The sequence below is a fragment of the Mobula birostris genome, chromosome 7 (assembly GCF_030028105.1).
Source record: "Mobula birostris isolate sMobBir1 chromosome 7, sMobBir1.hap1, whole genome shotgun sequence".
NCBI lineage: Eukaryota > Metazoa > Chordata > Chondrichthyes > Myliobatiformes > Myliobatidae > Mobula > Mobula birostris.
This window is the reverse complement of record NC_092376.1, coordinates 6492372-6564460: the sequence shown is the minus strand read 5'-3', so window position 1 is coordinate 6564460 and position 72089 is coordinate 6492372. Positions and strand designations below refer to the sequence as shown.

Here is a 72089-nt window from a genome sequence, read left to right as displayed (position 1 = left end):
GTGTAGGTAGGAGGGGTTAGTGTTTGGATGTTTTTGATTTGCTTTTTAACCAGTACAGCACCACACTGTGGGCCGAATGGCCTGATCCTCTGCTATACTTTTCTATGTTCTATATAATCTACCTATTTAACCCCAACCTAAACACAGGACAATTTACAATTAACTATTAACCTACTAACTGGTACGTCTTTGGACTGTGGGAGGAAACTGGAGCACCTGGAGGAAACTCATGCAGTCCATGGGGAGGAACGTACAAACTCCTTACAGACAGCATCGGAATTGAAACCCAAATTCCAATGCCCCAAGCTGTAATAGCGTTGCGCTAACCACTACGCTGTCACAGAATTATCACATGTACATCGAAGCGTACGGTGAAATGTGTCATTTGCATTAACAACCGGCACACCTGAGGATGTGCTGGGGGCAGCCCACAAGTAATGCCACACATTCCAGTGCCAGCATAGCAGCTCAGAACATCCCAGCGAGGTTTAGGCCTCAGCCACGGGCTTGCCTGTTACAGGAGTCCGGGATGGGAGATGGCGGAGGTGGTGTAGCAAGGAGTTTTCAGAAGCTCAGGTGATGATGAGAGGGCATACAGGAGTGAGATATGCCAACTAGTGGAGTGGTGTCACAGCAACAACCTGGCACTCAACGTCAGTAAGACAAAAGAGCTGATTGTGGACTTCAGGAAGGGTAAGACGAAGGAACACATTCCAATCATCATAGAGGGATCAGAAGTGGAGAGAGTGAGCAGCTTCAAGTTTCTGGGTGTCAAGATCTCTGAGGATCTAACCTGGTCCCAACATATCGATGCAGTTATGAAGAAGGCAAGGCAGCGGCTATACTTTATTAGAAGTTTGAAGAGATTTGGTATGTCAACAAATACACTCAAAAACTTTCATAGATGTACTGTGAAGAGCATTCTGACAGGCTGCATCACTGTCTGGTATGGGGGGGGGGTGTGTCTACTGCAGAGGACCAAAAGAAGTTGCAGAGGGTTGTAAATTTAATCAGCTCCATCTTGGGTACTAGCCTACAAAGTACCCAGGACATCTTTAAGGAGCAGTGTTTCAGAAAGGCAGCGTCCATTATTAAGGACCTCCAGCACCCAGGGCATGTCCTTTTCTCGCTGTTACCATCAGGTAGGAGATACAGAAGCCTGAAGACACACACTCAGCCATTCAGGAACAGCTTCTTCCCCTCTGCCATCCAATTTTTAAATGGACATTCAAACCATGAACACTACCTCACTTTTTAAAAAATATATAGTATTTCTATTTTTTTCCACAATTTTTCATCTATTGAATATATGTATACTGTATAAAGTATACAGAATAAGATTTATTTATTTACTTATTATTATTTTATTTCTTTTTCTTCTATATTATTGAACTGCTGCTGCTAAATTAACAAATTTCACGTCACATGCCGGTGATAATAAACCGGATTCTGATTCATGCTGGATTAGGGGCCGATCTCCCTGTTGGTGCTGCCCTCCAGTGGTCAGTTGCTGGAATGACAAGCTGGATTGCGAGCTTCCATGCATGCTTGCGTACGTTCGTATGCAGAATGCTGAGAACTGCTTGTTCTTGCCAATAACACCGATGCACCATCAATTTATAGGACATGTCACTCAGGGACTTGGGCTATATATACCTTTGTGTGACTGTATGTTTACTGGTATCCTATATGTGCCTTGTGCTGTGTATGGCTGTTGGTACTGTGGTTTACACAATGGCCTGGAGGGACACCGTTTCATTTGGCTGTATTCATGGGTATTCATGTACAGTTAAATGACAATTAAACTTGAACTTGAACAAGCAGCAACAACAACAGCAAAAACCAGCCTCGCTTCTCCCACACATCCACGTACACACACAGTTCTTTAGTGACTAGAGGATAGGCCTCTAGCCTCCAGTGGAAACAAACTCGGGGCTGCAGACACAGGGACCCAGTGTGCTGGACTTCTGCATCATCCCTGGGCCTCGATCCTCAGCATCAATACCAAGCATCAGGCCTTAAGCTCTGGACTTAGTGATGACAGCAGGGCCAGATTAAGCTAGTGCGGGGCCTGTAGCATATGTCATAAAGGGGCCCTAAGTTAAAATAATGCACATAAGTATTAAAACATAAATTATTTACTTGCATAGTGAAGTAATTCAATTTTTTCATTTGGTATACAGCCAGATAATACGACAAATGCCTGACACTTCAGTAATAGTATTAATTACATGTAGGCAACAAACAACAGGAATTCTGCAGATGCTGGAAATTCAAGCAACACACATCAAAGTTGCTGGTGAACGCAGCAGGCCAGGCAGCATCTCTAGGAAGAGGTGCAGTCGACGTCTCAGGCCGAGACCCTTCGTCAGGACTAACTGAAGGAAGGGTGAGTAAGGGATTACATGTAGGTATCAATTTCAAATGTCAAAAGTAACAAAACTACAATTTAAAAGTTACATTTTCTAGATTTAGCATGAGCAAATTTGTTGATGGTACTGGAAATGTCTATTTCACGCAGAAGTTCATGTTCAATGCTCATTAGAGTGAGATTGTTCAATCTGTTTTGAACAATGGTGCTCCTTAGTTCATTTTTAATCCTTTTTAGTTTTGAAAATGAGCGTTCTCCACTGCAGTTGGTAACCGTGAGTGACAAACAGATGCGCAAGGCATTTTCTACATTTGGAAAACATGACTCCAAAGAATTGTCAGTTATCAAACGGTACAACTGTAACTCTACAAGGTCTTGTTTGGCACCAATATGAGAAGCAAGATCAGTTTTCAACAGTTCAGTAAACTGCACAAATCCTTCATTAAGACTTTCTTCCAGATCTTCCGGATATGATTTAATAAGGTTTGATAATCTCTTTACAATCTCTTCAGGTATAAACGACTGTAACTGATGAAGGAATCCAAGAACACCATTCACCTTTAGATAAGCTTTTTGCTTATCTGCCCTGCCTTTTCGACAGGGCAGAAAGCAAGCTGTCAATAATGGCAAGAAGTGTTCGGCTCAATGTCTGAAAAAGTAGACCGTGTAGCTTGAATATCTCCATGCAAGGCTTCATAGAGTGCACAAGCTGTGTTCAAGTCTTGGCCAGAAGATTGCAAAGAAGCACTGGTCATTTGAAAACGCTGTAATACTTGATCCCATAATATGACCATTATTCCTATTTCCAACTTCATCATGGTTGAAAGTAGTCCACGAGCCTGTTGTCAACTCTCTGCCTTCTGATCATTGTTATTTGAAATGTCATCAAGACTTGTTTTATTGCAGAAAAGCTGTGTAAAAGTGCTTTTGTTGCATCTGCATGAGCTGACCACCTGGTATCTGACATTCTTTTCATAATGGGCAAATGAGCACCACCATCAGATAATACAGCAGAAAGGAGATCCCACCAATAAGCAGAAGCTGAAAAAAATGTGTACAGGGCTTCCTACAAATCGAAAGAAAATTAATGTTTCTTGACAACATTCAGCAGTACATTTTCCAGCCAAATTTAGTGAATGTGCGAAACATGGAATGTAATCTGCAAACTCATTCAGCTCTTTAATTCGTGCTTGTAAGCCACTATACTTGCCACTCATGCTGCTGGCATTGTCATAACTTTGACCACGGCAGTCTTTATATCAATGTCATTCTCCTTTAAAAAGTCAGGTAAACTTTTAGCAAGCTGTTCAGCATTATGACCGTCCATATCCAAAAACTTCACAAATATTTCAACTGGTCCAGATGGCAAAACATAGCGCACAGTCAAAGTCAGCGGCGCACCTTCCAACGGCGTAACAGCGCACGCTGCAGTGGCTTGGGAGTGTGGGAGATAGCACAAAGGTCACCACGACGCAGCAAGGAGCCAACACACACCATGCAGCACGCAGCTCCCCCGACATGAAAACCAGCAGCGTTGCCAGATCGTCGTGAGAATACGGTGAGATGCCGATTTCACCAGACTGCAGCTTGCAAGCATTTAGTCTGGGGCCTGTAGCATATGCTACTTTTGCTACTAGGTTAATCCGGCCCTGGATGGCGGGAACCCAAAAACCAAGCCTCAATCCCAGTCTCACAGATTCACAAACCCAGGGGTTGATTGCAGCTCATTCCTTCTGCCCGCACAGAATTCTGACTCCAGAACCCTCCAAAAACTCACTGTCCACCGTCCTGGGGAGGATGGTCTCTAACCTCTGACTTCTGTCCACAGATGCCCCACATTCCACATTGCTGGTCTTCGCATAGAAAGCAGAGACTTAGACTCCGGCCTGACTCTCATTCCCCACATAAGACCATAAGACATAGAAGCAGAATTAGGTCATCTGGCCCATCGAGTCTGCTCCACCATTCAATCATAGCCGATCCGTTTTTTCTCCTCTTCAACCTGAGTTCCTGGCCTTCTCCCATAACCTTTGATGCCAGGTCCAATCAAGAACCTGTCAATCTCTGCCTTAAATACACCCAATGATCTCGCCTCCATAGCTGCATGTGGCAACAAATTCCACAAATTCATCACCCTTTGGTTAAATAAATTTCTCTGCATCTCTGTTTTGAAAGGGTGCCCCTCTATCCTGAGGCTGTGTCCTCTTGACCTAGGCTCTCCCACCATGGAAAACATCCTATCCACACCTACTCTGTCTAGGTCTTTCAACATTCAAAAGGCCTAATCCTTTTGAATTCCAGCAAGTACAGACCCAGAACCATCAAACGATCCCTGTATGATAACCCTTTCATTCCAGGAATCATCCTTGTGAACCTCCTGTGGACCCTCTCCCATGCAAGCACATCTTTACTAAGATGAGGGGCCCAAAACTGTGCATGATACTCAAGGTGAGGCCTCACCAGTGCCTTATAAAGCCTCAGCATCACATCCCTGCTCTTGTATTCTAGACCTCTTGAAATGAATGCTAACATTGCATTTGCCTTCCTCACCACCAACTCAACCTACAAGTTAACCTTTAGGATGTTCTGCACAAGGATTCCCAAGTCCCTTTGCATCTCAGATTTTTGGATTTTCTCCTAGTTTAGAAAATAGTCTGCACGTTTATTTCTACTACTAAAGTGCATGATCATGCATTTTCCAACATTGTATTTCATTTACCACTTTCTTGCCCATTCTTCTAATCTGTCTAAGTCCTTCTGCATCCTACCTGATTTCTCAACACTACCTGCCCCTCCACCAATCTTTGTATCATCTGCAAACTTGGCAACAAAGCCAGCTATTCCATCATCTAAATCATTTATATACAGCATAAAAAGAAGTGGTCCCAACACCAATTCCTGCAGAACACCACTATTCACTGGCAGCCAACCAGAAAGGAATCCTTTTATTCCCACTCGCTGCGTCCTACCAATCAGCCAATGCTCTAGCCATGAAGAAACTTTCCTGTAATACCATGGGCTCTTAACTTGGTAAGCAGCCTCACGTGTGGCACCTTCTGAAAGTTCAAATATACAACATCCACTGCATCCCCTTTATCTATCCTACTTGTAATCTCCTCAAAGAATTCCAACAGGTTTGTCAGGCAGTACTTTCCCTGAAGGGAACCATGCTGACTTTGTCCTATCTTGTCCTGTGTCACCAAGTACTCCATCACTTCATCCTGAACAATTGACTCTAACATCTTCCCAACTAACTGGCTTATAATTTCCTTTCTGCTGCCTTCCTCCTTTCTCAAAGAGTAGAGTGACATTTCCAATTTTCCTGTCCTCTGACACCATGCCAGACACGATGATTTTTGAAAGATTATTTCTTTTCTTTCTTTTTCAGTATTTTTATTAATTTCTTACATAAAAGAATACAGAGTACAGTAGAATATATAATATATGATTACAATATATTAGAATCACAAATATAATCTCATTACCCCATATCCATATACATTAAATTTAAACATAATATTGAAAAGATAATTTTATTATACAAAAAAACATCTAAACCCACTACCAGAAAAAAACCCAGCTGTTCGGTTAAAAAAAAAGAAAAGGAAAAAATCCTTATCATATAATAAAACATATTGTTAGCCAACATCTGTGCTTAATAGCAAATCAAAGATTTTGAAAATAATTCAAAAAAAGGCCCCCACAATGTTAAAAAATCTGGTCTAGGTTCAGAAATTGAACAGCGAATCTTCTCTGAATTTAAGCAAGACATAACATCATGTAACCAATGAGTACGAGTAGGCAGAGTGACATACTTCCATTTAAGCAACAATGCCCTCCTGGCTATAAGAGACATAAAGGCCAAAATATGCAAATCATGTGACTCCAAAATAATATAATTTCCTCCAATAATACCAAATAAGGCAGTCAAAGGATTAGGTTTAAAATTTACTTTAAAAAGCACCGAAAAAGTTTGGAATACTTCCTTCCAATATTTTTCAAGACTCGGACAAGTCCAAAACATATGAATTAATGAAGCTTCTCCATTGTTACATCTATCACAATAGGGAGATATATCTAAATAAAAAGGAGACAGGTTATCTTTAGTCATGTGGGCCCTATGAACCACTTTAAATTGTAGAAGGGAATGACGGACACATAATGATGAGGTATTAACCAATTTAAAAATTTCATTCCAAGAATCGTCAGAAACTAGAATCTGTAAATCTTGTTCCCAGAGATTTTTAATTTTGTCTGAAGGAATATTTCTCATTCCCAACAGCATACTATAAATGTTAGATATAGATCCATTACGGAAGGGTTTCAAATTAAAAATTGTATCAAGTAAATTCTTATCTGGACATTTAGGAAATGTATGTACTTGAGAACACAAAAAGTCCCTAATTTGTAAATATCAAAAAAGTGGGTTTTGGGTCGGCTATACTTAGCAGACAATTGTTCAAATGAAGAGATACTATCTCCAACAAACAAATCCTGAAAACATTTAATACCCAATCTATTCCACTCTTTAAAAACTACATCAGACATAGAAGGTTTAAAAAATTGTTAGAAAAAATGGGACTTGAAAGTGAGAAACTCAATAAACCAAAATATTTTCTAAATTGTGCCCAAATCCTCAAGGTGTGTTTAACTACAAAATTATCAGTTAAGTTACTTAAAGACAAAGGAATTGAGGATCCGAGAAGAGAAATGATAGAAAATCTATTAACAGAATGAGCTTCTAAAGAAATCCAGACCAAACAGTCCTCTCGATTTAAATAATATAACCAAAATGTAAGATTCCGTATAGTGACTGCCCAGAAATAAAACCTAAAATTGGGTAAGGCTAAACCTCCATTCTTTTTAGCTTTTTGAAGATGAACTTTATTTAATCGAGAGATTTTATTTTTCCATATATAAGAAGATATAATAGAATCCAGAGAATCAAAAAAGGATTTAGCAATAAATTAGATTAGATTAGATTCAACTTTATTGTCATTGTGCCGAGTACAGATACAAAGCCAATGAAATGCAGTTAGCATCTAACCAGAAATGCAAAGAATAGTGTTATTTACAAAATAACTGCAAATAAAAAGTAAGTGCTACAGCACACAAATATAAAAGTACTGAGATAGTACAATATGGGTGCAATACTGCTTAGCGCTGTGATGTGAGGTTCAGTAGTGTCACGGCCTCAGGGAAGGAGCTCTTCCTGTGCCTGCTGGTACGGGAGCGGAGGCTCCTGTAGCGCCTACCGGATGGGAGGAGAATAAAAAGTCCATGGTTAGGGTGAGATGCATCCTTGATAATGCTTTTCGCCCAGCCCAGGCAGCGTTTATGGTAGATGTTCGCAATGGTGGGCAATTGGGTGCCGATAATCCGCTGGGCAGTTTTCATCACACGCTGGAGTGTTTTGCGGTCTGATACAGGACAATTGCCATACCACACTGAGATGCAGTTGGTGAGTATGCTCTCAATGGTACAGCAGTAAAAGTCCATCAGTATCCTGGGACAGAGGTGAGCTTTCTTGATGCTCCACAGGAAATAAAGGCACTATTGCGTCTTTTTGATCAGGATGCAAGAGCTCAGGGTCCAGGTGAGATCCTCGGAAATGTGGACACCAAGGAATCTGAAGCTTGATACATGCTCCACTACAGCTCCGTTGATGTAGATGGGGATGTGAGTGTGGCTTCTAGCATGCCTGAAATCCTCAATGATCTCCTTGGTCTTCTGGGTGTTAGGGCCAGGTTGTTATTGGCACACCACGCAGCCAGGTGCTGGACCTCGTCCCTGTAGGCCGTCTCGTCATCCCCTCTGATCAGGCCAACCACCGTAGTGTCATCTGCGAACTTGATTATGGAGTTAGAACCATGTACAGGAACGCAGTCATAGGTGAAAAAGGAGTACAGAAGAGGGCCCAGCACACCAAAACAGCGACGGCTTGAAATAAATATAAAAATTTAGGCAAAATATTCATTTTAATAGAATTAATTCGGCCAATCAACGATAAAGAGAGGGCTGACCAATTTGATAGTGCCTTCTTAACATAATTCAGAAGTGTAAAAATTTTCTTTAAAAAGGAATTTATAATTTCTAGTAATTGTTACAGCCAAATAAGTAAATTGATTTCTTACAGTTTTAAAAGGAAGGTTAGTATTAACTAATACCAAATTATTCAAAGGAAAAAGTTCACTCTTATGAAAGTTAAGTTTATATCCTGAAAACTGACTAAAGCAGGAGAGTAAAGAAAGTATGGAAGATAAAGAAGACTCCACATTAGAAATGTAGAGCAAAAGGTCATCAGCATGAAGTGACACATTGTGGGTAATACCCCTCCTTAAAATACCAGTGATATCATTAGGTTCCTGGAAAGCAATAGCTAAAGGTTCTAAGACCAAATCAAAGAGCAAAGGACTCAAAGGACAACCTTGTCTGGTTCTACATTGAAGTTTAAATGGTTTAGAATTCTGAGAGTTAGTAAGAACCTGAGTGGAGGGAGATAAATAAAGTAATTTAATCCATTGAATAAAATCGAGCCCAAAGTTAAATTTTTCTAAAGTTTTAAATAAATAATTCCATCCAACCCAATCAAAGGCTTTCTCAGCATTTAAGAATATCACACGTTCCAATACCTCTTTAGAAGGAGAATAAATAACATTTAATAAATGACAAATATTAAAGTGGGAGTATTGATTTTTGATAAGTCCAGTCTGATCATCAGAAATAATAGATGGCAAAATATTTTCAATCTTATGAGCCAAAAGTTTAGATAAAGTTTTAGTATCAACATTAAGTGAGGAAATTGGTCTATAAGAAGAACATTCAGTTGGATCCTTATTTTTTTTAAGAATAAGTGAAATAGAGGCTCCATAAAAAGATTGTGGCAACCTACCTAATTTAAGAGTCCGAAAGGACTGAATATAACTGAGGTATTATCAAAGAGAAAAAAGCCTTATAAAACTCTCCAGAAAATCCATCAGGACCTGGAGCCTTCCCCGAGTGCAAAGAGCGAACAACCTCAGCAATTTCCTCATAAGAAATGGGTTGATCCAGCAATTTTCGATTATCCTCAGAAAGTGTAGGAACGTTTAATCGATCTAAGAAATTATTCATTACAGTATTATCTTTAGAAGGATCAGAACTATAAAGTTTAGAATAGAATTCTCTAAAAGTATCGATTATTTCTAAATTATCAGATGGTTTATCGCCATTAACTTTACAAATTTCTTTAATTTGGCATTTAACTATAAAGGTCTTTAATTGGTTAGCCAATAGTTTACCCGTTTTATCTCCATGAACATAAAACTGACTTTTATCTTTTAAAATTTGAATTTGAATTGGATAAGTTAAAAGCAGATTGTATTTAGATTTAATTTCAACATGCCTTTTGTATAAAGCAGGATCTGCAGCCAAAGCATATTTTTGGTCTAATTGTTTCAACTGATTGGCTAATTCAATTCTCTCCTTATTAGCCTTTTTCTTAACATTTGTGGTAAAAGAAATAATTCGTCCTCTAGTATAAGCCATAAAAGCATCCCATAAAAACCATGGTCTGTTCTTCATCAAGTTATGGTATTGTTGCACAGTTGTAACTATGTGTTATAATTATGTGGTTTTGTTAGTTTTTTCAGTCTTGGTCTACATAGAACATAGAACAGTACAGCACAGTACAGGCCCTTCGGCCCACAATGTTGTGCCGACCCTCAAACCCTGCCTCCCATATAAGCCCCCACCTTAGATTCCTCCATATACCTGTCTAGTAGTCTCTTAAACTTCACTAGTGTATCTGCCTCCACCACTGACTCAGGCAGTGCATTCCATGTACCAACCACTCTCTGAGTAAAAAACTTTCCTCTAATATCCCCCTTGAACTTCCCACCCCTTACCTTAAAGCCATGTCCTCTTGTATTGAGCAGTGGTGCCCTGGGGAAGAGGTGCTGGCTATCCACTCTATCTATTCCTCTTATTATCTTGTACACCTCTATCATGTCTCCTCTCATCCTCCTTCTCTCCAAAGAGTAAAGCCCTAGCTACCTTAATCTCTGATCATAATGCATACTCTCTAAACCAGACAGCATCCTGGAAAATCTCCTCTGTACCCTTTCCAATGCTTCCACATCCTTCCTATAGTGAGGTGATCAGAACTGGACACAATACTCCAAGTGTGGCCTAGCCAGAGTTTTATAGAGCTGCATCATTACATCGCAACTGTTAAACTCTATCCCTCGACTTATGAAAGCTAACACCCCATAAGCTTTCTTAACTACCCTATCCACCTGTGAGGCAACTCTCAGGGAACTGTGGACATGTACCCCGAGATCCTCCACACTACCAAGTATCCTGCCATTTACCTTGTACTCTGCCTTGGAGTTTGTCCTTCCAAAGTGTACCACCTCACACTTCTCCGGGTTGAACTCCATCTGCCACTTCTCAGCCCACTTCTGCATCCTATCAATGTCTCTCTGCAATCTTTGACAATCCTCTACTCTATCTACAACACCACCAAACTTTGTGTCATCTGCAAACTTGCCAACCCACCCTTCTACCCCCACATCCAGGTCGTTAATAAAAGTCACAAAAACTAGAGGTCCCAGAACAGATCCTGGTGGGACACCACTAGTCACAATCCTCCAATCTGAATGTACTCCCTCCACCACCACCCTCTGCCTTCTGCAGGCAAACCAATTCTGAATCCACCTGGCCAAACTTCCCTGGATCCCATGCCTTCTAACTTTCTGAATAAGCCTACCGTGTGGAACCTTGTCAAATGCCTTACTAAAATCCATATAGATCACATCCACTGCACTACCCTCATCTATATGCCTGGTCACCTCCTCAAAGAACTCTATCAGGTTTGTTAGACACGATCTGCCCTTCACAAAGCCATGCTGACTGTCCCTGATCAGACCGTGATTCTCTAAATGCCTATAGATCCTATCTCTAAGAATCTTTTCCAACAGCTTTCCCACCACAGACGTAAGGCTCACTGGTCTATAATTACCTGGTCTATCCCTACTACCTTTTTTGAACAAGGAAACAACATTCGCCTCCCTCCAATCCTCCGGTACCATTCCCGTGGACAACGAGGACATAAAGATCCTAGCCAGAGGCTCAGCAATCTCTTCTCTTGCCTCGTGGAGCAGCCTGGGGAATATTCCATCAGGCCCCGGGGACTTATCTGTCCTAATGTAGTTTAACAACTCCAACACCTCCTCTCCCTTAATATCAGTATGCTCCAGAACATCAACCTCACTCATATTGTCCTCACCATAATCAAGTTCCCTCTCATTGGTGAATACCGAAGAGAAGTATTCATTGAGGACCTCGCTCACTTCCACAGCCTCCAGGCACATCTTCCCACCTTTATCTCTAATCGGTCCTACCTTCACTCCTATCATCCTTTTTTCTTCACATAATTGAAGAATGCCTTGGGGTTTTCCTTTACCCTACTCACCAAGGCCTTCTCATGCCCCCTTCTTGCTCTTCTCAGCCCCTTCTTAAGCTCCTTTCTTGCTTCCCTATATTCTTCAATAGACCCATCTGATCCTTGCTTCCTAAACCTCATGTATGCTGCCTTCTTCCACCTGACTAGATTTTCCACCTCACTTGTCACCCATGGCTCCTTCACCCTCCCATTCTTTATCTTCCTCACCGGGACAAATTTATCCCTTACATCCCGCAAGAGATCTCTAAACATCGACCACATGTCCATAGTACATTTCCCTGCAAAAACATCATCCCAATTCACACCCGCAAGTTCTAGCCTTATAGCCTCATAATTTGCCTTTCCCCAATTAAAAATTTTCCTGTCCTCTTTGATTCTATCCTTTTCCATGATAATTATAAAGGCCAGGGAGCGGTGGTCACTGTCACCCAGGTGCTCACCCACTGAGAGATCTGTGACCTGACCCGGTTCATTACCTAGTACTAGATCTAGTATGGCATTTCCCCTGGTTGACCTGTCCACATACTGTGACAGGAATCCATCCTGGACACACTTAACAAATTCTGCCCCATCTAAACCCTTGGAACTAATCAGGTGCCAATCAATATTAGGGAAGTTAAAGTCACCCATGATAACAACCCTGTTATTTTTGCACCTTTCCAAAATCTGCCTCCCAATCTGCTCCTCTGTATCTCTGCTGCTACCAGGGGGCCTATAGAATACCCCCAGTAGAGTAACTGCTCCCTTCCTGTTCCTGACTTCCACCCATATTGACTCAAAAGAGGATTCTGCTACATTACCCACCCTTTCTGTAGCTGTAATAGTATCCCTGACCAGTAATGCCACCCCTCCTCCCCTTTTTCTGCCCTCTCTATCCCTTTTAAAGCACTGAAATCCAGGAATATTGAGAATCCATTCCTGCCCTGGTGCCAGCCAAGTCTCTGTAATGGCCACTACATCATAATTCCATGTATGTATCCAAGCTCTCAGTTCATCACCTTTGTTCCTGATGCTTCTTGCATTGAGGTACACACATTTCAGCCCTTCTACCTTACTGTCTTTACACCGTTTATTCTGCTTCTCTTTCCTCAAAGCCTCTCTATGTTAGATCTGGCTTTACTCCATGCACTTCTTTCACTGCTCTATTACTCTGGGTCCCATCCCCCTCGCAAATTAGTTTAAACCCTCCTGAACCATGCTAGCAAACCTAACTGCAAGGATATTGCTCCCCCTCGAGTTCAGGTGTAACCCATCCAATCTGTACAGGTCCCACCTTCCCCAGAAGAGATCCCAATGATCTAAAAATCTAAAACCCTGCTCCCTGCACCAACTCCTCAGCCACGCAGTCAACTGCCCCGTGTTTTGTGATATCACACCGGAGGAATAATGTATTATTTCTTAATGCGTGCATTACTAAATGACAATAAAAAGATGACTACATATTCTCATAATCTAATCTAATCTAAAATCAGATTAGAAGTCTCTTCTAGCGTATTCTCTTAAAAAAAGAGTAATTTGTCTCTCCAAAAATTTAAAAAAATCCTTGTCAGATAACAGAGTTGGATTAAAATGCCAGAATCTGTTTATTTGGGAGACACCTGGAAGATTTAAAGATAAAAACACAGGAGCATGATCTGAAACAGCAATTTCTTTATATTCATAGGATCGAACCAATGAAATCAATTGACTATCAACAAAAAAAAAATCAATCCTGGAATACGCATGTGGAACATGAAAAAAAGAGTATTCTTTATCTGTTGGATAAAAAAAGTGCCAAACATCAACAATATCACATTTCATTAGAAAAGATTGGATAAAGGAGGCAGATCTACTAAAATTCAATCATTTAAAAGATGAGCAATCTAAAACAGGGTCTAAACAACAGTTAAAGTCTCCTCCTAAAACCAGAGAATACAGACTTAAATCTGGTAAAAGTCAAAAAAAAATTCAAAAAAACCTGGATCATAAATATTCAGGGCATACAAATGAGCAAAAACCATTAATTTATTATCTAATTTCCCTGACACTATAACAAAACGCCCATTGGTATCAGACTCTACATTATGTTGAATGAAAGAAACTGAATTGTCTATAAGAATCGAAACTGCTCTAGCCTTAGCCTGAAAGGAGGAATGAAACAATAAGCCCTTCCAAAAGCTGAAAAGATGTAAATTATCGCATTTATGAACATGTGTTTCTTGTAAAAAAATAATTGAGACTTTCAATTTCTTAATATAATTAAATATCTTATTATGTTTCACAGGATGGTTTAATCCTTTCACATTAAAACTAAGTAAATTAATGGTATGGTCCATTTTAAATATTGCTTAAAAGAGAGGTTGGAATAAAAACCACTGGAATGTATATTAAATCCAAACAACGAGCTTTAAGATAAAGTAACCAAGCAACAAATGAAGCTAAGAGAACCAAACAGCTGATAGAAAAGAAGAAACCCACCCCCACCCCCCACAAAGAGTGAAAGTTGACCAAAGGGCAGTCGACAGCTAAACCTCCCAACATTACCCTCCCAAAAAAAAATCTACTTGCTGAGCTCCAAAAAATTTCAAAGCTAACTGTATTCCAACAAGACACAACAAAAATCAGAGCAAAATTAAACATTAAAAAAAACCTCATGAAGAAAATATAGTATAAAATATTAAAAAGAACTGAGAAAATTCAGAACATATTAACTTGGAAAGTATTAACTGGATGAAAACTTACTGATGTTAAGTCCTTAATTTTCTAAGCAAAGAAATAAAAGTACAAAAAAAATTATATACGAAGGTATACCAAAAGTAAAAAAAAAAATTGTTCATAAAAGAAAGTAATGAACAGTTAGACTGCTGATTCTAAAGAAAGGATTCATCAGGCAGACGCAACATAGATTTATTTAGGGAATTATTGAACAGTTAAACTTCTGATACTGATTCGGAAATTGAAAAATCCTGCACCTCTTGAGTTGAACAGAACCATTTCTGACAGCCACTTTTCGAAATGATTCTAAGACAAGGGGGGGTAACGAAGAGAGGGTTTAAAATCTTTATTATACAACTCTGACATAACCTTTTAAAACTTGAAGCATCCATTCAACACCTCGGGTGAAAAATCTTCCACAATTCTGATCTTCTGGCCTTCATAATCAATCATACCTTTCCGACGAGATTCATGAATTAAAAGTTCCTTTGTTTGAAAGTCGTGAAGACAAATTATCACTGAATGGGGTTGTTCTCCCGGAGGAGGTCTTGGTACTGGCGATCTATGGGCTTGGTCTATTTTAGGTGGAGATTTTTAAATATTTGGAAATAAGTTAGCCAAAAGGTTTGCAAAAAATTCCGAAGGCTGATTGCCTTCCATTAACTCTTTAAAACCCAGAATAGGTAAATTATTTCTTCTGCTTCTATTTTATAAGTCAATAATCTTCCGTTTTAATTTTTCATTAACCTTTGACTGTTTAGCACAGATTTTTTTCAGGTCATCAATCTTCGCATCCAACATCGTCAAAGTGTCTTCATTCTCTTTTATCTGTTTATCGTGTTCACAAAGTTTTTTGAATAGAATCCAATTTTACATCCATTTGTTTAAATTCCGCACTGAGTTGCCCGAATTTCTGCTGGAACTCCTCCGAAAGTTCATTTTTATGCTTCCGAAGTGTCTCCATAATAGATTCCAAAGCTATAGGAGGGTCCTCTTCTTTTTTAGTAGCTTTGGCACGACTCATCGTAAAACAATATTGCGCTTAAAAGTAAGTTTTCAAAACAAGTTGGAAACAGTAAATTAAGTAGAGTAGGAGCAACAATAGAAATGCTGCTACTCCATCAACAGCCAGTAGGTTTTTCCGAAAGATAATTTCTAATGCCACCACAATCTCTAACGTTACCACTTTCAGACTGCTTTGGTGCTGTTTATCTGGTCTGGGTGACTGTACCTTTAGGTCTTTCAGCTTTTTGAGCACCTTCTCCCTTGTAATAGTAACTGCACTCACTTCTCTTCCTTCACACACTACAACATCAGGCATACTGCTAGTGTCTTCCACAGTGAAGACTGATGCAAAATACTCATTTAGTTCATCAGCCGTCTCCTTGTCCCCTGTTATTATTCCTCCTGCCTCATTTTCTAGCAGTACTATATCCACTCTCATTTCTCTTTTATTTTTAACATACTTGAAAAAACTTTTCCTATCCACCTTGATATAATTTGCTAGTTTGCTTTCATATTTCATCTTTTCCCTTCTAATGATTTTTTTAGTTGCTCTCTGTAGATTTTTAGAAACTCCCCCCGTCTTCCCACTAATTTTTGCTTTGTTGTATGCCCTTTCTTTTACTTTTACAATAGCTTTGACTTCCCTTGTCAGCCACGGTTGTACTATTTTACCATCTGAGTATTTCTTCATTTTTGGAATACACATGTCCTGCACCTTCCTCATTTTTCCCAGAAACGCACACCATTGCTGCTCTGCTGACATCCCTGCCAGCAGCTCCTTCCAGTTTACTTTGGCCAACTCCTTTCTCATACCACTGTAATTTCCCTTACTCCACTGAAATACTGCTACACCAGACTTTACTTTCTCTCTATCAAATTTCAAGTTGAACTGAATCATATTGTGATCACTGGTTCCTAAGGGTTCTTTTACCTTAAGCTCCCTAATCACCTCTGGTTCATTACATAACACCCAATCCAGTATAGCTGATCCCCTAGTTGTCTCAATGACAACCTGCTCTAAAAAGCTGTCTCTTAGGCATTCAACAAACTCACTCTCTTGAGATCCATTACCAACCTGATTTTCCTAATCGATCTGCAGGTTAAAATCTCCCATGGCTACATAACATTGTCCATTGACTCGCCTTTTCTAGTTCCTGTTGTAATCTGTGGTCCACCTCCCATCCGCTGTTGGGAGGCCTGTATATAACTGCCATCAACGTCCTTTTACCCTTGCAGTTTCTTAATTCAACCCACAAGGATTCAACATCTTCCGATCCTATGTCACATCTTTCTACTGATTTGATGCCATTCTTTACCAGTAGAGCCACACCACCCCCTCTGCCTACCTTCCTATCCCTCCGATACAATGTGTAACCTTGGACGTTCAGTCCCAACTACAACCATCCTTCACCCACGATTCAGTGATGGCCACAACATCATAGCAACCTGGCAATCTGTAATATTGTGACAAGGTTATCCACCTTATTTCTTTTACTATGCGCATTTAGATACAACACCTTGAGGACTGTATTTGCTGTCTTTTCTGATTCTGCATCCCTAATGATTTGTTACTCAGCCTGCTGACTGCAACTAAGTCCCATCACCTGCCTGCCCTTCCTGACAGTCTGACTGCACACTATCTTCACTTTTTTACCATCCATCCTATCCTGAGTCCCTTCACTCCGGTTCCCACCCCCCTGTCAAATTAGTTTAAGCCTTCTCCAAAAGCTCTAACAAACCTGCCCGCGAGAATATTGGCCCCCCTCAGAAGTGCAGCCTGTCGCTTTTGAACAGGTTGTGCCTCCCCCAGAAGAGATCCCAATAATCTAAAAGCCTGAAGCCCTGCCCCCCACACCAGCTTCTCAGCCACGATTTATCTGCCAAATCATCCTGTTTCTACCCTTTCTACCATCCCTGTTCCTAAACCCTAACCCGACCCTCTTTGTCCCCCGAGCCATTGCTGTGAACCTAAAAACAATTAAAAATTAAACATAAACACAAGGGATTCGGCAGATGCTGGAAATCTAGCGCAATATAATCAAAGTGCTGGAGGAACCCAGCAGGTCAGACAGCATCTATGGAGGGGAATAAACAGCTGAGACCCTTCTTCAGGACCGGAAAGGAAGGGGGAAGATGCTGCTAAACTTTAAACATGTTGGCTGTTTATTCCCCTCGTAAAGGCTGTCTGACATGCTGAGCTCCTCCAGCATTTTGTGTGTGTTGTTCAAGGTTTAGGGTGGTGAATCGGTGAAAATCATTGCCGCAGATGGCTGCGAAGGTCAAGTTATTAAAGCGGAGTTTGACAGGTCCTTGATTTGTCAGGGCGTCAAAGGTTATGGGGAGAAGGCAGAAGAATGTTGTTGAGAGGGATAATAAATCATCCATGCTGGAATGGCGGAGCAGACTCGATGGGCTGAATGGCCTAATTCTGCTCCTATGTCTTATGGTCTTATTTCCAGCGCCTGCTGATTATCTTGCGTCAATAACCTTACAATGTTGGTAGTGAAGCTAGAGTTGTACTACTGGCTCTGACCAATAGATGGTGGTGTTGTCTTTCATTCTGTCTGACTGACTGTTGCAAAGTACATTTCTATGGCACCTAACACATCTTCAGACTATGCTGTGCCCCTTCACCACCGATGAAACATGGTAGCAACCAGGGAAAGATGGTGGACAATTTTTGCATAGCTAGATTTGGTGTTGAGTTGTTGTATTCAACATCGTGGGCATGCTATGTTGGCACCGGAATGTGTGACAACACTTGCCGGATTCTCCCAGCGTCCTCAGGCTTTTCTTTGTTCATTTGGAGATACAGAAGAGAGCAGGGCCTTCTGTCCCACTGAGCCACACCATCCAGCAACCCACCTATTCAACCGGAGTCTAATCACAGGACCATCTACTTCTATTGTAATTTACTTTTTTATTGAAATTCATCATCAAACAAATATTTCCATAAGATGTATTTCAGATACTGTACATATATTCATATCTGCCATAAATCTCCACATAATATTTATCTGAGGTATACACCTATAGAAAAGAAAGGAAAGAAAGAACAAGCAAAAGGAGAAAACTATGTACAAGTAGGGAGTGATCTGTTTTTTTTACAACATATTCATTGACTTGTGAGAATAAAATCAGGCCTATGGGGTGTTATGTATTTAAACCATTTTTTCCAGTATGAATAAAATTGTTCCAATTTATGATTAACAGATGCTGTTATCTTCTCCATTTTGTAAATGTGTCATAGGGGCAGTGGCTGTGAGCGGACCCAAGTGCAAGACACAGATACTGAGGTACTAGTGACAGGACAAGGATACACAGCGATGGCAAGGACATGGACAGGAAAACCAGGAACCTGGAACAGGACTGGACAAAAGAGCTAGGAGCCTGGGCTTGGAGTCCGAGCCAGAGACTGGACAAGGACCCAGTACCTGGGTCTTGCCTCTGGCTTGGACCCCAGAACTAGGCAAGGACAAGGCTTGGCAGGCAGGCAGGACGAGGCAGAAATCTACAGGCTTGAAGCTTGAGGCTAGAGGCTAGAGACTTGGCTTGGCTTGGCAAGAGGCTAGAGGCTGGAGGCTGGAAATTTGAGGCAAGGCGAGGCTGGAGGCTGGAAACTTGAGGCGAGGCTGGAGGCTGGAGACTTGAGGCGAGGCGAGAGTTACCTACAAGGCAAGGCAAGGCAAGGCAAGGCAAGGCAAGGCTTCAGGCGAGGAAACAGAAGGCAGGGTAAGGGATACAAGGAGTAAGGACAAGAACAATCGAGTAGCCACGCTCTGGTCTCTGGAGGTATTTATGCAGCCAGCCCCAACGAGCATCAGCTGCCTCAATTAGTGCTCAACAAGGACAGAAACAGGGTAGATAGGAAAACCTGGAGCAAGGGTCGATGGACCGGACCGTGAACCAGAATACGGACTTCATGGACCGGACTATGACAAAGTGTCCATTGTAATTTCCATTCATGTGTTTAAAGTTGGGGTCTCCTCTGATAACCATTTCCTGGTAAGGGTCTTTTTACCAGCCACCAGCGGTATATTCATTAAATATTTATCTCTTTTCAACTATTCTTGAGGTATATACCAGACATCCAACCTTTCCCAGAAGTTCCGGGAGTCTCCCGCATATTAATAGTGGCTCCCTGATGCCCGCAAATTATATACAATGTCCCGGAAATTTATTTTTTTTGAGAGCGAGCGTGAGAGAACGCGCGAGGGAGAGAGTGAGCGCAAGAGCAAGAAAGCAAACGCGAGTGAGAGCGACCGCGAGAGAGAGAGCGCGAGAGCGAGTGAGAGCAAGAAAGCAAGCATGAGAGCGACCACGAGAGAAAGCGAGAGCAAGAGCAAGAGTGAGAGAGTTCCAAAAAAAGTCAGAGTAGCAGAGTGTTCCAAAAAAAGAAAATATAAAACGTACGTCACCCCAGACTACACTAAAGTGTACCCCTGCCTAATAGGGGTCAAAATAATGACAGTGTTGCTCGCTGCACTGTTTGCAACTGTGACTTTTCTATTGCCCATGGTGGGTTAAGACTCTAAAAGACATGTTGAGGTGAGTTTAACAGGTGTCATTCGTTCATTAGCATAGCTAATGTTATTTAAACTAGCTGGCCAGCTGCTAAGGAGCTACTCTATTACAGACCATAAGACCATAAAACCATAGGACAAAGGAGCAGAAGTAGGCCATTCGGCCCATCGAGTCTGCTCCACCATTTTATCATGAGCTGATCCATTTTCTCCTATTTAGTCCCACTCCCCTTCTCACCATAACTTTTGATGCCCTGGCTACTCAGATACCTATCAATCTCTGCCTTAAATACACCCAATGACTTGGCCTCCACTGCTGCCCGTGGCAACAAATTCCATAGATTCACCACCCTCTGACTAAAAAAATTTCTTCGCATTTCTGTTCTGAAAGGGCGCCCTTCAATCCTGAAGTCATGCCCTCTCGTACTAGGCTCCCCCATCATGGGAAACAACTTTGCCACATCCACTCTGTCCATGCCTTTTAACATTCGAAATGTTTCTATGAGGTCTCCCCTCATGCTTCTAAACTCCAAGGAATACAGTCCAAGAGTGGACAAACATTCCTCATATGTTAACCCTCTCATTCCCGGAATCATTCTAGTGAAGCTTCTCTGTACCCTCTCCAATGTCAGCACATCCTTTCTTAAATAAGGAGACCAAAACTGCCCACAGTACTCCAAGTGAGGTCTCACCAGCGCCTTATAGAGCCTCAATATCACATCCCTGCTCCTATACTCTATTCCTCTAGAAATGAATGCCAACATTGCATTCGCCTTCTTCACTACTGACTCAACCTAGAGGTTAACCTTAAGGGTATCCTGTACGAGGACCCCCAAGTCCCGTTGTATCTCAGGACTTTGAATTCTTTCCCCATTTAAAAAATAGTCTGCCCGTTTATTTTTTCTGCCAAAGTGCATAACCATACACTTTCCAACATTGTACTTCATTTGCCACTTCTCTGCCCATTCTTCCAATCTATCCAAGTCTCTCTGCAGACTCTCCGTTTCCTCAGCACTACCGGCCCCTCCACCTATCTTTGTATCATCAGCAAACTTAGCCACAAAGCCATCTATTCCATAATCCAAATCGTTGATGTACAATGTAAAAAGAAGCAGCCCCAACACGGACCCCTGTGGAACACCACTGGTAACCGGCAGCCAACCAGAATAGGATCCCTTTATTCCCACTCTCTGTTTCCTGCCAATCAGCCAACGCTCTATCCACGTATGTAACTTTCCTGTAATTCCATGGGCTTTTATCTTGCCTCATGTGTGACATCCCACCTCTCCCGGAGTCTGCCGCAAATTGATGATGCTACCTCCCTGAACTGAGTCTTTGCAGGGTGGGATGTCTGATATACCCAAAATATATGGTCTTACTCTCTAAGGGTATTCCACATTTAAAAATGTTGTGTAGGGCATTGTGTATCCCACTCCAATAGTCTTTGATAACAGGGCAATCCCAGAAAATATGATAATGGTTTGCATTTTGATTTCCACAATTTCTCCAGTAAACAGGGAGAAATATCATAATGGGATTTCTGAGAAGGTGTAATAAAATACCTTATCAGGTTTTTCCACCCAAACTCCCTCCATTTCTGTGAACTAGTACACTTCCATTGATACCTCCATATTATTGTCGATTCTTCCTCAGATATAATTATCCCTCCTTCCTTCTCCCATTTTGTTTTAATGTACAAAGTATGAAGTCAAATGTGTTTTAAGATTTGACAAACCCTTATACATGCTTGAAATGATTCTACTACCACTATCTGAATTATATGCTTTTGTAAATAGTTCTATCAAACATGTACTTGCCTTGGTTACACTTTTCACCCTCCTGTTAAAATACTGTTGCATCTGCAAATACTGATAAAAGTCTTATTTTTCTAATAAACGTTTCTCTTTGAACATTTCAAAACTGAACAGAGTTCCTTCTTTCATTATATTGCAACTAGCTGTTATTCCTTTTGCTGTCCAGTCCTTAAATCTAGCATCCAGTTTATTCAGCGTAAAATCCGAGTCATATGCACACCATTTAAGAATTTCAATATCTCCCTCTAGTTTATATCCTTTTATAATAGTTTTCCATATTTTAAGAGTCCATTTCACCCATGTGTTGTCAATATTATTTATGTAACTTTGTAGGTTGTTATCAGCCAAAATTGCCTGTATGGGGATGGAAAGTATCCTCTCCTCAATGTTTTTCCATTGAGTGTCATATGATGGATTGCACCAGAATATCACAGCTCTCAACTGTGCTGCAAAATAATAATCTCTAAGAGAAGGTAGGCCCCATCCCCCCTTTCCCTTGGCTAATTGCAAAGCTTTGAGATGAACTCTAGGCCTTTTACCTTGCCATATATATCTTGATAGCATCTTGTTCCATTCATTGAATTGATTTTGGTTAATCTCTATTGGTAGGGTCTGAAAGAGATATAGTAGTCTGGGCAATATATTCAGTTTAATAGATTCAATCCTTGAACTGAGACCAAGAAAAGGAATTAGGTTCCATCTTGTTATATCTTCCTTAATTTTTTTATATATAGGCAAATAATTGCATTCTGATAATTTTGCCAAATCCTTTGGCATAATGATCCCCAAGTATTTGACAGACTCTGTTTGCCATGCCCAAGGATATCTACTTTCAATTTCTCTTGGTGGGCTATAGTTATATGAAAGTAATTGGGTTTTACCTATGTTGATCTTGTAATCACAGGACAATTTACAATGACCAATTAACCAGCTAAATTCTACATCTTTGGACCGTGGGAGGCAACTCATGCTCACACTGGAAGAATGTACAAACTTCTTACAGAGGATGCTGGAATTGAACTCTGAACTCCGCTACCCCAAGCTATAACAGCGTTGTGCTAACCGCACGCTACCCCCTTTGTTGATTTTGTTGGTTGTTCACGCAAACAATGTACTTAACTTGCATTTTTTTTTATCATCGCAAGAGCCTGGTGCACATTAAGAACTTAAAGTATTGCAGGTTAGCAAGTTGCTTGTTGCTGCAGAAACTGAAGGAGCTGGACTTGGTGCGGGTCGTGTTGCTGCCCGCTACAGAGAGGCATCGGAGCTGATGTGTGAAGGCGGTGTGCAGTGATTGTCTTAGTCACTTCCCCTGTGGTTGCAAGACCCTGTTAGATGTTGGTGGTATGGAAAGCTGCAAGTACGTTTCACTGGTTTATTGGCGAACGGTGGTGGCAGGCGGCGGGGGAGCTGCGTGGCCTTCGTTGTAGCGAGGACTAGGTCTCAAGCCGTGGTGTCACCTGTTTCCATCTGTCCGGGAGAGAGGCGTTGGACTCGGTGCTGGAGGTGTTTTGGTGCGGCATTCATACTGATGGCATTGATGCTGCCCCCTGGTGTTTACTCGACTGAAGACAGGCGGTATTGTGTTTGACTGCCGACTGCTGCAACATTCATTAACTCAGGGACTTGTGCTTGGAGCCCTTCATCTACAATATGCCTGGAAAACATTGTAAAGAGGCGGGAGAGAGACCCCGGTGATCCGCTCAGTGGTTTTTACCATCCTACGTAGGGTCTTGCAGTCTAACGCCTTGCAGCTTCCATACTAAACAATGATATGTGGGTTGCTGGGTTAATCCGCCACTGTAAATTGAAAACACTGTGTTGGTGAGGGGTGGTACGTCAGCGAAGCAGTCAGCGTATCGCTTTACAGTGCCAGCCATAGGACTGGGTTTCGATTCCGTTGCTGTCTGTAAACTCTCCCCACGACCGTGTGAGTTTCCTCCTGCATTCCAAAGATGTAAGCGTAGGGGTTAGTGAGTTGTGCGTACGCTATGTTGGCACCGGAAGCTTGGGGACACTTGGCGGGCTGCCCAGCACAGCCCTTGTTGGTTTAATTTGATGTAAACAATGCATTTCACTGTATGTCTTTATGTATATGTGACATATAAAGCTAATCTTTATCCATACATCTGAGATGAATTGATGGGAACTTGGTGAGTATAAAAAGGGATCAGTACAGACTTGATGGGCTGAAGGGCCTCCTTCTGTTCTGTGTGACTCTGGAGAAGGTCCAGAGGAGGTTGACGCGAGTCATTCCATGAATGGAAAGGTTAACATAAGAGGAGCATTTGATGGCTCTCGGCCTGAATTCATTGGAGTTCAGCAGATTGAGGGGAGAATCTCATTGAAATTTATCAAATGTTTAAAGGCCTATATAGAGTGGACCTGGCGAGGATGTTTCCTATGGTGGTGGAGATTAGGACCAGAGTGACGTCCATTTAGAACTCTGATGAGGAGGAGTTTCTTTTGCCAGAGGGTGGTGAATCAACGGAATTCTTTGCCACAGCCAGCGGTGGAGGCCAAGTCACTGGGTATATTTAAAGCAGGGGTCGATAGCCTTTTGATTAATAAGGGCATCAAAGTTACGGGGAGAAGGCAGGAGAATGGGGTTGAGAGAGAAAATAAATCAGCCATGATGGAATGGTAGATCCAATAGGCTGAATGACCCAATTTGCTCCCATGTCTTAGGTCTTATTCCAGTGTGTTAAAACCAGCAATAGATGTGATCTTCCAAAATGCCCACTCTTCTGGAAAGATACAAATGGATTGAAAAACAACAAATATGCAAGATTAAATAATTGATTTATTATTTCAGTGAAAAGCCCAGTCTTGCATTACTTTCTCTTTGTCTTTCAAACTTACGTAATAGATGGCATACAGAGGTTGTAAACTGAATTAGAGGCTGTAAATTTGATTCGAAATTGGCTGCGTGGGAGAAGACAGGGAGTGGTAGTGGATGATTGCTTCTCAGACTGGAGGCCTATGACTAGTGGTGTGCTTTGGAGACTGTGCTGGGATCATTGTTGTTTGTTGTCCATATCAATGATCTAGATGATAATGTGGTAAATTGGATCAGCAAGTTTGCTGATGACACTAAGATTGGAGGCGTTGTGGACAGCGAGGAAGGCTTTCAAGGCTTGCAGAGGGATCTGGACCAACTGGAAAAATGGGCCAGAAAATGGCAGATGGAATTTAATGCAGACAAGTGTGAGGTGTTGCATTTTGGAAGGACAAATCAAGGTAGGACATACACAGTAAATGGTAGGGCACTGAGGAGTGCGGAGGAACAAAGAGATCTGGGAGTTCAGATACATAATTCCCTGAAAGTGGCATCACAGGGAGACAGGGTTGTAAAGAAGGCTTTTGGCATCCTGGCATTCATAAATCAAAGTATTCAGTATAGGAGTTGGGATGTTATGGGGAGGTTGTATAAGACATTGATGAGGCCAAATTTGGAGTATTGTGTGCAGTTCTGGTCACCTACCTATAGGAAGGATGTCAGTAAGATTGAAGGAGTACGGAGAAGATTTACTAGGATATTGCCGGGTCTTCAGGAGTTGAGTTACAGGGAAAGATTGAACAGGTTAGGACTCTATTCCTTGGAGCGTAGAAGAATGAGGGGAGATTTGATAGAGGTTTACAAAATTATGAGGGGTATAGAGAGAGTAAATGTGAATAGGCTCTTTCCACTTAGATGAGGAGAGATAAATACGAGAGGACATGGCTTTAGGGTGAAAGGGGAAAGGTTTGGGGGAACTTCTTCACTCAGAGAGTGGTGGGAGTGTGGAACGAGCTGCCATCTGACATGGTGAATGCAGGCTCACCCTTAAGTTTTAAGAATAAATTGGATAGGTACATGGATGGGAGAGGTCTGGAGGGTTATGGACTGGGTGCAGGTCAATGGGACTTGCGGAATAAAGTTTCGGCACAGACTGGAAGGGCCGAATGGCCTGTTTTCTGTGCTGTAGTGTTCTATGGCTCTATCGTTCTAATAGAAAGCTTCTGTACGTCATCCATATTGATCATTTCATTACAACAGTACATTGAGGTACAACAGCACATCACCTATTGGTCAATATAACATCAATATACTGTTCAATATAAACGTCAGAACTTAGGCCTCTATACCTCCCTCTGCAACTGGATCCTTGACTTCCCTATCAGGAGATCCGTTCATAATGTCTCCTCCTCACTGACAATGGATACACATGCACCTCAAGGATGTACGTTTAGTCCACTGCTCCACTCTCTGCATGCATGGCTGCATGGCTAGACACAGCTCCAGTGCCACCTATCGATTTGCCAATGGCACAGCTGTTGGCGGGATTTTGGACGGTGACGGGGAGGCGTACTGCCGTGAGGTGGATCAGCTGGCTGAGTGGTGTGGCAGCAATGACCTTGAACGCAATGTCGACCAGACCAAGGAATTGCTTACGGACGTCAGAAAGGGTAAGTTGACGGGACCCACGCCAATCCTCACTGAGGGATCAGCAGTGGAAAGGGTGAGCAGTTTCAAGCTCCTGGGTGGTAACATCTCAGAGAACCCATCCTGCGCCCAGCACACCGATGCAATTACGAAGAAGGCACGACAGTGGTTATATTCCATTAGAGTCTGAGGAAACTTGGTATGTCACCAGAGATTCTCACAGATTTCTACAAAATGTATGGTGGGGAGCATTCTAACTGGATGCATCACTGTCTGGAATGAGGGGCCTCTGCACAGGATCAGAAGAGGCTGCGGCAGGTTGTAGACTCACCCAGTTCAATCATGGCATAACCCTCCCCACCACTGAGGGCATCTTCAAGAGACAGTGGTACCCATCATTAAGGAAGACACTGAGTTCCGCTCCTGTACCTAATAAAGTGGCCACTGAGTGTCGATCAGTGATAAAGAGCCTGGTTTTGATTTCATTTCATCCACTCCGTCCGGTGCACGTCCGTCGTTGCAGACAGACCTTCCCACCATGACATCATACATTAACCAGCAGTCAATTGACTTTCCAGTGTACTCAGTTATGACATTGATTTTCTGTAAAATCAAATTAGCTATATTAAGTCAAAGCCTTCCATCACTCTGTTATTCACTTTTTAAAAATTATCTTGCTATGAATCTTTGTTTTAGTCATTAGAATGTGGAACGTACACTGTGTATTTTAACAGAGACCGGTACAGCACATTACAGGCCCTTCGGCCCACAACGTTGTGCCGACCATGTAACCTACTCTAGAAACTGTCTAGAATTTCCCTACCATGTAGCCCTCTATTTTCCTAAGCTCCATGTACCAAAGAGTCTTTTAAAAGACCCTGTTGTATGCGCCTCTACCACCTTTCGCCGGCAGTACATTCCACGCACCCACCACTCTCTGTGTGAAAAACTTACCCCTGACATCTCCCTTGTACCTACTTCCAAGCACCTTAAAACTACGCCCCCTTATGTTAGCCATTTCAGCCCTGGAAAAAAGCCTCTGGCTATCCACACGATCAATGCCTCTCATCATCTTATCCACATCTATCAGGTCCCCCCTCATCCTCTGACACTCCAAGGAGAAAAGGCCAAGTTCACTCAACCTATTCTCATAAGGTACAGCCTCCAATCCAGGCAACATCCTTGTAAATGTCCTCTGCACTCTCTCTATAGTATCCACATCCTTCCTGTAGTGAGGTGACCCGAACTGAATAAGTGGGGTCTGACCAAGGTCTTATCTAGCCGTGACACTACCCCACGGCTCTTGAACTCAATCCCATGGTTGACGAATACCAACACACCATACACCTTCTTTACCAAACAGTCAACCTGCACAGTGATCCCAAAATCTCTCAAATCTTCCACACTGCCAAGAGTCTTACCATTAATACTATATTCTGTCTTCATATCTGACTTACCAAAATGAACCCCTTTACACTTACCTGGGTTGAACTCTATCTGCCACTTTTCAGCCCAGCTCTGTATCCTATCAATGTCCCACTGTAACGTCTGACAATCCTCCAGACTATCCACAACACCCCCAACCATTGTGTCATCAGCAGACTTACTAACCCGCCCTTCTACTTCTTCATGGGCCGAAGGGCCTGTGTTGTGCTGTAAGTTTTCTATTTTTTTTCTATGTTTCTATGTTTCATCCAGGTAATTTATAAAAATCACAAAAAGGAGGGGCCACAGAACAAATCCCTGTGGAACACGAATGCTACCATCCTCCCTGCAGGATATGACCCGTCTACAATCACCCCTTGCCTTCTGTGGGCAAGCCAATCCTGGAGCCACAAAGCAAGGTCTCCATGGGTCCCATGCCTCCTTACTTTCTGAATGAGCCTCGCATGGGAAACCTTATCAAATGCCTTAGTGAAATCCATATGCACTACATACACTGCTCTATCTTCATCTATGTGCTTGTTATACTAAGCCAACTAAATTAGTAATGAAATGGCGAACTAAACTAATTCCTTCTGCTGACACAATGTCTATTTTCCTCTCATTCTTGAGTGGTGGGGTGGAGATACGTCTCTACGAAAGGAGATGTAAGACGTTCCTTCCCTCTGCTAGCCTGCAGATCACCCTTGGGCAAGGTGTAGCACCCACTTAGCACCCCGATCAGGGTCATGTGAAGCCACGGGAGCAGGTGGTGGATGGTTGGATGAGCGGCTGGTGCAGATCGCAAGTCCTGGTTATGCGACCACTGATACCAGGCAGACAATCTCTGAAGAGTATTGATAATGACTGGGGTCACCTGTCTTGTAAAGACACTGCCCAGAAGATGGCAATGGCAAACCACTTCCGTAGGAAGAAATAGTCAAGAACAATCATGGTCATGGAAAGGCCATGATCAGCCACGTCATTTGACACGGCGCATAGTGATAATGTCATATGACACGGTGTTTAACGATGATGATAATAATGATGATAATCCTTCACGTTCATGTGCCTATTTAAATGTCTCGTAGAAGTCTGTAATGTGTCTGCCTCTATCATCACTCCAGGCACCCACCACTCTGTAAAAAATCTTGCCCCTTCACATCTCCTTTGAAATGAGCCCCGCCCACCTTAAGTGCATGCCCCCTGGTATTAGACATTTCAAACCTAGAAAAAAGATACCGTCTGTCTACTCTATTTTTGTCTCTCATAATCTTATAAACCTCAATCAGATCTCCCCTCAGCCTTAGCAACTCTGGAGAGAACAACCCAAGTTTGTCCAGCCTCTCATGATAGCACATGCCCTCTAATCCGGGCAGCATCCTGGTAAACCTCTTCTGCACCCTCTCCTCAACATCCTTCCTATAATGGGGTGGCCAGAACCGAATGCTATACTGTATGCCAAATGCGGCCTAACTAGAGTTTTATAAAGTTGCAACGTAACTTCCTGACTTTTAAATCAGTGCCTCGACAAATAAAAGCCAGCATACCATATGGCATCTTGACAGCCCTGTCAACCTGCATGGCCATTTTCAGGGAGCTATAAACTTGGACCCCAAGATCCCTCCACTTATCAGCATTGTTAAGGGTCTTGCTCATGGTCTGCTGTTGAGGCTTCGACGTGTTGTGCGTTCAGAGATGTTCTTCTGCACACCACTGTTGTAACATGTGGTTCTTTGAGTTCCTGTCAGGCCGAGCTCCTCTGACCTCTCTCGTCGGCAAAGGCATTTTCTCCAACAGAACTGCCACTCACTGGATGTTTTTTTAAAATTTTTCACTCCACTCTCTGTAAACTCTAGGGACTGTTACACATGAAAATCCCAGGAGATCAGCAGTTGGTGACTGAGACCACGCCGTCTGACACCAATAATTATTCACTCCACAGTCAAAGTCACTGAGATCACCTTTCTTCTCCATTCTGACGTTTAGACTGAACAACAACTAACCTCTTGACAACGTCTGCATGCTTTAATGCATTGAGTTGCTGCCACATAATTGGCTGATTAGATATTTGCATCAACGAGCAGGTGTACAGGTGTAACTAATAAAATGGCCACCAATTGCGGAAAAGTATAGGCCCTTCAGCCCAAAATGTGCGGTCAATCTTTTAGTCTACGCCAAGATCAGCCTCACCCTCCCGTCCCACAGAGCCCTCTCCCTTTCCTTTATCCAGGTGCCTATGTAAGAGCCTTTTAAATGTCCCTCCTGTGTCTGTCTCCACTAGCAGCACCACCACTCTCTGTGTAAAAAAAAACTACCTCTAATATCCCTCTTATACTCTCCTCCAATCATCTTAACATTTTGTCCACTGGATCCATGCCTCTTATCATCTTGTACACCTCTGTCAAGTCCCCTCTCATCCTCCTTCGCTCCAAAGAGAAAAGCCTGAGCTCACTCGGTCATTTTTATGGGAAGTTTGTTTGATGTACTGTCCATATTCATCCGGCTGAGTTTGTTTGGATTGATTTATCATTGTACATGGAACAGTGAAAAACACAGGGCTTCACCCGCGATGGACTACACTAGGAGTCAAACTGATCCTCAGTTATAGGAAGAGGTTGGCCTTTATTGCTTGGAACATCGGAAAATGAGGGGTGACCTTATAGAAATGTGTAAGGCTATGAGAATCATAGATATGGTTCAAAGTTCGAAGTACATTTACTGTTAAAGTATAAGACAGGGGCCTCCGTTGGTCTCAGGGTGTTGTGTCCTAGCTGTCTACATGATACGCTGGCCTGAGCAGTACGATATGGAGAGCAAGCTGTTGCCCATGTAGCAGACTCCATCTCTCCACGCATCTGACGAACCCAAAGGAGTGGCAGAGGCCGACACAGTTTGGCGGCACTGGCATCACAGGAGTTGCCAGTCAGTGTTGGACTCAATGTAGGACTGCCTCAGGGACTCCAGCTCCAGACTTTTCCCTTGGGATTTACTCCCAAAGCCTTCCCCATGAGGGGGTCAGCAAGGCAGCAGACGTTTGAGATCAGAATTTTTGTAATCCTAGATGAGCTGCCAACCACAGCTGATGAGTCTGACTGGTTTCAAGTTGCCAGTAACCCACCTTTGCCCCTTCTCCTGTCAGTAGAAATAACTCTGCCGGACTTAGTAGATAAGCCACACGTGAAGGCCAGGAGTTGGATTGGGAGCCATTGGGTGCATTTAATAGGTAGTGGGAGCTTGTCCCCAGTACCACACTCGGCTCTAACAGCCTTAAGGAACCTAACTACATATATGTCACCATATACAACCCTGAAATTTATCTTCTTGCAGGCATACACACTAAATCCAAGGAACACAAGAGAATCAATGAAAGATTGCACCTAACACGATAGACAAACAGCCAATGTGTGAAAGACACCATGTGTGTGTAAGTACAAAGAATTCAAAATAACAATAATAAATAAAAAAACAATAAATATTGAGAACATCAGATGAAGAGTCCTTGAATGTGAGTCTACAGTTCAGTGACCGAGTGAAGATGAGTGAAGTTATCCCCTTTGGTTCAAGCACCTGATGGCTGAGGGGTAATAACTGTTTCTGAATCTGGTGATGTGGGTCCTGAGGCCCCTGTACCTTCCTCCTGATGGCAGCAGTGAGAGGAGAGCATGCCCTGGGTAGAGGGCCTCCTTGATGATGGATGCTGCTTTCCTGCGACAATGCTCTGAGTAGAAGTGCTCAGTGGTAGGGAGGCCGATGGAAGTCTTACCAGGGTAGCGGAGTCCAAAACTGGTAGGTTTAGGGAGAGAGGGGAAAGGTTTAGAAACGACCTGTGGGTCAGCGTTTTCACAGAGGATATGGAATGAGCTGTAGAGGAACTGGTTGAGGCAGGTACAATACCTCTTTGGAGGTATTGTTTAAGAAGCACTTGAAGAGGTACATTGAGGGTGGAGCTTGACAATAACATTGATTTTATTAATAAATTTTACTTTGAACCTTGGAGGTATATTGGCCAAACGCAGGAAATTTGGACTGATTGGGCACTGTGTTCGGCATGAACTGGTTGAGCCTAAGGGTTGCATCTGTGCTGTGTGACTCCCTAAGTCAATGATCAGCTCAATGCTCTTAGAAATGACACCATTCAGGGAAGTTTAACTGGAATATATTTTGTACTGAATCAGAATCATAATCAGGTTTATTATCACTGGCATGTGACGTGAAATTTGTTAACTTAGCAGCAGCAGTACAATGCAATACATAATCTAACAGAGAGAAAAAAATAAAACATAATAATACATAAACAAGTAAATCAATTACGTATATTAAATAGATTTTTAAAAATGTGAAAAACAGAAATACTGTATATTAAAAAAAGTGAGGTAGTGTCCAAAGTTTCAAAGTCCATTCAGGAATCGGATGGCAGAGGGGAAGAAGCTGTTCCTGAATCGCTGAGTGTGTGCCTTCAGGATTCTGTATTTCCTACCTGATGGTAACAGTGAGAAAAGGGCATGTCCTGGGTGCTGGAGGCCCTTAATAATGGACGCTGCCTTTCTGAGACACTGCTCCCTAAAGATGTCCTGGGTACCTTGTAGTCTAGTGCCCAAGATGGAGCTGACTAGATTTACAACCTTCTGCAGCTTCTTTTGGTCCTGTGCAGTAGCCCCTCCATACCAGACAGTGATGCAGCCTGTCAGAATGCTCTCCATGGTACAACTGTAGAAGTTTTTGAGTGTATTTATTGACATGCCAAATCTCTTCAAACTCCTCATGAAGTATAGCCACTGTCTTGCCTTCTTTATAACTACATCGATATGCTGGGACCAGGTTAGATCCTCAGAGATCTTGACACCGAGGAACCTGAAGCTGCTCACTCTCTCCACTTCTGATCCCTCTATGAGGATTGGTATGTGTTCTTTCATCTTATCCTTCCTGAAGTTCACAATCAGCTCTTTCGTCTTACTGACGTTGAGTGCCAGGTTGTTACTGCAGCACCATTCCACTAGTTGGCATATCTCACTCCTGTACAACCCTGAGGTGCACCAGTGTTGATCGTCAGGAGGAGGATATGTTATCATCAATCCGCACAGACTGTGGTCTTCTGGTTAGGAAGTCGAGGATCCAATTGCAGGGGGAGGTACAGAGGCCCAGGTTCTGCAACTTCTCAATCAGGATTGTGGGAATGATGGTATTAAATGCTGAGCTGTAGTCGATGAACAGCATCCTGACGTAGGTGTTTGTGTTGTCTAGGTGGTCTAAAGCCATGTGGAGAGCCATTGAGATTGCATCTGCCTTTGACCTATTGTGGCAATAGGCAAATTGCAACGGGTCCAGGTCCTTGTTGAGGCAGGAGTTCAGTTTAGTCATAACCAACCTCTCTAAGCAAGTCTGATGATAAAAGGTTGAGCAGGTTGGGTGGAATTGAGAAGAGAAGTGAGGATCTTTATGACTCTAAGTAGTGTTAGCATAGACGGGCATTTGATGCTCAGCAGGCAAACGGTGGGCTGAAGGGCCTCAATTACCATTACAAAGAAGGGATGGCAGAGCCTTTACTTTCTCGGAAGTTTATGCACGTTCGGCATGTCATCTAAAACATTCAAGAAAACTTTAAAACCCTCCCCACCATTGAGCATGTCTACGCGGAGTAATGTCACAGGAAAGCAGCATCCATGATCAAGGACCCCTACAACCCCGGCCATGCTCTCTTCTCGTTGCTGCCACAGGGAGAAGGTACAGGAGCCTCAGGACTCACACCATCAGGTTCAAGAACAGTTATTACCCCTCAATTACCAGGCACTTGAACCAAAGGGGATAACTTCACTCAACTTCATTAGCCTCATCACTGAACTGCTCCCACAGCCTATGGACTCACTTTCAAGGACTCTTCATTTCATATTCTCGACATTTATTTTTTATTTATTTAGATAGATAGATAGATAATTTAGTGATCCCAAAGGAAATTACAAGTGCACAGATATAAATATTAGAAGAGAAGTAGAAAGAATAAAAAACAAGTTACCATGAACAGTCTGACAGGAGGGGACATCACTGTCCTGGCTATAGGTTGACTCATTATAGCGCCTAATGGCTGAGGGTAAGAATAACCTCATACAGGACTCTTTGGAGTAGCGCAGTTGACTAAAAGTGCTCCTCTGTTCAGCCAAGGTGGCATGCAGAGGGTGAGAAACATTGTCCATTTATTATTATATTTTCACTTTTTGTATTTGCACAATCCGTTGCCTTTTGCACACTGGCTGTTCATCAGTCCTGGTGAATCTGGTCTTGCACTGATTCTAGTTTTGCTTGGATCACTGTGCATGCCTGCAAGAAAATGAATATCGGGGTTGTATATAGAAACATAGAAAACCTACAGCACAATACAGGCCCTTCAGTCCACAAAGCTGTGCCGAACATGTCCTTACCTCAGAAATTACCTAAGGTTACCCATAGCCCTCTATTTTTCTAAGCTCCATGTACCTATCCAGGAGTCTCTTAAAAGACCCTATCGTATCCACCCTCCACCACCGTCGCCGGCAGCCCATTCCACATACTCACCACTCTCTGTGTAAAAAACTTACCCCTGACATCTCCTCTGTACCTGATTCCAAGCACCTTAAAACTGTGTCCTCTCATGCTAGCCATTTCAGCCCTGGGAAAAGGTCTTTGACTATCCACACGATCAATGCCTCTCATCATCTTATACACCTCTATCAGGTCACCTCTCATCCTCTGTCGTTCCAAGGAGAAAAGGCCGAGTTCACTCAACCTAATCTCATAAGGCATGCTCCCCAATCCAGGCAACATCCCTGTAAATCTCCTCTGCACCCTTTCTATGGTTTCCACATCCTTCCTGTAGTGAGGCAACGAGAACTGAGCCCAGTACTCCAAGTGGGGTCTGACCAGGGTCTTATATAGCTGTAACATTACCTCTTGGCTCCTGAACTCAATCCCACAATTGATGAAGGCCAATACACCGTATGCCTTCTTAACCACAGAGTCAACCTGCGCAGCAGCTTTGAGTGTCCTATGGACTCGGACCCCAAGATCCCTCTGATCCTACACACTGCCAAGAGTCTTACAATTAATACTATATTTTGTCATCATATTTGACCTACCAAAATGAACCATCTCACACTTATCTGGGTTGAACTCCATCTGCCACTTCTCAGCCTAGTTTTGCATCCTATCAATGTCCCGCTGTTACCTCCGACAGCCCTCCACACTATCCACAACACCCCCAATCTTTGTGTCATCAGCAAACTTACTAACCCATCCCTCGACTTCCTCATCCAGGTCATTTATAAAAATCACGAAGAGTAGGGGTCCCAGAACAGATCCCTGAGGCACACCACTGGTGACCAACCTCCATGCAGAATATGACCAGTCTACAACCACTCTTTGCCTTCTGTGGGCAAGCCAGTTCTGGATCCACAAAGCAATGTCCCCTTGCTTTCTCAGTAAGCCTTGCATAGGGTACCAAATCAGATGCCTTGCTGAAATCCATATACACTATGTCTACTGCTCTACCTTCATCACTGTGTTTAGTCACATCCTCAAAAAATTTAATCAGGCTCGTAAGGCAGGACCTGCCTTTCACAAAGCCATGCTGACTATTCCTAATCATATTATGTCTCTCTTAATGTTCATAAATCCTGCCTCTCCGGATCTTCTCCATCAACTTACCAATCATTAAAGTAAGACTCACTGGTCTATAATTACCTGGGCTATCCCTACTCCCTTTCTTGAATAATGGAACAACATCCACAACCCTCCAATCCTCTGGAACCTCGCAAAGATCATCACCAGATGCTCAGCAATCTCCTCCTTCGCCTTCCACAGTAGCCTGGGACACATCTCCTCTGGTCCTGGTGACTTACCAAACTTAATGCTTTCCAAAAGCTCCAGCACATCCTCCTTCTTAATATTTACATGTTCAAGTTTTTTGGTCCACTGTAAGTCATCCCTACAATTGCCAAGATCCTTTTCTGTAGTGAATACAGAAGCAAAGTACTCATTAAGTACCTCTGCTACCTCCTCTGGTTCCATACACACTTTTCCACTGTCACACTTGATTGGTTCCATTCTCTCATGTCTTATCCTCTTGCTCTTCACATACTTGTAGAACGCCTTGGGGTTTTCCTTAATCCTGTCCGCCAAGACCTTCTCATGGCCCCTTCTGTCTCTCCTAATTTCATTCTTAAGCTCCTTCCTACTAGCCTTATAATCTTCTAGATCTCTATCATTACCTAGTTTCTTGAACCCTTTCGTAAGCTCTTCTTTTCTTCTTGACTAGATTTACAGCAGTCTTTCTACACCATGGTTCCTGTACTCTACCATTCTTTCCCTGTCTCATTGGAACGTACCTATGTAGAACTCCATGCAAATATCCCCTGAACATTTCCCACATTTCTACCATACATTTCCCTGAGAACATCTGTTCCCAATTTATGCCTCCAAGTTCCTGCCTGATAGCCTCATATTTCCCATTTCTCCAATTAGACACTTTCTAACTTGTCTGTTCCTATCCCTCTCCAATGCTATGGTAAAGGAGATAGAATTGTTATCACTGTCTCCAAAATGCTCTCCCACTGAGAGCTCTGACACCTGACCAGGTTCATTTCCCAAGACCAGATCAAGTACAGCCTCTTCTCTTGTAGGCTTATCTACATATTGTGTCAAGAATCCTTCTTGAACACACCTATCAAACTCCACCCCATATAAACCCCTTGCTCTAAGGACATACCAATTGATATTTTTGAAATTAAAACCTCCTACCACGATAACCCTGTTATTACACCTTTGCAGACTCTGTCTCCCTGTCTGCTCCTCAATGTCCCTGTTACTATTGGGTGGTCTATAAGAAACACCCAGTAGAGTTATTGACCCCTTCCTGTTCCTAACTTCCACCCACAGAGACTCCGTAGACAATCCCTCCATGTCTTCCTCCTTTTCTGCAGCCGTGACACTATCTCTGATCAACAGTGCCACGCCCCCACCTCTTTTGCCTCCCTCCCTGTCCTTTCTGAAACATCTAAAGCCTGGCACTCAAAGTAACCAGTCCTGCCCCTGAACCATCCAAGTCTCTGTAATGGCCACAATATCATAGCTCCAAGTACTGATCAACGCTCTAAACTCATCTGCTTTGTTCATAATACTTCTTGCATTAAAATAGACACATCTCACACCATCGCTCTGAGCGTGTCCCTTCTCTATCACCTGCCTATCCTCCCTCTCGCACTGTCTTCAAGCTTTCTCTATTTATGAGCCAACCGCCTCATCCTCCGTCTCCTCAATTCGGTTCCCAACCCCAGCAATTCTAGTTTCAACTCTCCCCAATAGCCTTGGCAAACCTCCCTGCCAGGATATTGGCCCCCCTGGGATTCAAGTGCAACCCGTCCTTTTTGTACAGGTCACTCCTGCCCTAAAATAGGTCCCAATGATCCAGAAATCTGAATCCCTGCCCCCTGCTCCAATCCCTCAGCTATGCATTTATCCTCCATCTCACTCTATTTCTATACTCATTGTCATGTGGCACAGGCAGTAATCCCGAGATTACTACCTTTGTGGTCCTGCTTCTCAACTTCCTTCCTAACATCCTGTAGTTTGTTTTCAGGACCTCCTCCCTTTTCCTGCCTATGTCATTGGTACCAATATGTACCACGACCTCTGGCTGTTCTCCTTCCCACTTCAGAATATCTTGGACGTGATCAGAAGCGTCCCAGACCCTGGCAACTGGGAGGCAAACTACCATCTGTGTTTCTTTCCTGCATCCACAGAATCGCCTGTCAGACCCCCCCCCCCCCAACTATAGAGTCCCCTATCACTGTTGCCATTCTCTGCCTTTCCCTACCCTTCTGAGCCACAGGGCCAGAGGTGCGGCCACTGTTGCTTCCTCCAGCTAGGCTGTCCCCCCACCCCCCAACAGTACTCATATAGTCAAGGGGTACAGCCACAGGGGTGCTCTCTAGCCTCTGACTCCTGCCCTTCCCTCTCCTGACAGTTACCCTGACCCCGGAGTCATTACGTGCCTATAGCTCCTCTCTATCACCTCCTCACTCTCCCTGACCAGACGAAGCTCATCGAGCTGCATCTCCAGTTCCCTAACCCGGTCCCTAAGGAGCTGCAGCTCGATGCACCTGGCGCAGATGTGGCTGTCCGGGAGGCTGAGAGTCTCCCGGACTTCCCCCATCTGCCACCGAGCGCAGAACACTGGCCTCACACACATTCTTCCTATCTGTATTCTGCACGGATAACCTAACTGGCCTCGACCTGTTATCGCCAAAGCCCCACTGAGCCAAAGCCTTCCTACTCTGTCTCCCTCTACACTGCGCCCGCTCTATATAGCTGTCTCCTTTTAAATTCTTCTCACTGGCTGACGTCCATGCGCTTGCGCAGTCGTACCCCGATCGAACCGCTGAAGAAATAATATATGGTGACACATATGTACTTTGATAATAAATTTACTTTGAACTTTAAACATTAGCACATTTCCATAGGTGCACTGTGCGGAGTACTCTGACTGGTTGTGTCATGTCCTGGAATGGGAGGACCAATATCCAAGAATGGAAAACATGGAGATCAGCCCAGACAGGCTAAGCCCTCCCCACATTGACCGCTTTCACAAGGACTGCAGCTGCAAAGAAAGGAGCATCCATCGTCAAGGTCCCCCATCACCCAGACCATGCTCTCTTCTTGCTGCTGTCATCAGGAAGGAGGTACAGGAGATTTAGAACCCAAACCATGTTCAGGATCAGTTCTTACCCCTCAACCATCAGGCTCTTGAGTCAGAGGTGATAACTTCACTCTTCCCAACTCTGAACTGATTCACAACCAATGGACTCACTTTCAGGGACTCTACAACACATATTAATTTATTATTATTATTCCTATTTGCACAGTTTGTCTTTTGTAAAACAGTTGTTTGTCAGTCTTTGTGTGTAGATTTTCATCAGTTCCATTGTATTTATTGTTCAAACGTGAATCACTGAAAGAAAATGAATCTTGGCGTTGTATTTGGTGATATACTTTGACAATAAATTTATTTTGAAGTTTGAAATTGGGCTGTTTCTCTCTCTGACTCTAAGATGAGCTCATGGTGATAATGGAAAATACAAGGTTGAGGTAAGCACACAGAAAATGTTGAAGGAACTCAGGTCAGGCAACATCTGTGGAGAGGAATAAACAGTCGACATTTCGACCCGAGATTCTTTGTCAGAAACCTTCATCTGTACTGACGAGGGATCTCAACCCAAAACATTGACTGTTCATTCCTCTCCATAGATGCTGCCTGACATGCTGAGTTCCTCCACTATTTTGTGAGTGTTATGCTGGATTTCAAGCATCTGCAGAATCTCTTGTGTTTGGGGTTAAAGGGAAATTGGGGAATGTACACACGGAAAAGAGAAATGACTTGAAATTAGGTGGAGCTTTTCCCTACATCGAGAGTGCTTCATGGTCCATCAGGACAGTCTTGAAGGATGTGTCATGAAATACTTCCACAAATTTCTGCAGCTATACTGCGGAGAGCACTCTAACTGACTGGTATGGAGGGGCCACCGCACAGGATTGGAAAAAGCTGCAGAAAGTTGTAAACTCCCTAACATCAAGGACACCTTCAAAGGGTGAAGCCTCAAAAAGGTAATACATCATTAAGGACCCCCATCACCCAGGACATGCTCTCTTCTCATCACTACCATCAGGGAGGAGGTACAGGAGCCTGAAGACACACACCCAATGTTTCAGGAGCAGCTTTTTCCCCTCTCTCATCAGATTTCTGAATGGACATTGAACCCACGAACACTACCTCACTATTTTTTTTCTGTTTTCTTTTTTATTAATCTCTCTTTGCAATACTTATTTAATTTTAAAAAGTTATATATACTTCTTATTGTAATTTATTCTTTATTTTAATGTATCGCATTGCACTGTTGCTACAAAACAGCAAACTTCACAATATAAGCCAATGATATTAAACCTGATTCTGATGGGTTGACCGCCCGTTTCCCTCCAGGGGCCCTGCCTTTCTTCAGTTCTTCCAGTGATTTGTGTGTGCACGTTGCTCAGGGTCCATCCGCCACCCTCCTCCTGCCCATCAGCTTCAGGAAGGTGTTCCTGATCTCCTTAGTCCTCACCCCATAGATGATAGGGTTGAAGATGGGCTGGAAGATGACAAAAGTGACTGCCACCACGAAGTGGGACTCATCAGTGAACAGGCTCGGTACCAGGTACATGACGAACTCGAAGAGGGCGCTGGTGTAGAAGAGCATCAGGATGCAGGCGTGAGTAGTGCAAGTGTGGAGGGCCTTGTTGCATGCCTCGCCTTGGCCGCTCTTGGACGCCTCCCGGAAGATCTTGAAGTAGGAGTAGCCGATGAGTGAGCTGTCAGGCAGTGTGATGAGGAACGATAAGGGGTACGTGATGGCGTCGCTCGCCGTCACCCCGCGACAGGCCAGCTCGGACAGGGAGCCATAGTTGCAGTAGCAGTTCCGGATGTAGTTGGAGCCGCAGTATGTGGCTTGAGTCAGCAGGGCAGCGACCGCTATGAAGCAGGATGCGCGGAGAATGATGACCAACCCCACCGCCAGGAGAATCCGACTCAGCGTCAGCTTGTGGTAGCGGAAGGGGTGACAGATGGCCACGTAGCGGTCGTATGCCATGGCCACCAGCAGAGTGGACTCACTCAGCGCTGTGCAGTAGACGAAGAACATCTGGGTGGCGCAGGCCTCCAGGGAGATGACCTTGGACTGGGAGAAGTACATGGCCAGGAGCTTGGGGATGGTCACGTTGCTGAGAACAATGTCGATGGCAGCCAGGAGGCAGAACAGATAGTACATGAGGCTATGCATCTTGGACTCTGACTTGACCAGATATATGATTGTGAGGTTGGCAATCAGGATAACAATGTAAACCAACAGAAAGACGCTGAAGATAATCAACTCGTACCCATCACCATTGGGGACTCCTTGCAGGATGAACTCAACATGGCTCCTGTTACTGTGGTTCATGGTTGCCAAGGAGAATCTGGAATTGAGAATTAACAGAGGGTGAGTTTAATTTTTCCAAATCACCATCCCTTCTTTGGATTCCATCTAGCCTTTTGTTGTCTCCAGATCAATCAGGGCCTCAAAGGATATGGTGGGAAGGCAGGTGTATGGGTTGAGTGGGATCCAGGATCAGCCATGATAGAATGGCAGAGCAGACTCGATGGGCTGAATGGCCTAATTCTGCTCCTATGTCTTATGGTCTTCTCAATGCCTCATATCACTGAACAACAAAGATTTTGCTTCCTGAATACTTTTGGGTGTACCTTATTGATTTTGGGCTGCTGATCATGAAAATCACCTTGAAATGTCCCAATCATGCACCATTTTTTAAAAAAAATAGCCAATATTTGTTATTTTAATTCATAATTCAAGTCAGAATAATTGATGCCAAGATTAAGGAAGGCATTTTTATTGATCTACAAATCAAACAGGTCATCAATGATAGGCAATTCAAAGAACTTCTAGTGGGACTGAGAAAATCGCATGGAAGGTATTCACGGATGTTGAAAATTTTCTTGGCAACTACAGAGCACCAAACTATATGCAGCTGGTCGACAACATGCTTCGGGCATACAAAACCATGAAGTGCAACATGTCACTAAAGATTCATTTTCTACATTCCCATTTAGACTCCTTCCCTGCAAATCTTGGCACAGTCAGTGATGAGCACGGTGAAAGGTTTCACCAGGACATTGCAGTCATGGAGAAACAGTATCAGGGCAACTGGAATCCATCAGTGCTGGCTGATTATTGTTGGTCACTTAAGCAAGAAGCCTCAGGCACTGAGTACAAATGAAAATCAACAACGAAAATCTTTTAGCTTAGTTGAATGATTGCAAAGCATCAGCGCTATTATGGAATTAAACACGATATTCAATAAAAGTTAATTTCTTATTTCTCCAAATTCCTACGAGATACAAGTAGTCTGAAATTATATTTGTGTTCAGCTTCAAGTAGTTTATCTTACGCACAATAAATGTCCGAAGAAGCAACACGTTAAAAAAAAAACTTTGTCCAATGTAATCTGTAAGACCAAGGAATTGATTGTGGACTTCAGCTGAGGGAACACACACCAGTCCTCAGAGAGGGATCAACAGTGGGAAGGATGAGCAGTTTCAAGTTCCTTGGTGTCAACATCTCCATGGATCTATTCTGGGCCCAACATATGGATGCAATTACATATGAGGCATGCCAGCAGCCTTATTACATTAGAATTTTGTGGAGATTTATTGCACCATCAAAGACTAGCAAATTTCTACAGATGTACTATGGGGCACATTCTTACTGGTTGCATCACTGTCTGGTATGGAGGGGCCACTGCACAGGATCAGAAAAAGCTAAAGAAAGTTGTAAATCAGCCAACTCCATCATGAGCACTGGCCTCCCCAGCATCCAGGACATCTGCAAGGAGCGCTGCCTCAAAAAGGCTGCATCCATCATTAAGGACCCCCATCACCCAGGACATGCCCTCTTCTCATTGCTACCATCAGGGAGGATGTACAAGAGCCTGAAGGCACACAGACGTTTTAGAAACAGCTTCTTAGAACCATAGAACCATAGAAACTACAGCACAGAAACAGGCCCTTTGGCCCTTCTTGGCTGTGCCGGACCATTTTCTGCCTAGTCCCACTGACCTGCACACGGACCATATCCCTCCATACACCTCCCATCCATGTATCTGTCCAATTTATTCTTAAATGTTAAAAAAGAACCCGCATTTACCACCTCGTCTGGCAGCTCGTTCCACACTCCCACCACTCTCTGTGTGAAGAAGCCCCCCCCAATGTTCTCTTTAAACTTTTCCCCCCTCACCCTTAACCCATGTCCTCTGGTTTTTTTCTCCCCTTGCCTCAGTGGAAAAAGCCTGCTTGCATTCATTCTATCTATACCCATCATAATTTTATATACCTCTATCAAATCTCCCCTCATTCTTCTACGCTCCAGGGAATAAAGTCCTAACCTATTCAACCTTTCTCTGTAACTGAGTTTCTCAAGTCCCGGCAACATCCTTGTAAACCTTCTCTGCACTCTTTCAACCTTATTTATATCCTTCCTATAATTTGGTGACCAAAACTGAACACAATACTCCAGATTCGGCCTCACCAATGCCTTATACAACCTCATCATAACATTCCACTTATACAACCTCATCATACAACCTCATACTTAAGAAAGAAATCAGGAGGGCTAAAAGAAGACATGAGGTTGCCTTGGCAGTCAAAGTGAAGGATAATCCAAAGAGCTTTTACAAGTAAATTAAGAGCAAAAGGATTGTAAGGGATAAAATTGGTCCTCTTGAAGATCAGAGTGGTTGGCTTTGTGCGGAACCAAAGGAAATGGGGGAGATCTTAAATAGGTTTTTTGTGTCTGTATTTACTAAGGAAGCTGGCATGAAATCTATGGAATTGAGGGAATCAAGTAGTGAGATCATGGAAACTGTACAGATTGAAAAGGAGGAGGTGCTTGCTGTCTTGAGGAAAATTAAAGTGGATAAATCCCCGGGACCTGACAGAGTGTTCCCTCGGACCTTGAAGGAGACTAGTGTTGAAATTGCAGGGGCCCTGGCAGAAATATTTAAAATGTCGCTGTCTACGGGTGAGGTGCCGGAGGATTGGAGAGTGGCTCATGTTGTTCCATTGTTTAAGAAAGGATCGAAAAGTAATCCGGGAAATTATAGGCTGGTGAGTTTAACGTCAGTAGTAGGTAAGTTATTGGAGGGAGTACTAAGAGACAGAATCTACAAGCATTTGGATAGACAGGGGCTTATTAGGGAGAGTCAACATGGCTTTGTGCGTGGTAGGTCATGTTTGACCAATCTGTTGGAGTTTTTCGAGGAGGTTACCAGGAAAGTGGATGAAGGGAAGGCAGTGGATATTGTCTACATGGACTTCAGTAAGGCCTTTGACAAGGTCCCGCATGGGAGGTTAGTTAGGAAAGTTCAGTTGCTAGGTATACATGGAGAGGTGGTAAATTGGATTAGACATTGGCTCGATGGAAGAAGCCAGAGAGTGGTGGTAGAGAATTGCTTCTCTGAGTGGAGGCCTGTGACTAGTGGTGTGCCACAGGGATCAGTGCTGAGTCCATTGTTATTTGTCATCTATATCAATGATCTGGATGATAATGTGGTAAATTGGATCAGCAAGTTTGTTGATGATACAAAGATTGGAGGTGTAGTAGACAGTGAGGAAGGTTTTCAGAGCCTGCAGAGGGACTTGGACCAGCTGGAAAAATGGGCTAAAAAATGGCAGATGGAGTTTAATACAGACAAGTGTGAGGTATTGCACTTTGGAAGGACAAACCAACATAGAACAAACAGGGTTAATGGTAAGGCACTGAGGAGTGCTGTGGAACAGAGGGATCTGGGAATACAGATACAAAATTCCCTAAAGGTGGCGTCACAGGTAGATAGGGTCGTAAAGAGAGCTTTTGGTACATTGGCCTTTATTAATCAAAATATTGAGTATAAGAGCTGGAATGTTATGATGAGGTTGTATAAGGCATTGGTGAGGTCGAATCTGGAGTATTGTGTTCAGTTTTGGTCACCAAATTATAGGAAGGATATAAATAAGGTTGAAAGAGTGCAGAGAAGGTTTACAAGGATGTTGCCGGGACTTGAGAAACTCAGTTACAGAGAAAGGTTGAATAGGTTAGGACTTTATTCCCTGGAGCGTAGAAGAATGAGGGGAGATTTGATAGAGGTATATAAAATTATGATGGGTATAGATAGAATGAATGCAAGCAGGCTTTTTCCACTGAGGCAAGGAGAGAAAAAAACCAGAGGACATGGGTTAAGGGTGAGGGGGGAAAAGTTTAAAGGGAACATTAGTGGGGGCTTCTTCACACAGAGAGTGGTGGGAGTATGGAATGAACTGCAGACGAGGTGGTAAATGCGGATTCTTTTTTAACATTTAAGAATAAATTGGACAGATACATGGATTGGAGGTGTATGGAGGGATATGGTCCGTGTGCAGGTCAGTGGGACTAGGCAGAAAATGGTTTGGCACAGCCAAGAAGGGCCAAAGGGCCTGTTTCTGTGCTGTAGTTTCTATGGTTTCTATGGTTCTTGTCCTAGGGTTTGGAGGCTTGCGTGCCTCAATGACCCAGAGTCAGGGCTTTATGCTTTGGCTCTTGGTAGGGTCGCCCATGCCAAACAGGTCAAAGGGTAGAGTGGTCCACCGGTCCTCCAGGTTCGGGGGTTCAGCTCAGCGGCTAACAACCCTGACCCGTTAAACAGAATTGTTACCGAAACAGCGATGAAGAATCTTTCTTTACTTTATACTTTATTGTTGCCAAACAATTGGTACTAGAACGTACAATCATCACAACGATATTTGATTCTGCATTTCACACTCCCTGGATTACAAATATTAAATATTAAAAATACTAAAAATAGTTTAAATTAGTAAATATTAAAAATTTAAATTATAAATCATAAATAGAAAACAGAAAAATGGGAAGTAAGGCAGAACATAGAACATAGAATAGTACAGCACAGTACAGGCCCTTCGGCCCACAATGTTGTGCCGACCCTCAAACCCTGCCTCCCATATAAGCCCCCACCTTAAATTCCTCCATATTCCTGTCTAGTAGTCTCTTAAACTTCACTAGTGATCCTGCCTCCACCACTGACTCAGGCAGTGCATTCCACGCACCAACCACTCTCTGAGTAAAAAACCTTCCTCTAATATCCCCCTTGAACTTCCCACCCCTTACCTTAAAGCCATGTCCTCTTGTATTGAGCAGTGGTGCCCTGGGGAAGAGGCACTGGCTATCCACTCTATCTATTCCTCTTATTATCTTGTACACCTCTATCATGTCTCCTCTCATCCTCCTTCTCTCCAAACAGTAAAGCCCTAGCTCCCTTAGTCTCTGATCATAATGCATACTCTCTAAACCAGGCAGCATCCTGGTAAATCTCCTCTGTACCCTTTCCAATGCTTCCACCTCCTTCCTATAGTGAGGCGACCAGAACTGGACACAGTACTCCAAGTGTGGCCAAACCAGAGTTTCATAGGGCTACGTCATTACATCGCGACTCTTAAACTCTATCCCTCAACATATGAAAGCTAACACCCCATAAGCTTTCTTAACTACCCTATCCACCTGTGAGGCAACTTTCAAGGATCTATGGACATGTACTCTGAGATCCCTCTGCTCCTCCACACTACCAAGTATCCTGCCATTTATTTTGTATTCTGCCTTGGAGTTTGTCCTTCCAAAGTGTACCACCTCACACTTCTCCGGGTTGAACCCCATCTGCCACTTCTCAGCCCACTTCTACATCCTACCAACATTTCTCTGCAATTTTTGACAATCCTCTACACTATCTACAACACCACCAACCTTTGTGTCGTCTGCAAACTTGCCAACCCACCCTTCTACCCCCACATCCAGGCTGTTAATAAAAATCAAAAAAAGTAGAGGTCCCAGAACAGATCCTGGTGGGACACCACTAGTCACAATCCTCCAATCTGAATGTACTCCCTCCACCACCACCCTCTGCCTTCTGCAGGCAAGCTAATTCTGAATCCACCTGGCCAAACTTCCCTGGATCCCATGCCTTCTGACTTTCTGAATAAGCCTACCGTGTGGAACCTTGTCAAATGCCTTACTAAAATCCATATAGATCACATCCACTGCACTACCCTCATCTATATGCCTAGCTACCTCCTCAAAGAACTCTATCAGGCTTGTTAGACACGATCTGCCCTTCACAAAGCCATGCTGACTCTTCCTGATCAGACCATGATTCTCTAAATGCCCAGAGATCCTATCTCTAAGAATCTTTTCCAACAGCTTTCCACCACAGACGTAAGGCTCACTGGTCTATAATTACCCGGACTATCCCTACTATCTTTTTTGAACAAGGGGACAACATTCGCCTCCCTCCAATCCTCTGGTAACATTCCTGTGGACAACGAGGACATAAAGATCCTAGCCAGAGGCTCAGCAATCTCTTCCCTTGCCTTGTGGGTCAGCCTGGGGAATATTCCGTCAGGCCCTGGGGACTTATCTGTCCTAATGTATTTTAACAACTCCAACACCTCCTCTCTCTTAATATCAACATGCTTCAGAACATCAACTTCACTCATATTGTCCTCACCATCATCAAGTTCCCTCTCATTGGTGAATACCGAAGAGAAGTATTCATTGAGGACCTCGCTCACTTCCACAGCCTCCAGACACATCTTCACACCTTTATCTCTAATTGGTCCTACCTTCACTCCTGTCATCCTTTTTTTCTTCACATAATTGAAGAATGCCTTGGGGTTTTCCTTTACCCTACTCGCCAAGGCCTTCTCATGCCCCCTTCTTGCTCTTCTCAGCCCATTCTTAAGCTCTTTTCTTGCTTTCCTATATTCCTCAATAGACCCATCTGACCCCTGCTTCCTAAACCTCATGTATGCTGCCTTCTTCCACCTGACTAGATTTTCCACCTCACTTGTCACCCATGGTTCCTTCAGCCTACCATTCTTTATCTTCCTCACCAGGACAAATTTATCCCTAACATCCTGCAAGAGATCTCTAAACATCGACCACATGTCCATAGTACATTTCCCTGCAAAAACATCATCCCAATTCACACCCGCAAGTTCTAGCCTTATGGCCTTAAAATTTGCCCTTCCCCAATTAAAAATTTTCCTGTCCTCTCTGATTCTATCCTTTTCCATGATAATGCTAAAGGCCAGGGAGCGGTGGTCACTGTCCCCCAGATGCTCACCCACTGAGAGATCTGTGACCTGACCTGGTTCATTACCTAGTACTAGATCTAGTATGGCATTCCCCCTAGTCGCCCTGTCCACATACAGTGGGATTGGGCAGAAAATGTTTTGGCACAGCCAAGAAGGGCCAAGAGTCCAGTTTCTGTGCTGTAGTTTCTATGGTTAATCTATGGAATCCATCCTGGACACACTTAACAAACTCTGCCCCATCTAAACCCTTGGAACTAATCAGGTGCCAATCAATATTAGGGAAGTTAAAGTCACCCATGATAACAACCCTGTTATTTTTGCACCTTTCCAAAATCTGCCTCCCAATCTGCTCCTCTGTATCTGTAGTGCAAAAAAAAAACGAGAGGCAGGTCGGGATTCCGGGTCAGGATCCGTTCAGCGGTCTTATCACAGTTGGAAAGAAGCTGTTCCCAAATCTGGCCGTACGAATCTTCAAGCTCCTGAGCCTTCTCCCGGAGGGAAGAGGGATGAAAAGTGTGTTGACTGGGTGGGTCATGTCCTTGATTATCCTGGCAGCACCGCTCCGACAGCGTGCGGTGTAAAGTGAGTCCAAGGACGGAAGATTGGTTTGTGTGACGTGCTGCGCCGCGTTCACGATCTTCTGCAGCTTCTTTCGGTCTTGGACAGGACAACTTCCATACCAGGTTGTGATGCACCCTAGAAGAATGCTTTCTACGGTGCATCTATAAAAATTAGTGAGGGTTTTAGGGGACAGACCAAATTTCTTTAGTTTTCTCAGGAAGTAAAGGCGCTGGTGGGCCTTCTTGCTTGGTTGGACCAAGTCAGGTCATTTGTGATATTGACCCCGAGGAACTTAAAGCTTTTGACCTGATCCACTTGCGCACCACCGATGTAAATGGGGTCGGGCGGTCCGCTACCCCTTCTGAAGTCAACAACCAATTCCTTCGTCTTGCTGACGTTGAGGGATAGGTTATTGTCTTCGCACCATGCCAGCAGACAATTCTGCATCTGAGTGTGACTGTATTCCCTCGTGTCCACCCGGAACTTGCATGACTAACAGTAATGAAAACCGAGAGGAAGCTACAGATTTTTTTTTTAATTTCAAAATATACTTTATTCAAAAATAAATATATACAATAAACCATTCAATAACTTTTCATCCTTTACATACGTTTCCATTATACTCAGTAAAATATCCGTATTTATAGCCACCCACGTGACACTCCAGTAGTTCAGCTCAGCATATCATTGTTGAGGGGTATATTCCCCGCCCACCGACCCCTCCCACTCCCACGGGTGGAGAAACCTATACGGTGGTCCTTCCCCACCGGGCCCTTGCGGTGGCTGCACCGAGTTTCAGTGCGTCCCTCAGCACGTACTCCTGCAGCCGAGAATGTGCCAGTCGGCAGCATTCTCCCACGGACATCTCCATGTGCTGGTAGATCATCAAGTTTTGGGCCGACCAAAGAGCGTCTTTCACCGAGTTGATGATCTGCCAGCAGCACCGGATGTTGGCCTCCATGTGCGTCCCCGGGAACAGCCCGTAGATCAGAGAGTCCTCTGTTACGCAGCTGCTGGGGATAAAACGTGACACTAGCCCGTCCATCCTCCTCCACACCCTCTTTGCGAACTGGCAGTGTGCAAAGAGGTGGGTCACAGACTCCTCCTCACTGCAGTCCTCCCGTGGGCAGTGGGGTGTGGAGACGACGTTCCGGGCGTACAGGAGGGCTCTGACTGGGAGGGCCCCTCTCACCGCCAGCCAGGCGAGGTCTTGGTGCCTGTTGGTGAGATCTGGCGATGAGGCATTTTGCCAGATGAATTCAGGGAACCACCCCACTGTGTCCATCACGTCCTTCTCCTGCAGTGCCTGCAGGACACTTCGTGCCGACCACTGCCTGATGGCCCTGTGGTCAAACGCGTTCTCCTGGAAGAACTTTGCTACGTAGGACAGGTATGCCGGCAACGACCAGCTGACTGGGGCGTTGCGCGGGAGTGGGGCCAGACCCATCCTTCGTAGCCAGGGCGACAAGTAGAACCTGGGCACATAGTGGTACTTGGTGCCCACATACCAGGGCTCTACACACAACCTGATGCAGCCACATACGAAGCTGGCCATCAGGGTGAGGGCGACATTGGGGACGTTCTTGCCCCCGTTGTCCAGGGACTTGTGCATGACGGTCCGTCTCACCCGCTCCATCTTGGATCCACAGACGAATCTGAAGACAGCCCGGGTGATTTCCGAGCTGTAGGAGCGGGGGACGGGCCAGACCTGCGCCAAGTACAGCAGCCCTGAGAGCACCTCACACCTGATGACCAGGTTCTTGTCCGTTAACGACAGGGAGCGCCCTCCCCACAGTCCCAGTTTCTGTTTCACCTTGGCAGTCCGCTCCTGCCAGTTCTTGTTGCACGCCTCAGCCCCTCCGAACCAGATCCCCAACACCTTCACGTGGTCAGACCTGATGGTGAAGGGGACGCTGGATCGTTCGGGCCAGTTGCCGAAGAGCATGGCTTCGCTCTTCGTGCGGTTGACCCTGGCCCCCGACGCTAGCTCAAACTGTTCGCAGGTGCCAATCAGCCTGCGAACTGACCTCGGATCAGAGCAGAAGACGGTGACGTCGTCCATGTACAGGGAAGTTTTCACTTGGGTCCCTCCACTGCCTGGCAGCGTCACCCCTCTTATGCCCTCATCCCTCCTGATGGCTTCCGCAAAGGGTTCTATGCAGCAGACAAACAAGACAGGGGATGGGGGACAGCCCCGCCTGACTCCAGACCTGATGGGGAAGCTGTCTGTTTCCCACCCGTTGACCTGCACTGCACTACGGATGTCTGTGTAGAGCAGTCTAATCCAATTCCGGATTCCCTCCCCAAATCCCATTTTGGAGAGCACGTCCGCCATGTACGTGTGCGATATCCTATCGAAGGCTTTCTCCTGGTCCAAGCTGACCAGGCAGGCGTCCACCCCCCTGTCCTGCACGTAGGCGATGGTGTCTCTCAGCAGCGCGAGGCTGTCTGAGATCTTCCTGCCCGGTACAGCACAGGTTTGGTCCGGGTGGATCACCTGTCCCAGAGCAGACTTGACCCTGTTGGCGATAGCCTTGGACAGAATCTTGTAGTCCACATTCAGGAGAGAGATGGGTCTCCAATTTCTAATGTCCTCCCTTTCCCCCTTCTGCTTGTAGATGAGGGTGATGATGCCCTTCCTCATGGACTCAGACATACTGCCGGCCAGAAGCATAGCGTTGTACACTTCCAGCAGGTCTGGGCCCATCCAGTTCCACAGAGCCGAGTACAACTCAGCCGGTAAGCCGTCGCTTCCGGGAGTCTTACCCGACCCAAAGGAACGGATGGAGCCTGTCAGCTCGTCCAGGGTCAGTGGCTGATCCAGACTCTCCCGCTTGCTGTCATCTAAGACCTGCGTGATAGACGACAGGAAGTTGCGGGAGGCTGTGGATTCTGTGGCCTTTTCGTCGTACAGACCGGCATAGAAGGACTTGCAGATCCTCAGTATGTCGGTCTGCGAGGACGCGACTGAGCCGTCCTCTTCCTTAAGGTTGTGGATCACAGAGCTCCCCCTGTGCACCTTTTGGAAGAAGAAACGTGAGCACGTCTCGTCCTGCTCCACGGTTTGGACCCTTGATCGGAAGATGATCTTGGAGGATTCAGCGGCGAGGTGCTGGGCTTGCCGGCCCTTCACCTCTCGCAATTCCTCCCTGACATCCACCCCCTTCGACTGCAGAAGGAGAAGTTGCTGCAACTCTGTCTGGAGTTTACGCAGTTCCCTCTGCTCCTGCCTTGCCTTCTGGATACCCTTGCGGATGAAGAACCTCTTAATGTTCTCCTTGGTGGCTTCCCACCAGTGAACCGGGGAATCAAAGAAGGCTTTCAAGGTTCTCCAACCTGTGTACTCCCTCTCTAGTTCCTCGATGTTCTCTGGGGTCAGCAGCTTTACGTTCAGCTTCCAAGTCCCCCTGCCTGCCTTCTGGTCCTCCCGTAAGTGACAGGTGGCTCTCAGAAGGCAGTGGTCAGAGAAGAACACCGGCGTGACGTCGGTGGACCTGACCGTGAGGGACTCAGACAGGAAGAGGAAGTCGATCCGGGAGCGGGCTGAGCCGTCTGATCGTGTCCAGGTGGCTTGCGGCTGTGCTCCACCTGTGGGGGTGCCAAAGGCGTCGCGCAGCTTGGCTGTCTTCACCATTTCCCTCAGGAGTCTAGAGGTACTGTCCAACCTGCCGTCGGCACTGCCGGGTCCTCCAGCCGCATCAATGGTGCAGTTGAAGTCTCCGGCCAGAACGACCGGCTGGGACGTCACCAGCAGCTGTGGGAGCTGCTCGAAGACGGCCAGCCGCTCGCTCCGCACGGGGGAGGCGTACATGTTGATCAGCCGGAGCGGAGTGCCCCGGTATTTGACGTCTGCTACCAGGAGGCGCCCCGCAACCACCTCTTTAACTTGGGTGATTGAGAAGTTGCCTCCCCGCAGCAGAATCCCCAGGCCAGAAGCGCGACAATCGTTGCCCCCCGACCACACAGACAAACCTTTTTTCCACCACCGTGACCACCTCCGGTAGTTACGGAGATGTGGTAGTCCACACTCCTGGAGGAAGGTCACATCGGCCTTTACAGTGTCCAGGTACTGGAGCGTGCTAACGCATCGCCCAGTACTCTTCAAACTTCGCACATTCAAGCACGCCAATTTAAGGTCTGCCATCGTTGTAAGTCTTTTATTTTGGCTGCTCTCCGTCCTCACCCTTGCCATCCTGAGCCTTCATTCCCACCGCCTTTGTGAAGTTTTCCACCTGCTGCGGGCTCAGGTACTGCTGGTAGTACTCCCCCGGGTGTGGCCGTTCTGGTTCTGGGCCCGGGGGGTTGTTGACTTCCTGGGCTGCTTCCCCTTCCGGCTGCTGGGTGCCAGCTGTGGCTCTGCTCCCGGATTCCCGGAGCTCTGTGTGTCTGCTGCTCTCCGCCTCCTGTACTTGGGGGGTGGCCAGCAGACTTTCTCCCCTCACTCTCCTCCTCTCCACCTGTTCTGCCAGCCGCTTCTTCCGCCCGGGCTGCTGGCCTCCCCCAACTCCTTCCTCCTCTGAAGAGGACAGGGTACCTGAGGCTGTGTGGTTCCCTGCCCTTGTGTTGCTCCGCCTTCTGTCGCTTGGCCGCCGCCTTTTGGGTCTTTTTGCGTTTCGCAACCTTCCATTCGGTTTCCACCTCAGCTCTCCCCTCCTCCATGGACTCCTGCTCGTCGTTTGGCTGGTCCTGGAGGGTCTTGGGGTGCTTGCACCTTCTTCCCTGGTCTCGTCATCCGTCCTGTCGGGTGCCTCGTCTGCAGCGCTGGCGGGTACGTCCGCAACTGCCTGGGCCCTTTCAGGGCCAGCACCTCCCCTGGTCGCCTGTGCGTAGGTGCCCCCACACTTCGGGCAGGCTCTGTACAGGTGGCCAGCCTGTCCGCAGAGGTTGCAGGACTTGGCCTGCGTGCAGTCTTTGGTCAGGTGGCCTTCGGTTTTACAGTTCTTGCACATCACCACCCTGCACTGGGCTGCGATGTGCCCTGCCTTGTCGGCACACCCTGGGTTGTCCCGCGTACACCATGTACCCTCGGTTCCCTCCGATGGCGAAGACGGAGGGGGGGGTGGATGATGCCGCCGTTGGAATCCAACCTCAGCTTCACCTTCACCTGCCGTTTGCTGGTCCAGATTCCCAGCCCGTCCTTCACGTCCGCTGGTGTTCCTACGCTCTCCACATACCGAGCGAGGAATGTAAGGACGTCTCCACTGGCACGTGCGGGTGAACATGTGCACCGTGATTGTCCGTTCCTGTTGCGTAGCCGTTGCAAAAAGGACCTGTGCTTTCAGCAGCGACAGCGGCGCCTCTGTCCCCTTCAGCTGAAGCTGCTGGTACAGCTTCTGCCACCCCGCAGCCTGCCGGAAAGTGACATCGAAGAAACCTGCGAAGTCCTGGACGCAGTAGATGTCGTCGGGCGTAAATCCGCAACATTCCATCAAGACCTTCCGGATGAAGGTCTCTCGGGTGAAGCCGGTGCCCCCGTTCCGGTCTCGCACTGTCAGCCTGACAGTGTTCTTGATACCCTGGCCTCGAGCCGATGCACTGCTCGCTGCTGCCATCTTCTCCCTCACTGCTGTCGTCGCTGGTATGGGGTGTTAGATTGGAGGCCAATCAGCATTAGGATCCACCCCTGCGTCAGCGCGAGCTCTTCTCCTCCGCCTTCTGGTCTGATAAGAACAGATACTACACTTGATCTTAGCCAAAAGGCCGAGAAGCTACAGATATGGTGGAGGAAGCACGAAACACCGCCAGAGATAGCGGACCTGAACGCCAGCGGCATAACAGGCAGTAAGTATTGGTATCAAGGTCAGCACAACACAGTTGGTCTATTCAATTCTACGTTCTAAAACTCCGCTGGTGAATAAAAGATTAAAGTATGAAATGCGGAAATATTGACTAACAGTTACAATTCTCAACATCCACCCAATTACACCAACATAATCAGACTCTCTGCCAGCTGCCAATCCGAGAGCAATTTCCCCACTCGGTTCCGGCTCCTATGCAGATTTTTTTCCTAACACTTTCCACTATACGCCACTGGGCTTTTAACTAAAGTAAAGCCAGACTGAGAGCATTATCACTCCCGTGCTAGCTGCTCCGAATTGGCTGCCTGTAACTTTCAGAATTGATTTTAAAGTGCTCTTACTTGTTTTTAAAGCTCTCAGTAGTCTGGGACCACAGAACCGTTTTCGTTCTATAATCCGGCTTGAGCTCTCAGGTCTTCTGCCGCCGGTATCTTAAATTTAAACAATCTCCCTCAAAGGATCATTGGCAGATCGGCTTTTTGGAACTCCGCTCCTGAACTTGGAACTCGATACCTAAAACTACAAGAGATGCAGACTCAGTTGACGATTTTAAACAGGAACTCAAACCCATTGATTTGACCTTGTTAATTAAAAAAAAATCGTGTTTGTATTTTATCCCATTATAAAACACATTGAACTACATCATCCGTATAAAAAGTGTTATATAAACAATAATATTATTTATTATGTATTATTATTTATAATAATATCAATAACATCATTATAAATATAACTATAATTATTATTATGTATTGTTATTATTATTATAATTACTACTGGGGTGTCCAGGGAGGGGTTGCGCTTCTGGTGACGGGGCTTGTCGTGCCCATTCCAGGACAGCTCGCTCACCTTTGGTCCTCACCAGACACTCAACTCTCACCTGCGGCTCCAAGTAGCCGTCTGCTTGCGTCAGCGGGTACACCGCTTCGACAGGTGGGCTAAACCAGGTGAGGTCAGCCGACGGGCCTCATACCCGGGTGAAATAATAACACGCCTGTCCTGGCGTGTGAAGTCAGCTCCGGCGGAATGGGCAGATGATATTTCACAGTGCGATCCAATGGTCGGGAAGGCGGTACTGCAACGCTTTGTAGACAGCGAAGGACTGGAGAGGGCACAGTGGAAGTCACGGTTATCCACTACAACCAAGGAACACCCATTTGTGACACCTACACTTAAAAGGACTTCCGAGGGAGTGGAACTGTACCAATGCAAGCGTTGTTCCTCCTTAGAAACACTCCCGCATAGGTTCCTCTGCTGTTGTTGAATACCACGGACGACCTAACATTATTGAAACTTTCAAATCCCTTACTCACTCTTCCTTCAGTTAGTCCTGACGAAGGGTCTTGGCCTGAAACGTCGACTGCACCTCTTCCTAGAGATGCTGCCTGGCCTGCTGCGTTCACCAGCAACTTTGATGTGTGTTGCTTGAATTTCCAGCATCTGCAGAATTCCTGTTATTTACAGTTACATCTTCGTTGGGTTCTTAAGCACAGACAACGACGTCTCTGTGTAGAAAGTGATGCAATAGATTTATTTTTGTCTGTCTCTCTCTCTTGAAGCGCTGCTTTCTAAAGCAGGGTTTCGGCAACCCTGTTTTAACACGCGTACGGGCCGTCAGTAATCTTATCTCAGACTGTAGGTGGAGCGATGAATCCGGTTTAATCCTGGCAGTGCTTCGGGTTAGCAGGCGCCGGATGAAGGGGAGTGCGGGGGTCAGCTTCGTGACCTCGACACGGATTGTGTTCCCACGTAGGGAGAGATTTTGACATCAGTTCTCGGAGTTCGCACGCAACAAAGTCATCACCAGTACACTGGGGGATATGGCCAGGCTTGGGAGAGGAGGGAGGCAGGCCCTGATTTATAATGGAGTTTAGATTAGATTAGATTATAAGGACACACAGTCCTCTTTTATTGTCATTTAGTAATGCATGCATTAAGAAATGATACAATTTGTTCCTCCAGAATGATATCACAGAAACACAAGACAAACCAAAGACTAAAAAAACTGACAAAAACCACATAATTATAACATATAGTTACAACAGTGCAAGCAATACCGTAACTTGATATGGAGATCTATAGTCCAGGTGCAGGTTAAAGGTCCTAAGCTGATTAATAGTTTTTGACATGGACTAGATGGGCTGAAAAGCCTTTTTTCTGTGTGCAGTGCTCTGTGATGGGGAAAGAAAATGAGATCAGTTTACGATTTAGTTGAATGGATGTATGATAGTGATATGAACTTTGTGGGTCAGTGGCATGCTTCCATGTTGTGTGACTGCAACTAAAATCATTGATCACTATAGCACAGAAACAGGTCTTTTAGTCCACCTAGTCTGTGCCAGCCTGGTCTTCTGCCTCATCCCGCTGACCTGCACTTGGATCATAGCCCTCCATACCCCTCCCATCCACGTATCTATCCAAACGTCTCTTAAATGTTGCAATCAAACCCACTTCTGCTGAAAGCTTGTTCCACACTCTCACCACCCCCTGAGTGAAGAAGTTCCCCTCAGTATTTCACCTTTCACTCTCAATCTATGACCTCTAGATCTAGTCTCACCCAACCTGCAGGGCCAAAGACTGCCTGCATTTATCCTATCTATACCCCCAGTAATTTTGTACACTCAGTGGCCAGTTTATTAGATGCCTCCTGTACCTATGGTCTGTGGTGCTCAGTGCTATCATGTTTGCTGTTGTGTGCTGGGGCAGCAGGCTGAGGGTAGCAGACACCAACAGAATCAACAAACTCATTCATAAGGCCAGTGATGTTGTGGGGATGGAACTGGATTCTCTGACAGTGGTGTCTGAAAAGAGGATGCTGTCCAAGTTGCATGCCATCTTGGACAATGTCTCCCATCCACTACATAATGTACTGGTTGGGCACAGGAGTACATTCAGCCAGAGACTCATTCCGCCGAGATGCAGCACAGAGCATCATAGGAAGTCATTCCTGCCTGTGGCCATCAATCTTTACAACTCCTCCCTTGGAGGGTCAGGCACCCTGAGCCAATAGGCTGGTCCTGGACTTATTTTCTGGCATAATTTACATATTACTATTTATTTATGGTTTTATTACTATTTATTATTTATGGTGCAACTGTAACGAGAACCAATTTCCCCCGGGATCAATAAAGTATGACTATGACTATGACTATGACTACGACTATGACTAACAAACCATAAGACAATAAGATCATAAGATATAGGAGCAGAATTAGGCCATTTGGCCCATGGAGTCTGCTTTGCCATTTCATCATGGCTGATCCATTTCCCTCTCAGCCCCAACCTCTTGCCTTCTCCCTTTATCCCTTCATGCCCTGAACAATCAGGAATCTATCAACCTCTGCCTTAGATAAAAGACTTGGCCTCCACAGCTGTCTTGGCAAAGAATTCCACAGATTCACCAGTGTCTGACAAAAGAAATCCCTCCTCATTTCCATTCTAAAAGGACACCCCTCTATTCTGAAGCTGCGTTCTTTGGTCTGAGACTGTCCCACGATAGGAAGCATCCTCTCCACATTCACCCTTTCAAGGCCTTTCACCATTTCAATTGCGTCAGCTTTCATTCTTCTGAATTCCAGTAAATACAGGCCCAGAGTCATCAAATGCTCTTCATTTTCTTTGGGGTGACGGAGGATAAGAGGTGACCAGATAGAGGTTTATAAGATGGTGAGAGGTATTGATCGTGTGGATAGTCAGAGGCTTTTTCCGAGGGCTGAAGTGCCTAGCATAAGAGGGCACAGGTTTAAGGTGCTTGGGAGTAGGTACAGAGAAGATGTCAGGGGCAAGTGGTGAGCACATGGAGTGGGCTGCCGGCAACTGCGGTGGAAGCGGATACAATAGGGTCTTTTAAGAGACTCCTGGACAGGTACATCTTCTTCACGTGCCTTGCGCGTCACACACTTGGGCGATCATGGCTTTCCACATTGAACGATCCCTAGCAGCGTCAATGATATCTCGTACACTTAGATCTGTTAGTTCTTTCACAGCGTCCATATAGTTTCTTCTTTGCCTTCCTGTTCTGCGTTTCCCAGGCATACGGCCTTGTAATGTAAGGCATTCTATTTCTCCCTTTCTGATAACATGGCTTAGGAATTTAAGTTTCCTCTCATTTAATGTTCTCATTAAAGATCTTTTTGTATGGGCACATTGGAGTACTGTCTCATTAGTTACACTATCTCTATATGATATTTTCAGCATTTTTCTAAGAAAACAAGTTTCTGTTGCTTCTAAGTTTCTTTGGAGTTCTGGTGTTATAGTCCATGTTTCAGAAGCATACAGCAAGATTGACCAGATGTAACATTTTAGTAGCCTAAGCCTTGTTGTCATAGAAATGTGTCTGTTGGTAAAAATGGGTTTCATTTTTTGGAAGTTGGTTTTGGCAATGGCAATTCTTCTTTTTATTTCTACTTTACTTCTAGCATCTTGTGATATAAAGCTACCAAGGTAATTAAAGCTGGTCTTTTGTTCAATCTCTTGGTTACCGATGTACAATTGGCAGTTGGGAGTATCCTGCTGTTTTGATATTACCATACATCTGGTTTTTTTTACAGTTGATGGTTAGACCAAAATCTGCACTTGTTTGTACTACTTTGTCTAGGAGGATTTGTAGGTCTTCTGCAGCACTTGCTATCAGGGTGGTGTCGTCTATATATCTTATATAGTTGATGTTAACACCTCCAATTTTTATCCCATCTAGGTCTTCTATTTCTCTGAGAATCATTTCACTATAGATATTAAATCATTACGGTGAGGCAACGCATCCCTGTCTAACGCCTCTTTGAATTTTAATCCAACTGTTTATATTATCATCAATTTTTACTGCCGCCATTTGATTGCAATATAAATTTTTAAGCAGTTGTTGGTCCCTTCCATCAATGTCTAGCTTAGCCAGAATTTGAGATAATTTTTCAAGTTGCGCTTTGTCGAATGCTTTAGTGAAATCAATAAAACATAAAAAGACATCATTCTGATATTCAATTGCCCTTTCTGAAAGCATTCGTAGTATGAAAATTGGGTTCCTAGTTCCTCTATCCTCAATAAACCCATATTACAGTTTAGAAGTTTCTGGCCTTAACTTGTTTTGAATTCGACTCAGAACAATTCTTAATAAAGTCTTTATTAGGTGACTCATAAGACTGATTGTTCTATAATTATTGCAGTTAATAGTTCCAGGAAATTTTGGCAGAGTTATAAACACTGATTTCAAGAGATCATTAGGCAATACACCAGACTCATATATGGCATTAAACAGTTCAAAAAGAATATCTATGCCCAGATCTTCTAGGGCTTGTATCATTTCCACTGAAATTTCATCAGGTCCAGTGGCTTTACCATGTTTCATGCTTTTCATTGCTTAGGTGGGCCAGAATCAGGTTGTTTAATATCTGGGGGTTCCCCTCTATTATCTTCAAAAAGCTGCTCTATATACTGAATCCATCTCTCATGTACTTTATCTGGATCTGTTAGTATGGATCCGTCTGCTGATCTTATGCATCCTGTAAAGGAGGTTTTCTTAATTCCAGTAATTTCCTTAATTTTCTTGTGCATTTCTTTGCTGTTGTTAATATGGCCTTCTACTTCATTGCATTTTTGAGTCAGCCATTCTTCCTTTGCAATATTGCACAATTGTCTGATCTGTCTGTCTAGCTCTCTGTATTACACTTCATTATTCTTCACTAACCTCCTTTGATCCATCAGATCTAGAATTTCTTTGAATATCTGCTCCTTGTTGGTGTGTTGGATTTCTTGTACTGGGATTATCTCCTCTGCTGATTGCTGTATTGCATATTTAAATCTGTCCCAAATAGGTGTTGTTTCATTTTTGTTGAGGTGTTCTTCTATAGCTGTTTTGGATAGTTGCTTAAGTATGCTATCATTTTAAGTTCTCCCAACATATACTTCTTTCTCTTTTTTCCATGTTTCAGTTTCTTTAATTTTGTTTTAATGGTAGCTATTACTGGATGGTGATCTGAACCACAGTCTGCTCCTGGGTAGGCTTTAGAATTTGTGATATTATTTCTAAAGAAACATAGAAACATAGAAACATAGAAAATAGGTGCAGGAGTAGGCCATTCGGCCCTTCGAGCCTGCACCGCCATTCAGTATGATCATGGCTGATCATCCAACTCAGAACCCTGTACCAGCCTTCCCTCCATACCCCCTGATCCCTTTAGCCACAAGAGCCATATCTAACTCCCTCTTAAATATAGCCAATGAACTGGCCTCAACTGTTTCCTGTGGCAGAGAATGCCACAGATTCACCACTCTGTGTGAAGAAGTATTTCCTAATCTTGGTCCTAAAAGGCTTCCCCTTTATCCTCAAACTGTGACCCCTCGTTCTGGACTTCCCCAACATCGGGAACAATCTTCATGCATCTAGCCTGTCCAATCCCTTCAAGATTTTATACGTTTCAATCAGATCCCCCCTCAATCTTCTAAATTCCAACGAGTATAAGCCTAGTTCATCCAGTCTTTCATCATATGAAAGTTCTGCCATCCCAGGAATCAATCTGGTGAACCTTCTTTGTACTCCCTCTATGGCAAGGATGTCTTTCCTCAGATTAGGGGACCAAAACTGCATACAATACTCCAGATGTGGTCTCACCAAGGCCTTGTACAACTGCAGTAGTACCTCCCTGCTCCTGTACTCGAATCTTCTCTCTGTAAATGCCAGCATGCCATTCGCCTTTTCCACCGCTTGCTGTACCTGCATGCCCACTTTCAATGACTGGTATATAATGACACCCAGGTCTCATTGCACCTCCCCTTTTCCTAATCGGCCACCATTCAGATAATAATCTGTTTTCCTGTTTTTGCCACCAAAGTGGATAACTTCACATTTATCCACATTAAATTGCATCTGCCATGAATTTGTCCACTCACCTAACCTATCCAAGTCACCCTGCATCCTCTTAGCATCCTCCTCACAGCTAACACTGCCGCCCAGCTTCGTGTCATCCGCAAACTTGGAGATGCTGCATTTAATTCCCTCATCCAAGTCATTAATATATATTGTAAACAACTGGGGTCCCAGCACCGAGCCTTGCAGTACCCCACTAGTCACCGCCTGCTATTCTGAAAAGGTCCCGTTTATTCTCACTCTTTGCTTCCTGTCTGCCAACCAATTCTCTATCCACATCAATACCTTATCCCCAATGCCATGTGCTTTAAGTTTGCACACTAATCTCCTGTGTGGGACCTTGTCAAAAGCCTTTTGAAAATCCAAATATACCACATCCACTGGTTCTCCCCTATCCACCCTACTAGTTACATCCTCAAAAAATTCGATGAGATTCGTCAGACATGATTTTCCTTTCACAAATCCATGCTGACTTTGTCTGATGATTTCACCGCTTTCCAAATGTGCTGTTATCACATCTTTGATAACTGACTCTAGCAGTTTCCCCACCACCGATGTTAGGCTAACCAGTCTATAATTCCCTGGTTTCTCTCTCCCACCTTTTTTAAAAAGTGGGGTTACATTAGCCGCCCTCCAATCCTCAGGAACTAGTCCAGAATCTAAAGAGTTTTGAAAAATTATCACTAATGCATCCACTATTTCTTGGGCTACTTCCTTAAGCACTCTGGGATGCAGACCATCTGGCCCTGGGGATTTATCTGCCCTTAATCCCTTCAATTTACCTAACACCACTTCCCTACTAACATGCATTTCCCTCAGTTCCTCCATCTCACTGAACCCTCTGTCCCGTACTAGTTCCAGAAGATTATTTATGTCCTCCTTAGTGAAGACAGAACCAAAGTAATTATTCAATTGGTCTGCCATGTCCTTGCTCCCCATAATCAATTCACCTGTTTCTGTCTGTAGGGGACCTACATTTATCTTAACCAATCTTTTTCTTTTCATATATCTATAAAAGCTTTTACAGTCAGTTTTTATGTTTCCTGCCAGTTTTTTCTCTCATAATTTTTTTTCCCCTTCCTGATTAAGCCCTTTGTCCTCCTCTGCTGAACTCTGAATTTCTCCCAGTCCTCAGGTGAGCCACTTTTTCTGGCTAATTTGTATGCTCCCTCTTTGGAATTGATACTATCCCTAATTTCCCTTGTCAGCCACGGGTGCACGACCTTCCTTGATTTATTCTTTTGCCAAACTGGGATGAACAATTGTTGTAGTTCATCCATGCGATCTTTAAATGCTTGCCATTGCATATCCACCGTCAACCCTTTAAGTGTCATTTGCCAGTCTATCTTAGCTAATTCACGTCTCATACCTTCAAAGTTACCCTTCTTTAAGTTCAGAACCTTTGTTTCTGAATTAACTATGTCACTCTCCATCTTAATGAAGAATTCCACCATATTATGGTCACTCTTACCCAAGTGGCCTCTCACAACAAGATGGCTAATTAACCCTTCCTCATTGCTCAAAACCCAGTCCAGAATAGCCTGCTCTCTGGTTTGTTCCTCGATATGTTGGTTCAAAAAACCATCCCGCATACATTCCAAGAAATCCTCATCCTCAGCACCCTTACCAATTTGGTTCACCCAATCTACATGTAGATTGAAGTCACCCATTATAACTGCTGTTCCTTCATTGCACACATTTCTAATTTCCTGTTTAATACCATCCCCAAGCGTTAATTGATGGTAATGAAATCTATTTGATTCCTTGTTCTATCTCCAGGGCTAATCCAAGCACACAATCTATGCAGATGGTTCTTATACCAAGTATTGGTGATCACTTGGTTGTTTCCAACACAACAATCAGTAAATCTTTCTCCATTTTCATTTTTCTCCCCTAATCCAAAAGGTCCTATGATGTTATCAACCCTTTCTTGTCCAATTTTGGAGTTAAAATCTGCCATAACTAGTTTTATATCCTGAGATTAACATCGCTCATAAGTACTGTCGAGATCTTCATAAAACTTGTTGATATCCTCTTCATCCGCATCATTTGTTGGCGCATAGGCTTGGATTATGCTAATGTTACAAAGACTACCCTTTAATTTAACTAAAAACAGCCGGTCAGATTTCGCCCAAAATCCCATAAGGCATTTTGATACTTGTTTGTTTAAAATAATTCCAACTCCATACGTATGCTGTTGACCTCCAGGATACATTATCAGAGAACTATTCTTAGTGAATTTGCCACTGTCAGTCCATCAAATTTCTGACAGGCCTAAGATATCAACTTCCAACCTTTTCATTTCAGTTAATGTGTTGTCCAACTTTCCTTTCTGGTAAAGTGTATGGATGTTCCATGTTGCTACTCTTAGCCTTTCCCTATTGCTTGCAGTCTCTGGATGATGGTCTGGTGTCACCTGCAGCACATGACTACCCCTACCGAGCGAGCTGTTGTTCTGTTGATTAGAATCAACCCCATTCACGCTGTTGTCTGGTTTCCTTTTGTTTCTTTCCATGATTGACTAGGCAGAAATTTCAACAGTAGTTTGCTGTTGCCTTCTGTTGCCGCAGTGCTCATCTAACTAGAGCATTTGACCTCTACTGGTGTTTCCAATTGGGAATCATACACTAGAGATCGCCCAACCTCTGCTGTTGTTGTACAAAGACAATCCTCCACCAAAGCTTGGAATCCATCTCCCTGCTGCCGAAGACCTCAGTGATTTTAGGTGACACCAACACCAGTGGTCTGGTTATTTTTCTGGCACCAAACACTCGCCATAGACAGAGCTCCTTCAGCGAGACAGGGTGCACCCGGACCTAAGTCCTACGTGAAGGCAGAGTTGTCTTGGGTGGGAGAAGCTATATAATCATTATTGGCATTTCCTGATATTTAGTCAGGACCATCCACCCCATACACCCTGGCCAGGTACATGGAGCTTAGAAAATAGAGGGCTATGGATAACTCTAGGTAATTTCTAAAGTAAGTACATGTTCAGCACAGCATTGTGGGCTGAAGGGCCTGTACCGTGCTGTGGTTTTTCTATGTTTTTATGTTTCTGTGGAATCCAGCACCAACGAGATTTTTCCAGTCTACCTGCATATTGAAATTCCCCGTGACTATTGTAAAATTTGCCTCATGGCATGCGTTTTCTATCTCCGGTTGTAATTTTTAGACCAAATCCTTTCTGCTGTTTGGGGGTCTCTATAACTCCCATCAGAGACTACCCTTGCAGTTCCTTAGCTCTACCCACAATGATTCAACACCTTCTGACCCTATGTCACCTCTTTCTAATAACTTGATATCAATTTTTACGAACAGATTCAATGATGCCTGCAAGATCATATGCGCCAATCTGAAACTGTGCTGCAAGTTCACCTACCATATTCTGTATACTGCACACGTTCAAATGTAACACTTTCAGTCCTGTATTCACTCTTTCTGAATTTCTCTACCTTTTACGTTGCAACTCATCCTGTTGACTGTAATTTTGCCCTATCAACAGCCTCTCCTCACTATGCATTGCCTCTGTTTGTAAATCAGCTACCTCATCGAGCATGAGAGGGCACAGTTTTAAGGTGCTTGGAAGCAGGTACAGAGGAGATGTCAGGGGTAAGTTTTTTATGCAGAGGGTGGTGAGCGTGTGGAATGGGCTGCTGGCGACGGTGGTAGAGGCAGATACGGTAGAGTCTTTTAAGAGACTTGTGGACAGGTACATGGAGCTCAGAAAAATGGAGGGCTATGGGTAACCCTAAGTAATTTCTAAGGTAAGGACATGTTCAGCACAGCTTTGTGGGCCGAAGGGCCTGTATTGTGCTGTAAGTTTTCCATATTTCTATGTTTCTTTCTTCAGCACCACCACTCCGGTTCCCATCCCCCTGCCAAATTAGTTTAAACCCTCCCAAACAACTCTAGCCATCCTGCTCGCAAGGATATCGGACCCCTCTGGTTCAGGTGGAACCTGTCCCTCTTGTACAGGTCATACCTTCTTCAAAAGAGATTCCAATGATCCATAAGTATGAACCACTACCCCCTGCACCAGATCCTCAGCCACCTGCCAAATCATCCTAGTTTTACCCTCACAGGCATGTGGCACAGACAGCAATCCAGAGATTACTACCCTGGAGGTCCTGTTTCTCAGCTTTCTACCTCGCTCCCCAGAATCTCTCTTCAGGACCTCATCTTGTCTACCTGTGTCGTTGGTACCAATATGTACATTATCAAGACGTCTGGCTGCTCACCCTCGCTCTTGAGAATGCCATGGACCCAACCTGAGGTATCCCTGATCCTGGCACCAGGGAGGCAACATCCCATCTGGGTGTCTCTATCTCTATCGAGCCCACAGAACCTTGTCTCTGTTTCTCTGACTATGGAATCTCCTATCAACACTGCAGTCCTCGTCACCTCTCTGCTTGTCCGAGCCACAGCACCAGACTCAGTGCCAGTGTGGCTCCCTCTGGTAGGTTGACTCTCCCCCTCAATATTATCTAAAGTTGTATGCTTATTATTGAGGGGAACGGCCACAAGCGTACTGAGCTCTGGCTATGCATTTCCCCTCCTTCTGACGGTCACCCAGTTGCCTGTCTCCTGCAAACTTGGGGTGACTACCTCCTTGCGGCTCCTGTCTGTCACCTCTTGTATGAGTCGAAAGTCCTTGAGCTGCAGCTCCAGCTCCTTGGTATGTTCTGTCAGGAGCTGAGCAGATGTGCAAGTGTGTTTATCTGGAAGATTGGTGGTCCCACACACTTCCCAAATCCCACATACGGTACAAAACCACTGCCCTGGAACCATAACTCACTAACTACTATGCCCTAACAGTTGAGGAATGAACAAATAAGAACAGAAACAGACTAACTTACTAGATAGTTTGCCTCACCCGAACATGATCTCGCTCAAGCCTGATGAGCCAAAGCCTCTTAGTGTATGTTAGGTGCACCCTGTACCTAATAAAGTGACTGCAGAGTGTATGTTCGTGGTCTTCTGCTGCTGTAGCTTATTCACTTCAAGTTTCAACGTGTTGTGCATTCAGAGATGCTCTTTTGCACTCCACTGTTGTAATGTGTGGTTATTTGAGTTACTTTTGCCTTCCTGTCAGCTTCAACCACTCTGGCCATTCTCCTCTGACCTCTCTCATTAACAAGGCATTTTCATCCACAGAACTGCCACTCACTGGATTTTTTTTTTTGTTTTTCACACCATTCTCTGTAAACTCTGGAGACTGTTGTGCATGAAGACCCCAGGAGATCAACAGTTTCTGAGATACTCAAACCACCCCGTCTGGCACCAACATTCATTCCATGGTCAAAGTCACTCAGGTTACACTTCTTCTGCAACTTGATGTTTAGTTTGAACAACATCTGAACCTCTTGACTCTGTCTGTGTGCTTTTATGAGTTGAGTTGCTGCCAAGTGATTGGCTGATTAGATATGTGCATTATCGAGCTCATACAGGTGTACCTAATAAAGTGGCCACTGAGTGTATGTCTCTCCTCATTCTCCTGCACTCCAGGGGATAAAGTCCTTTCCCTAGAACTCTGTGGTGACATAAAGTAACCTGAATTTGGTTAAGGAATGGTTACTTCTCCAGATCATCACAGAGAAAGGTGACGCGTTCTAACTGAGACAAAATCTTTAGAACCATAGTAAATACTGGATGGCAGGCAATTCTGACAAGGAGCTTCCTCTGGGAATGAGTGGAAGGCCAATGATTGAAAGCCAAGACAAAATTGTTGGCATATAATAAACTGTATTGGGAGGCACATACCTTGGACTGCAGTGTCTTGCATACTTCTTTATTACGCCAGAATGAGCTCATTCAGCCCATCAGTCCATGCTAGCTCCCAATACCAACAATTCATAAGACCATAAAACATCACAGAAGTAAACCACGCCGCCCTTTGAGTTTGCTCCAACATTGAGTCATGGCTGATTTATTTTCCCCTCTCAATTCCACTCTCTCGCCTTTTCCCCATAACCTTTGATGCTCTGACCAATCAAGAACCTATGAAACCCTTTTTTAAGTATAGCCAGTGACTTGGCCTCCATAGCTATCTGTGGCAATGAATTCCACAGATTAACCACCCTCTGGCTCATGAAGTTCCTCCTCATCTCTGTTCTAAATTGATGTCCCTCTATTCTGAGGCTGTGCTCTCTGGACCTAGACTCCCCCAAAATAGGAAACATCGTCTCCACATCCACTCTAACTATGCCTTTCAATATTCAATAGGTTCCAATGAGATCCCCCATTATTCTTCTAAACTCCAGTGAATACAGGCCCAGGACCATCAAATGCTCCTCATTCATTAACTCTATCATTCCTGGATCACTCTCATATACTCCTTCAAACCCTTTCCAATGCCAGCACGTCCATGTTCCATCCCCCATCATTTGTACTCAGTTCTATTCGCCTCATTATAGAAAGAATGTGGAAGCCTTAGAGAGGGTGCAGAGGAGATTTACCAGGAAGCTGCCTGGATTAGACAGCATGTCTTATGAGGCTGGGTTGAGTGAGCTCGGGGTTTTTCCTCTTTGGAGCGGAGGAGGATGAGAGGCGGCTTGATAGAGGCGGAGAAGATAAGAGGCACAGATCGAGAGGATAGCTGGAGACTTCTTCTCAGGGTGGAAATGGAGAGAGCATGATTTTAAGATGATCAGAGGACAGTACAGATGTAGAGCAAGACACACAATGTGCTGGAGGAGCTCAGCAGGTCAGGCAGCATCTATGGATGGCAATAAACAGTCGACATTTTGTGCCGAGACTCTTCGTCAGGCGGGTGTGCGGGACTCGCTGCCTGGGTAGAGACAGAGGCAGATACATTAGGAGCACTTAAGAGACTCTTAAATTATTTACTTTATTTATTTCGCTAGTGACACGGCACAGAACGGACTCTTCCAGCTCTTCAAGTCATGCTGCCAAAAAAAAAGTCTATTTAACCCTATCCAGATCATGGGACAATTTACAATGACCAATTACCCTGCTAACTGATATATCTTTGCACTGTGGGAGGAAACCAGAACACCTGGAGGAAACACAGGCATTCCACGGGGAGGATGTAAAAGAAGACGCTCGGTTTGAACTCTGAACTCTGACGCCCCAAGCGCTCTACTTTCTGCAGGGATTGCTCTCTCCGTGACTCCCTTGTCCATTCATCTCTCCCACCAGTGTCCCTCCTGGCACTTATTCCTGCAAGTGGCCAAGTGCTATACCTGCCCATTCACCTTCTCCCTCACCTCTACTGAGGGTCCCAAACAGTCCTTCCAGGTGAGGCAACATTTCACCTGTGAGTCTGCTGCGGTTGTCTATTGTGTCCACCGCTGCCTCCTCTACATTGGTGAGACCCGTCGTAAACTGGGGATCCCTTCATCGAGTACTGCCACACCATCCACCACAGGTAGGACTTCCCAGTGGTCAAACATTTTAATTCCGATTCTCATTCCCGTTCCAACATGTTGCTCCATGGCGACCTCTTGTGTCAAGATGAGGCCATGCTCAGGGTGGATGAGCAACACCATATATTCAGTCTGGGTAGTCTCCAACCTGATGCATGAACATTTCTCCCCCTCCCTTCTTCTTCTATTCCCCACTCTGGCCTCTTACCTCTTCTCACCTACCTATCACCTTCCCCCTTTGTCTGGGTCCCTTCCTCCTTCCCTTTCTCCTATGGTCCACTCTCCTCTCCTATCAGATTCCTTCCTCTCCAGCCCTCTACCTTTTCCACCCACCTGACTTCACCTATCACCTTCTAGACATCCTCCTTTCCCCTCCCCTATCTTCTTATTCTGGCGTCTTTCCACTTCCTCCTCAGTCCTGATGAAGGGTCTCAGCCCAAAATGTCAACTGTTTATTCATCTCTATAGATACTGCCTGACCTGCTGTGTTCCTCCGGTATTTTGTGTGTGTTGCTTCTAGAATGAATTAACTTTGCAAATTTGTGGTTGACATAAAGCCCAGGGAATGTTGTAATCTGTGAGAGGCACAGATTTAGACTCCGAGAATGGCAGTAGGAGAATAGTGGCAGAATTACCTCATGCACGGGCATGGCGCCATTTCTTCAAGAGTGGGCACCGTGTTTACTATGCTGTGCAGAGTTGGCACTCCTGTGCTCCTGTGTAGAAGCAATCCCACACACACACAGACTCAGACACACACACACACACACACACACACACACACACATGCAAGAACACATGAACATACATAGCAATGCATACAAAATGCTGGAGGAACTCTGCAGCTCGGGCAGCATCAATGGAAATGGACAAACAGTCGACATTTGAGGCCGAGACCCTTCTTCAGGACTGAAGAACACAAACACACACACAGAGGAAGTGTGAAAAATTCCAAGAGGATGGAGTTGATCTAGTAGTGGGTAGTTACGTCAATAAGTGACAAAAGTCGAGCTCAAGTTTAATGTCACACAACAGTATAGTGTATACTGCCAAATGAAATAGTGTTCCTCTGGACTAAGTACATATAACTCACACACATGAAGTAATATTACCACTAATAAATTAACAAATAATAAAGTGCATTTACAACACAGGTTAAAAACAAGCAGTACAATGCTACTGCATATGGATTACACTGCTGATTACACACCACCCTCTTAGCAGCAGTAGGTCTGATGCTCGTTCAACGTTGCGTAACTGTGGTATTTCCCAAACCTCATTTTATAATTCAGTTCTGCTTTAGCCAGCTTTTAAATTAGTCTCTCCACTTTTTATAATTTTCCGGTTAAACTCAGCTGGCAGAGCATCAGATTTATAGCCTGAGAGAGTCCAGGGTTGAAGTATGCATTCAGACTCTTCTCATACAATTGATCTATGTATATAAGCTATCTGGCATTAATGTTTATTGTATTCTTTTATCTTATTGTGTGTTTTTGAGCTGCATGAGATCCGGAGTAATTAATATTTCATTCCCCTTTACACTTGTGTACTGGATATGACATTAAACAACCTGGAAGTTTGCCGTGGTTTTATAGCGTTCACTTTCCAGAAGTGGTTGCGTGCCCTTGGCTTCACTAGAAGAGAAGTCAAGTCAACCAGCAGGGCTGTAGCTGAGGCAGCAGAGAAAGGATCAGCATGGGTGTGAACCAAGTATGTCCAGAGGGGCAGATAGTCAGACAGTGTATACATATCTTGCAAACCCTTCAGTAGTTGCATAGACACCTGAAGAGCAGACTATCTGTTGGATGGAAGCGACCAACAACTCTGATAGAGGCAGATGCCAAGTTTTTAAGCTCACCAGTGGGAGGTGGTGCTTTAGCACTGCTGGCCCACCACCTCGAGGGAGTCTGGATCATACGTGGGCCAAAATTCCTGAAGACAGGTGGCAGATCAACTGATGATCCCACTGGTGATAGCACAGGACAGTTAACATCTTAATCCATGTGTATTTTCAATTCAATTCAATGTTGAATGTTGAATTGATGACAACACACCCAAAATGCTGGAGGAACTCAGTGGGTCAGGCAGCATCTATGAAGATGAATAGACAGTCGACCTTGTGGGCCTTCTGCAGGGCTGATACAGCTTTTGTTTTTAGCTGATTGGACTGCCTGAGAAAGCTATAAATCGGCTGCAGCTTGTTCAAAATGCAGCAGCAAGAACCTTAACCAAAGAAAGAAAATCTGAGCACATTTCACTGGTTTTGGGATCATTACACCAGCTGACTGTGACCTTTAGGATCAATTTAAAAATACTCTTAATTGTAGATAAGACTTGGAATAATCTAGTTCCTCCAAGAGGATAAGACGTGAGAGAATAGGATCAATAGCAAGAGGATAAGATGTGAGAGATACATCCAATCAAGTGTGACAATGGAAAAGTGTGTATGGAACCGGAGGAAATAGCAGAGATACTTAATGAATACTTTACTTCAGTATTCACTACGGAAAAGGATCTTGGTGATTGTAGTGATGACTTGCAGCAGACTGAAAAGCTCGAGCATGTAGAATTTAAGAAAGAGGATGTGCTGGAGCTTTTGGAAAGCATCAAGTTGGATAAGTTGCTGGGACCGGATGAGATGTACCCCAGGCTACTGTGGGAGGCAAGGGAGGAGATTGCTGAGCCTCTGGCGATGATCTTTGCATCATCAATGAGGATGGGAGAGGTTCTGGAGGATTGGAGGGTTGCGGAAGTTCTTCCCTTATTCAAGAAAGGGAGTAGAGATAGCCCAGGTAATTATAGGCCAGTGAGTCTTACTTCAGTGGTTGGTAAGTTGATGGAGAAGATCCTGAGAGGCAGGATTTATGAACATTTGGAGAGGCATAATATGATTAGGAATAGTCAGCATGGCTTTGTGAAAGGCAGGTCGTGCCTTACGAGCCTAATTGAATTCTTTGAGGATGTGCCTAAACACGTTGATGAAGGTAGAGTAGTAGATGTAGTATATATGTATTTCAGCAAGGCATTTGATAAGGTACTCCATGCAAGGCTTATTGAAAAATTAAGAAAGCATGGGATCCAAGGGTACATTGCTTTGTGGATCCAGAACTGACTTGCCCACAGAAGGCAAAGAGTGGTTGTAGACGGGTCATATTCTGCATGGAGGCCGGTGACCAGTGGAGTGCCTCGGGGATCTGTTCTGGGACCCCTACTCTTCGTGATTTTTATAAATGACCTGGATGAGGAAGTGGAGGGATGGGTTAGTAAATTTGCTGATGACACAAAGGTTGGGGGTGTTGTGGATAGTGTGGAGGGCTGTCAGAGGTTACAGTGGGACATTGATAGGATACAAAACTGGTCTGAGAAGTAGCAGATGGAGTTCAACCCAGATAAGTATGAAGTAGTTAATTTTGATAGGTCAAATATGATGACAGAATATAGCATTAATTAGATTAGATTAGATTAGATTATGAGGACACTCAGTCCTCGTTTATTGTCATTTAGAAATGCATACATTAAAAAATGATACAACGTTCCTCCCGAAAGATATCACAGAAACACAGGACAGACCAAGACTAAAACTGACAAAACCACATAATTATAACATATTGTTACAACAGTGCAAAGCAATACCGTAATTTGATAAAGAGCAGACCATGGGCACAGTAAAAAAAAGCCTCAAAGTCCCGATAGCCCCATCATCTCACGCAGACGGTAGAAGGGAGAAACTCTCCCTGCCATGAACCTCCAAGCGCCGCAAACTTGCCGATGCAGCACCATTGGAAGCACCCGACCGCGACAGACTCTGAGTCTGTCCGAAAACTTTGAACCTCCAACACCGAGCACCATCTCTGCTGAGCGTTTCGACCTGCCCTGGCCGCCGAGCAACAAGCAAAGCTGAGGACTCGGGGCCTTGCCCTCTGGAGATTCTGTATCACACAGAAGCAGCGGCAGTGAAACAGGCATTTCAGAAGTTTCACAGATGTTCCTCTGTGCTCTCACGTCTGGCTCCATCAAATCAGGGTTGTGCACGGCACCCTACTTGACAGATAACAGA

The 72089-nt window shown here is 44.4% G+C and overlaps 1 protein-coding gene and 1 pseudogene across 7 annotated transcripts; both read right to left on the bottom strand.

The window, feature by feature from the left end:
- Positions 1-29880: 29880 nt before the first annotated feature.
- On the bottom strand, positions 29881-55478 carry LOC140199984 (olfactory receptor 52E2-like). 7 transcript variants are annotated; one of them, XR_011886540.1, is made up of 4 exons: positions 54669-55079; positions 54130-54307; positions 39669-40714; positions 29881-34015 (listed from the first exon to the last, which is right to left on the bottom strand). XR_011886540.1 is itself a non-coding variant. In XM_072262548.1 (3 exons), the coding sequence occupies exon 3, from the start codon at positions 40696-40698 to the stop codon at positions 39754-39756; it is 945 nt and encodes a 314-aa protein (XP_072118649.1). In that variant the 5' UTR covers positions 40699-40714; positions 54130-54307; positions 55102-55478; the 3' UTR covers positions 37611-39753. The 7 variants fall into 7 exon arrangements, 6 of the variants coding, with proteins under 6 accessions (XP_072118649.1, XP_072118651.1, XP_072118650.1 ...); XM_072262548.1 differs by lacking the exons at positions 29881-34015; positions 54669-55079 and adding an exon at positions 55102-55478 and having other exon boundaries at positions 37611-40714; XM_072262550.1 differs by lacking the exons at positions 29881-34015; positions 54669-55079 and adding an exon at positions 55102-55478 and having other exon boundaries at positions 37611-40714; positions 54130-54301.
- On the bottom strand, positions 53571-53702 carry LOC140201049 (U2 spliceosomal RNA; annotated as a pseudogene).
- Positions 55479-72089: the final 16611 nt, after the last annotated feature.

Coding starts and splice junctions, on each gene's coding strand:
- LOC140199984 (XM_072262548.1), bottom strand. CDS start 40,698: ATGAACCACAGTAACAGGAGCCATGTTGAGTTCATCCTGCAAGGAGTC.